Source organism: Phoca vitulina, unplaced genomic scaffold, assembly GCF_004348235.1.
Source record: "Phoca vitulina isolate PV1807 unplaced genomic scaffold, GSC_HSeal_1.0 scaffold1, whole genome shotgun sequence".
Classification (NCBI taxonomy): domain Eukaryota; kingdom Metazoa; phylum Chordata; class Mammalia; order Carnivora; family Phocidae; genus Phoca; species Phoca vitulina.
Window position 1 is genome coordinate 33,171,553 of NW_022589704.1, and position 56,263 is coordinate 33,227,815.

General features: G+C 45.8%; 1 protein-coding gene across 2 annotated transcripts; it reads right to left on the reverse strand.

Annotated features, from left to right (window-relative positions):
- Nucleotides 1-8,813: 8,813 nt before the first annotated feature.
- Nucleotides 8,814-15,099, reverse strand: FZD7 (frizzled class receptor 7). 2 transcript variants are annotated; one of them, XM_032404547.1, is made up of 2 exons: nucleotides 12,539-15,099; nucleotides 8,814-9,354 (listed from the first exon to the last, which is right to left on the reverse strand). In XM_032404547.1, exons 1-2 carry the CDS (start codon nucleotides 14,255-14,257, stop codon nucleotides 9,199-9,201), a joined length of 1,875 nt encoding a protein of 624 aa, XP_032260438.1. In that variant the 5' UTR covers nucleotides 14,258-15,099; the 3' UTR covers nucleotides 8,814-9,198. The 2 variants fall into 2 exon arrangements, with proteins under 2 accessions (XP_032260438.1, XP_032260446.1); XM_032404555.1 differs by lacking the exon at nucleotides 8,814-9,354 and having other exon boundaries at nucleotides 10,359-15,099.
- Between the last annotated feature and the right edge of the window lie 41,164 nt (nucleotides 15,100-56,263).

Sequence of the window (56,263 nt, forward strand, 5' to 3'; positions counted from 1 at the left end):
GAGAATCTGTCATCATTTCTCAAATCTCTCATCTTCAGGGGGAGACTGGATACAGGGTGAATACTTGAGGAGCACATGCAGTGAGTCATCTGGACTTGGATGTTGACCTTGAGCCGCTTTGCCCCAGGGGGATTCTTATTGAGCTTCTCTGCAACCTCTTTTATGTAAGAACACAATGAGATCGGTTAAATTCAAACCCATTTTGGCTCCACAAGTCTATAAGCTTCCCCACTGGTGACCGAGATCCTCCTGTGATACCCTGTCATGTGAGGTGAACTCATTAAACATAGGTCATGGAAAAGCAGGGTCTAATTCCCCACTCACAAAGAACACATGACTTGGAATATATGTATTTCACAATCCCAAGAGAAGTTAATCACAGTTGCAGTGATATTTCAAAGAAACAGTTGATTTGGGGCTCCTAGGTGGCTCAGTTGTTAAGCGTCTGCCTTCGGGATTGAGCCCCGCATCGGGCTCCCTGCTCAGCGGGGAGCCTGCTTCTCCCTCTCCCACTCCCCCTGCTTGTGTTCCCTCTCTCACTGTCTCTCTCTGTCAAATAAATAAATAAAATCTTAAAAAAAAAAAAAAGAAACAGTTGATTCTATGGATACCCACAATTCTTTAGTCAGCGTTGGAAAAAAAAAAAGCAGGAAGAGGTATGCAGTGCAATATAGAAATGAAGGGGTCTTAGGCAAGTTACTTAACTTCCTGGTATCTCAGCTTTAGGGAAATGGGGGATAATAGTATCAATCTCAGAGAGTTTGGAGAGAATCGGGTAAGTGTACAGTGCTTAGCACATTCTACATATGTGCCTGGTGCATCAAAATCCTCAATTACTGTTACTGCTTATTAGAACTCTGGGATACAGGGAATGAGAGTAACAATGGAAAGTCAACTAATACTTGTCAAAGGAATGACTGAATCAAGGTGTCAGGGGCTCAGAAGCAAGGCTGCGTTCAGAATTTTCTCTTGCTATCTTGCTCTCTCTCTTTCCTTGCTGGGTTTTCCCTTTGATCTTTTTCTTTTTTCTTTCTTCTTCTTCTTCTTTTTTTTTTTTAAATGCATTCCATCTTTGTGATTCATTTTTCTTGGTTCAGAGTGACAGGTAAGAAAGATCTCTGGGTTAAAAGAAGTGTCCCCGAGGAGAATGAGGCTAGCTCCATTCTAATTTTTCTTGAAGGCTGATCCTATGCAAAAGGCTAACCCTTTCATTTTTTTAAATCAAGTGGCCAGGAGTAAGAGGCATAATAATGTTTACCTCTATATACGCTGTAACTGCTCTGGAGGTGGACACTGTTGAGTATTTCTATTCATAAGCCAGAGTCCAAACCCGGTGTTCTCAGTGGCAGAAAATTGTGTTTTATAACTTAAAAATAAGAAAAGGCAACTGAGGTAGCATTAGACAGCAAAGAGTGCATTTAGATGTTTTTCAGTAGCCACTTGAACTGCTTGGACAGATTGGAGCCATCCTGAGAGACAAACACAGAGCAGTTATAAATTCATAATAGTGGTGGTGTGCACTGAAAGGAGACTTAGTTATCTGAAGTAAACATTTTGTACAACTTGTAGACCAAAAGCCACTTAGTGAATAGAGGAATTGTATGTCGCCTTCCTCTCATCAGAGATGAACTAACTGAATTTCCTCGCTGTTCCACTTAACTCTTACGGTGAAATAGATTCCCACCTTACATGAAAGATGAATCCACTTTTGTAGAGGGAGCTCCCCTAAGTGGAGCCCGAATGGAGAACGGGAAAGTTTATTTTTTAGCCTTCTTTTTTGTCAGCCACTTGTCCTAACAGTAAAATGAAACTTCTTTGTGATTTGAGAGGATCGTTTGGTTTGGAACATTTGTTCTCATTTTCTGGGGTTCTTTTGACCTTATCAAGCCATTTGGCTTTTGAAGGATGCTGTAAGAAGCACTGGCAGATGCAGCCTATGTTGGAGTCTGGAAGTACCGGGGCCAATTAACATGGCCTTGACCTTCCCCTTAAAACGTGCGCTATTTACGAATTTAATTCGCTAATTCGCTAAATTGCTAAGTGCAAATGGTGATGAAAATGGCAACAAATTGTCCTTAGAATGAATTCATTTTTGCTAAAAATTAAATTGTCTCCTTTTAGGCTGGTATGTGTCTTTTTGCAAGGGTGTCGAAGGACATCCATTTGATATCCATGTCAACACTCGTGGAATGAACCCCAGAAGTTACCAATGAGAAATGCAGCCGTAACTGTGGAATTTCAGGGTTCGTCATGAAGGAGAGAGAAGGAGAGAGACAAAGGGAGAGACAAAGAGGGGACACACACATGTAAGATATAGTCTTTTAATAACAGATTAAATGAAAAAGATCTTACCTTAACATTTAGATTTTCTCTCCCTATAGATCATCAAAGTTCAGTTTGAACTGTCTCTCGTACACAAGACCCCTTTTATTTATAATAGTCTGCACACACACACACACACACATCATTGCCGCCGCCACCACCACCAACCTTTCATTTCTTTTATGCATGACTTGACTTTCTGTGAAAATCCAGAATTTCTAAGCAATGTAAGCTCACCGAGGCCCATACACTAAAGAATGGACTCTAGATCCCCATCATAGCTAACTAACAGACCTTAATTAGCAGATTAGCAAATAGTTGTGCTGGGCGAAACCTTTTGAGCTGCTTATTTACCAGTTTCTGCCATAAAGTCTCCTTTGATTGGACCCTTCCCTCTGTTGGAAATCCAGTGATCTTGCTGGCAAATGTTGCAAGCCTGCAGAAGTGGGGAAGGGGAAGGTGCCCTGGGCTCTGGTACCCAGACATTCAGCATCAGGAGAAAGGCAATGTCACACTTCTTTATCTGCAAATGCACTGGATTTGCTGTTGTTAGAACTTGTGAAATTCTTTGAGTGTGTTTTTTTAAATTTAAAATTTTTTTTATTTTTATTAAAGAACAACAACAAAAAGAGTGTTGGCGTCAGAATTCACACTTCCTGGAGCCAGGGGTGGAAAGAAGAGAAACTTAACTGTGTTCTCTGGAATTGTTTTCACTTTTCCCCCAAAGTCATTTCCTATTTGTTAAAGAGCACTGCAATGGGAGGTAGACCTAAAATATTCCCCATTCTACACCATTAAGGCCCATATAAACTCTCTGTGCCTCAATTGTTCCTTCTGTAAAGTGGGGATATGGCGGTAATAAAAGGGTATTTAGAGTAGGGTGCTTGCACATGCTCTCTCTTGAGCTCATGTTCAATGCTAATGCTCAGAATGAGTCCAGAATTCCATATTGAGAGCCTGTAAAATGAGAAGAAGAATTTCCACCTTCTAAAGTTGTATGGATTAAGTGAGTTGATGTAAGGGCTTAACACAGAACTTGCATATAGTAAGCACTTACTAAAGGACACCTATTATATTACCATCTCATTACGAGAATACCACTATGATATATACGATAAGAATACTGTGAAGGTTCTTGTGATTCTCTCAATAGGCCTTTAGGAAGAGGGTTTCCATGGTGCTAGGGTTTGTTGTCCTCATGCTCATGTTCACTGGCTCCTGGTTTGCAAGCAGCACGAGCTTTCCCACTAAGTCCACGTCCCGATCCTCAGGCTGGAATGGGTAGGGACAAAAGCCATAGCAATGGAGGAAATCTCTGGAGGGACTCTTAAACCAACCTTCCAAGCAGCTCCTGGTGGTTTCTGGGAAGCACTTCTCCAGGCTCATTCTTGCTGCCAGGCCCTTGAACCCCAGTGTAGAAATGCATGCAAGAACGGGGAGCACCCAGCCCTCTAGAATTTAAAGAGCATTTTTAGGGTCGCCTGGGTGGCTCAGTCGTTAAGCATCTGCCTTCGGCTCAGGTAATGATCCCAGGGTCCTGGGCTCGAGCCCTGCGTCGGGCTCCCTATTCAGCAGGAAGCCTGCTTCTCCTTCTCCCCCTCCCTCTGCTTGTGATCCCTCTCTCACTGTCTCTCTCTCTGTCAAATAAATAAAATCTTTAAAAAAAAAAATTAAAAAAATAAACAGCATTTATGAGTCTTCTGCTTCTCACTTAAAAAACAAAAACAAAACCCCCACATTTCCTGGGGACTGGCACTGAAAATGCCCTTGTCAATTCCATTCAGTCCTGATGTGAAATATTTTCCTCACTTACTCCTGCTTCAATTCTGGATTAAATTAAAAAGAATAATAGAGAACGGAAGACATTAGGGCCTCAGTAAATATTTATAGCATGCTGGTTAGGGGCACAGGCTACAGCCAATTTTGCTGCTCTGTGGCTCACCTTTCAGAGCCTGAGTTTCCTGGTATGTAAAATGGGGAACAATAATACCCGCCTCATAGGGTGTTGTGAAGAATAAATGAGATAATTATATATTAATAATAATAATGCTGACATGTATTGACATTTGTTAGATGCCAAGTACTATGGTTAAGGCTTTGTGTAGATTGTCTTAATGACTATAACCATATCATACCCAGAGCTCAGCATGTCAATGCTTAATAAATGTTAGCAATTATAAAGATAATGATCATTATTAACAAAGTAGGAAGAGCGGGTGCCTTGGTGGCTCAGTCGGTTAAGTGTCTGCTTTTGGCTCAGGTCATGATCCCAGGGTCCTGGGATCGAGCCCCGCATCAGGCTCCCTGCTCTGTGGGGAGCCTGCTTCTCGCTCTCACTCTGCCTGTCGTTCCCCCTGCTTGTGCTTGGGCTCTCTCTCTGTCAAATAAATAAATAAAATATTTTTTTAAAAAAGTAGGAAGAGCCAGTGTTTACCGCTGTTGGCAACCTATTTGTACAATCGTGCTCCCTTTAAAACAAAACAAAACAAAACAAAACAAAAAAACAATCGTGCTCCCTTTCACAAAGCTGGTCTAAATCACTGGTCACTCCCCTTTCCCTCTTGGGTCCCTTGCCTTCTGGCCATACCACATCTTCAAAGCACACTGCTTTATGGGAAAGATGACCAGATTCAGAGTCTTTGGGACATCTGGGTGGAACCTTCAGCATTGGCCTCCTGTGATTACTCATGACACGGAACAAGCTGCGTTTAGCCTCACTGATTGCCCATCTTCAGAATGTGATCAAGATACTGCTACTCCAAAAAAAAAAAAAAAGAAAGAAAGAAAGATACTGCTGCTCATTTGTCGTTAGTACTTTAGGACTGCAGCAAGAAAGATAATTTGTAAACACCAAGGATGGTGTTTTTGGTTCAGTCCCCACTTGAGAGGCTGGGGTGGGAAATAAGTGAGGTGAGGAGTGTGTGCTTAGCTCTGACTAAGTCAGGACAGCACCTTCCAGAAGTCTGTGCACTAAACCCAGGGCCTGCCTTGCACCTGGCATATCCTAGTCCTCAAGAAACAATTTGCTGGCGCTAAAGACACTCACGATTTTAGCTCAAGGACTTGTTCTCTACGTCTGCCGTACCTCAGGGGCCAGCTGCCCCCCACGTCTCCTTCCAGCTAGCCCACATCTGGAAACTGGAACTAAAGCTTACATGTCACTTGTTTTCCTTTAGAAATTAAAAAATATATATATATTACTGATGCAGAGCTATGCCACACAAGCTTTCATTGTTGGTACTGTATTTCCTATTCCCTGACCTGCCATATCCTCCCCAAGATACTTTTTTTTTTTTTAAAGATTTTATTTATTTATTTGACAGACAGAGACACAGCGAGCGAGGGAACACAAGCAGGGGGAGTGGGAGAGGGAGAAGCAGGCTTCCAGTGGAGCAGGGAGCCCCATGTAGGGCTCGATCCCAGGACCCTGGGATCACGACCCGAGCTGAAGGCAGACGCTTAACGACTGAGCCACCCAGGTGCTCACCCCCTCCCCCCAAGATACTTTTCCCAATAATTGAATTGTCCTCTAGAATCTTTAAGGCCAAGTTGAAGTTTGGGGAACAAGTTTTCTAAAGGTGAGCAGTATTAGGTTGTTGTCTTCCCTAGATCATCTGAGAAGCTTCTTTTCATTCGTGGACTATATGGAACTTTATCTCCCCCTGCCTTTGTTTCTGCCTCCTAAATGCCCTTTCTTGATCTTGAAATGCCCATCTCTAAGAGACAACTTCTGACTGTCCAAGCTGAATCTGATGCTGGGGTCAAGCCACAGAGAGAGATTTGCAGGTGTGAAGCATTAAAGGAAGCTAAATGCAAAAGAGGTGGAGCTGAGCTCCTAAAAGGACTTTGGAAAGTGCAGTAGACCCCCAGCCAAAGTATGTTTGAGTTCCTTGTGATAGAGTCCATCTAATTTTGTTAGTTTGAAGTCTTCCGAAGAAGACTTTAGGGACAATGACCTAGAGAAGCATTGAAGTTTTTGGCTGGGTATAACTGATTCAAATCAAAAGCCTCTGTGCTATTATTTCAGCCATATAAAATGTTGATTTGGCACTGAAATACCCAGCAACAGGAATTCCAAGATAACACGACTGCAGCCAACCTGGTTGTGATAGAGACATGGTTTTTGAGAGAAACCAAGACCCATGTGCTAACAGCCCTCTGGTATTGAGGAAGATGAATCAACAGATGGCAGAACCCAATTGCTAATGAGGAGGAGCAAGGAATGACATGGTAGCCAGTTCAAGAAACTAGACAACTCCAAAACTTATATTCTGGCTTCAGTATATCGTAACACAGTAACGATTTTGCTTTTTTAATTGGGCTTGTGAAGGTCAATGTAAAGCTCATTTTCCTTCACTGAGTGCACCCTGGCTTGGTTGGCTAAAAAGTAGGACATGCTGGCCTGCAGGAAAAAGAAAAGAAAACAAAACAAAACAACCAGTCAGGGATTTCAAACTAGCTATGGATGATCCCCAAATCGGTGGGTGGGCCAGTTTGTTTCCTGCTGACTGCTTGGGATCACAGGATGCTGGAGGAAGACCTTTGCCGCAAACACCACCCTCGCCAGATGAGGAAAGCAAGGCCCATGGAGGTGAAGAAACCAATCTAAGAGCACGCAAACTATGTAGGATAATCTGGGTTCTTGGGAAAATTGTTCTTGCTGGACGCCGTCCTGCCCCTGCAATTAAATGGTCATTCCTACCACAGCACTTTTCAAGACAGGTTGTGTGGCATATTATAGGAAGTACACTGAGTTCAGGATCTGAGGACATGGGACTGATTCCTTCTTCCCCCCTCTGTCACTTCACCTCACTGAACCTCTCAGCTTCTTCATCTTTAGGAACTGGGGGGCACTTGGGTGGCTTATAGTTAAGCCTAGGACTCTTGGTTTCGGCTCAGGGTTGTGAGATCCAGCCCCACGTTGGGCTCCACGCTCAGCACATGGAATCTGCTTTAGATTTTCTTCTCCCTTGGGGCGTCTGGGTGGTGCAGTCGGTTAAGACTCTGACTCTTGGTTTTGCTCAGGTTGTGATCTCAGGGTTGTGAGATCAAGCCCCACTTGGAGCCCCAGGTGGAGCCCCACGTAGGGCTCCTCACTGAGTGCAGAGTCTGCTTGGGATTCTCTGACCCTCCCCCTGCTCTCTCTCTCTCTCAAATGAATAAATCTTTAAAAAAAAGATTTTCTTTTCTGTCCCACCCCACATTCTCTCTCTTTCTAAAATAAATAAATCTTTTTTAAAAATAGGAATTATTATACATCGTGGGGTTGGTATAGTAATTATGAGGATAGTCAAATAATGAATGTGAAAGCAGGTTTTAAAAACAGTAAATGCCATCACATGTTAAGTAATATTATTCCAAACAGCATTTGGGCCTCTATAATGACACATGCCAATTTCTGTCTAGAAATATAATTAGTTGCTTATTCCTCCTCGGGGGACGCCCTCCTCACCCTGAACTACATCACAACTTATTGCAGGGGGACTGCCTTTCTTACTTTTATCTGTTTCCCTCCAGTCCCTGTCAGAGTTCCTTTGATATAGTGACTGCTTGAGCAGTCCTTCTTGAACTGGATCACTTAAACTACAAATAATTGTCTTGGACAAACTTCCTTTTTTCTACCACTGTTTTTTACTGATTGAGAAAATTTCAAGTGACTGAACTTTTTTTTTTTTCCAACCAGAGAGACTAAGATGCACAATGTGTGGTTACCAAAGACTTGACATTTTAATGGTGCCACATTTTTGTATAAATGTGAGGAATCCAGATTCAGATGTAAGAAATGTCACAAACTGGAAACAGCTGAAGAAGCAAGTTTTATGAAATCTGTTTAATGTCACTAAGGGTGAAATAAGAGAAAAAGGGAACAGATCTATGGATTGTTGAAGTCCACATTGGTGCGCTTGTGGTCCCTTCTAGGATTTCCTGGAGCCCTACAGACTCTTATTCACCACCCACATACACATATATAAAAATATACCATCTATAAATAGCCACCTGCCTTTTCAGTGAAATTAAAGAGGAGTTAGAAGAGAGTTTCCCAGTATAATTACAGGGCTCAAACCCGCAACTTCTGTACTAGTGTTCTACCCAGAGAATTTCCAATATCACTACTTTTTTTTATCAAGCACGCTTAAAAATTTCTTTAATGGCAAAATGTTGTCAACAGGACGTTTATTTATTGCCATGATCTCTCACATACCTACTCAAAAAGCTTAGGTGTTGCGTCGGGTTATTGTGTAAATAATTTTGTTTTATCAACTACAGAAAATGTTCACAAGTGTTTCTGCTCCTTATCTAGGGATTAACACCAAACTGCTGCCAATGTTTTCCTTAAACTCTACACATGCCCTTTCACAAACAGTCTCCCTCATATTTTCTGCGAAGATGTGCCTCTTTAAAAATCTGTGAGCTTTTCAAATTCTTAGGTAAGAATCAACCGTGTAAGGACGCACCCCAACGTGAAAGGAATTAAACCGAACACTTTTATCTTTGCTTACAAAAAAGCAGGTAGTAATTTATTCATACCCAGGCTTTGTTCCCTCACTAAAGACCAACGCTCTTCAATCTTTGAGCGCCCTGAAGGATGAGGCAGCTCTGAGGACGAGAAGGGGACACAGTTATAGGAGCCGTCACGCAGCTCTCCCCACACAAGGGTCTAAGTGCCTTTAGCAGTTAATTTGTGAGCAAAAAACCCCATTGGGAGCCTTCCACCTACTCTAAAAGCAAACATTCTTAACAGGCGGTATTAGTGTGGTGTTAAAAAGAGGCATGCTTTCACCTAAAAGGTGTCATTTTATGAGCAAAAACTGGATAAACCTAAAGAGACTTTAAGTCGCTATTTTTTTCCTTCCCTGATGCCCAAATCTTCACAGGTTAAGATGACCTCACACCCACTGTGATGTTCCAAACCCAGGAGGATCTTAAAAGATGCTCTGCAGAGTGCAGTGGCGAGGCCGCCTCCTCCCGGTGAGGACTCTCACCGGCGTTCCTTCTGCGTGTTTGCAACACACACCAGCCATGTGAGCACGCCTGTTAATAAAACAAAAACACAACTGTTTCTGTGGAGCTTTAGAAGTACAGAAGCTGAGAGCCGAAGCCGGGAAGGAGAAACAGCAGTGTCCAGTCGGCTGCTGGGTCTTGATGGCTGCCCAAGAATGAAGCAATGGTTAGGAAAAGCCAGGAAACAGGCACCTGAATTAAAGAAGAGAAACGAGGGGGGGGGGGGGGGAGCGAGTGAGGCTTGGAGTTGGAAGTATTTAGAATGCCTTTATCATTTCCCTGAGGGACTGTTTAATATCAAAGTGGCTGGGTGGGAAGGCTTCTCAGTCTAATCTGATTCCAAAGTTAGCCTCTCCGAAAAGAGAGAAAGAATAGCTTCAGTGGCTTGAGGCCATCCTGGGGTCAGGCTGGAGTCTATTCCTGCCGGAGCTGCCGAGTCACTGCCACCTCAGGAAATCACTTGACCTCTGGTTCAGTTGACCTAGAAGGTAGAGTGAAGCCTACAGCCGAGAAGGCTCCATTCGAAAGGCCCTTGCTATTAACTGGAACCCTCTACTGACTTCCCAGCCATGTGAACCCAAAGGATTTGAGAATGAACAAATTAGGTAAGGTGCATTAGAATACAAAAACATCGATTAAGAAAAGAAACACACACAGACAAACAAAACAACTCACTGAATTCTTCCCAAGGAAAACACCACCAGAAAAGCAGACCAAAAATATCTTCTGGTCCTCTTTCAAATATGGTCTGCATCTTGGAAGGGTGGTAAAAACATGGATCAGAGAGCGCCTCTCTTAAAGAGATGCCTATTCTATCCCTGTCCATAAGTTATCCAAAGCAGGATGTGAAAAGGCTTAGGCGTGTGTGGGAAAGGTAGTGGGGTGGTAGGCAGGAAGCAGCAATAACAGAAAACAACAACAACAACTAAAGGACGGATAAGGCATGCATTACACTGTATTTTAAAAGGCAAGGAGAAGACTTCAGTAATATAGAACATCTACATGAGGGACAGATCCAATGGTGTCCCTCCACACCTTCTTTTCATAACACAAAGTTCTGTTCTTTGGCTTAAAGATCTATAGGAATTGTCAACTAAATAAACGTTCGCTTTGTATTAAAAAAATTTATTTTGTGATCTGTACATGTGATAAAGTGGGGCTTCCTTGTAGACTTTTAAAGGCAAAACAAAACAAAAACCCAAAAGTAAAAATGTATAAATACAATATATATTTTCTTACAAAAATGGGAGATTTACAAAATATACATACTGCACTCGTCTCTATTTTACAAATTTCACATGCAAGAGATACAACACAAAAGATGCCAGAAACTGTGGTGGGAGTTTTAAATCTGACAAATGAGACCATTTTGGAGGTTTAAGAAACACAAGGTCGATGTTAACTTTAATATAAAAAGCAGCTCCACTCAACTGAACATTACATATATAAAGTAACTTGTACTCCTGACAGTACCCTCTATGATTTAAAAACTATTTAAAACAGCATTTAAAAATTGTTTTGAGAAACAGGATAGTGTTGCAAGATTGGAGGGTGGTATCAAAGGTGGAGTAAAGGTTAGCTCCCATGATTCTCTACTCAGCTTTAGAGCATTATGCAAAAGAATCAGTTCTATTATAGAAAAAAAGTACATGATTTAAGATTAATAAATTTAAGTCATGCAGCACATTTCAAAGAACTCCAGAATTACTTTGAAGCTTACCTTCTTTTAATGACTTTCCTTAAAAAAAGGGACCCATGGTTTGAACTGTCCGCTTCATTCACTGTCATTTCTGCAGGTCACCTCCCCACCCAGCCACACAAAGACAGGGTCAGCATACACATGATGTCTTATAAACGGATTTATGGAACTAAGAAAACAGGACAAAATGGTTCTTTACTTTTTAAAAAATTTAACTTCTTTATTATGGAGGCTGAGGGCATTATGCTTTACCTTTAACCTTGAAGGATTCAAATGGGAAGAAAATAGAAAACCTAAATGCAGGTTTATAGGAAGAAAAAAATAATAAAGGGAGAGATTTCCCTGAACATTTGAACAGAGCCTGTAGATAGGATCATGTGTTCTGAATTAAATTTATTTAAAACAAATACAACAAAACCCCTTGCATTTCCTTTAGCCAAGTCAGAACCTCTGACTGACTGGGGGTATGGAAGCACGCTGCCGTTCACTTTTCCTTAAAAAGGAATGTTTATCTCAGCCAAATTAACATCCAAAGGGAAACCTCTGATTTGTGCTACTTTGCCTATAAAAGTTGCTGTCTTCACAGTTACGCCTTTCCACAGGGGAGACACTTTTGTTTCCTCTTTTGTCTCTTACAACAAAGACAAGGGGAAAAATGCACTCCTGTTTTGAAAAGCAACAAGTCATCACTTCTTTTCAGAGTATTAAACCAAATAAAACACCTTCTTCCTTCTGCCTTCCCCAGAAAATAAAAAAGTAGCAGAAATACCTACTACTCATCTCCTTTGCCTCATCTCGAAATGTTATCTTCATTTCTTTCGCATCCTCACATTCTAGGGGGCGGGCCTCCCAAGACTTCCAAATGCTTATTTTACAAGACTTGAAAGGACCAGGAGAGGAAAACAGGCGGGAGGGGCCAGGCGAGGAGAGACTGTAATGTCTGACCCTGGAAATTAACCCATCTGGGCTCCAGTTTGGCCCCAGTGAAAAGAGATTATGGTTTGACCACCGCTTGACAAGGACACCGCAGGGAGTCCTCCCTTTTCCCAACAAAGCCGCCGCCGCAGACAGAGCTGTACCTTTCACCCGGGCCTCACAGGAGTGAGGACAGGCCACTTGTCTTGCAGCAGGGGAATCGCTCACAGTCCCAGTTCGGCCCTGGAGCCGGGAAGAACTCAGAGCCATCTCTGCTGGGCTCAATCTCGATAGGCCCAGGTCGGCCGGTACCGTACACGATTAACATCATCGTTATCATCATCACCATCATCATCATCATCTTCCCGCAGGTCTTTGCCATAAGTCTTTTCATCCAAATCGTCTTTTCACCCAGGCCTCCTTTTCCAAACCCACCCCTCGCCCCAAATCTACAAATATCATCTCTCTTCCAGGTCACTTCTCATTGGAGGGGGTGGAGGTTACAGGACCCCCCCCCCCCAGCAGTTCTCTCCTTCCCACGCCTCTCCCCCTGCTAGGGGATGGGGGAAGGGAGGGTGGGGGAGGGGCCGGGGCTCATACCGCAGTTTCCCCCTTGCTGCTGTGGCTGAGTCTGTGGTAGAAGCGGCGCCACGACTGCAGAGTCTTGCCAGACCAGATCCAGAAGCCGGTGGTGATGCCCACGATCATGGTCATCAGGTACTTGATCATGAAGACAGTGAAGTCGGGGCTCATGGGCGGGAAATGGCCAGGCGGGCAGGGCACCGCGTAGCTCTTGCACGTCTGCAGGAGCCAGGTGCGCTCCCAGTGTTCGCGGAAGGCCTGCTCATAGAAGTAGCAGGCCAGGACGATGGTCGCCGGCACTGTGTAGAGCACGCTGAAGACGCCGATGCGCACCATGAGCTTCTCCAGTTTTTCGGTCTTGGTTCCGTCGTGCTTCATGATGGTGCGGATGCGGAAGAGCGACACGAAGCCGGCCAGCAGGAAGGACGTGCCAATGAAGAGGTAGACGAACAGAGGCGCCAGCACGAAGCCCCGCAGCGCATCCACGCTGGACAGGCCCACGTAGCACACCCCACTGAGCAAGTCCCCATCCACCTGGCCCATGGCCAAGATGGTGATGGTCTTGACAGCGGGCACGGCCCACGCGGCCAGGTGGAAGTACTGCGAGTTGGCTTCGATGGCCTCATGGCCCCACTTCATGCCGGCTGCCAGGAACCAAGTGAGCGACAGGATGACCCACCAGATGGAACTGGCCATGCCGAAGAAGTACAGCACCATGAAGAGGATAGTGCAACCCTCCTTCTTGGTGCCCTGCGCCACCGTGCGGTAGCCATCGTCTGAGAAGCGCTCCACGCACACGGCGCGGTCCTCCAGCAGGAAGCCGGCCACGTGCGCCACGGCCACCATGAAGTAGCAGCCGGACAGAAAGATGATGGGCCGCTCGGGATAGCTGAAGCGCCGCATGTCCACTAAATAGGTGAGGACGGTGAAGAGCGTCGAGGCGCAGCACAGCACCGACCACACGCCCACCCAGAGACGGGCAAAGCGCCTCTCCTCCTCCTTAAAGTACATTAGGCCGTTGGCACGGCCTGGCTCGCACGGGGCTCCGCAGTCGCGCTCGCCCAGGAAGCGGTAGCCCAGGTAGGGGGGCACCTTGAGCTGGCGGGGGCACGAGAAGGGGAAGGCAGAGCGGCCCCTGCCGTCAGCGGCCCCCGGGGGCAGCGCGGTGTACGGCAGGTCCGGCATATAGGGCGCTGTGGGGTAGGCTGTGGGGCCGCCGCCCGGGCCCCCGGAGCCGTCGGACGTGTTCTGGCCCACGCAGATCTCGCCCGCGCCATGCACCGGGAAGTTCTCACAGCGCAACCGCTCGGGCCACTGGAAGCCGAACTTGTTCATGAGCGCTTCACAGCCCTGGCGGGCACGCTCGCACAGAGAGCGGCACGGCGGGATGGCCTGATCCAGCACGGTGCACACGGGTGCGTACATAGAGCACAGGAAGAAGCGCAGTTCGGGAGAACACTGCACCTTCACCAGGGGGTAGAACTGGTGTACCTCGAGGCCCGCGTCCTCTTGATTCGTGTGGCCTAGCAGGTTGGGCAGGATGGTCTGGTTGTAGGCAATGTCCGTGCACAGCGGGATGGAGATGGGCTGGCAGAAGCCGTGGTCCGGCACCGAGATCCCCTTCTCGCCGTGGTAAGGCTGCGCCCCGGCGCCGGCAGGCAGCGCGCCCAGCAGCACAAGCACCAGGGTGCACAGGCCCAGGGGCGAGTGCGACGCGGCCGCGCCGGGGCCCCGCATCGCCGGCCACGGGTGCAGCGGCGCTCTCAGCCCGAGGAGCGCGACGAGGCAGCCGGGAGAGGCTTGGATCCGAGGAGGCGCGGCCGCGCCCGGCGCATGAGAGTCCTCCCGGCGCCGGGGCCGGGCCGTGGGCGGCGCGGAGCTGAGAGCGCTGCAGCTGGGGTGCCCGCGCCGCGGGGGCGCCGCTGCCGTCTCCGCCCAGCGCTCGAGCAGCCGCGGGGAGCCCTAACTCGTCTGCTTGGGTCGGGGGCGCTGAGGGGGGCCGCCTTCTTCTCCCGCTGCGACGTAACGGTGCGGCTTTTTCTGCGGCGAGGAGCAACAAGCGTCTCCGGTTACCCTTCAAAGTTTGCCCAAAGTCTGTCGACCCACAGCGCACAGTAACGCACGCGCCCCCCACACCAAGTCCGGCCCCCGGCAGGCGAGAGCCCGGCGCCGCCGCCTGCTAGCCGAGGCCGCCGCCTCGGCCGTGCTGCTCCGCCTCCTCGCCTCGAGGCTCTCTCGCCGCCGCCTCCTCCTCCTCCTTCGCCTCCTTTTCTACTTCCTCGCTCCTTCTTCAGCCCCAAAAGTTCGGCCCCCAAGTTTCTGCCAAACGGGTGATTCTCGCTGAGTCCGATCGGCGCCTTGGAGCCAAGAGCTCAGCGAGTTCTTTTTGGAAATCCAGTTACACTGCGTCCGAAGCTCCGAGGGCCCGGTGGCCGCGGCCTGGGCCTGGCCTCTTCAGCCTCGCGAAGCCCTGGCCCGTGAGTCCCGGCGCCCGCCGCCGCCGCCCGCCGGGAGGGAGCGAGCGCAGAGTAACGCCTCGGAGTCGTGCAACTCGCCAGAAGAAGCGTCGGGCTCGCAAGGTTCCGGGCCGCCCCGCCCCCTCCCCTCCCCCCATTCACAAACCACTCCGGGGGCGGGCCCTCGAGCTCCAGGGCGGCCCAATGGTAGCCTTTGTTTTCTGTGTGGCGGCCTCCGGATTGGGTGGAAGTCGGAAAGGCCGGGCGAGGGAACTGGAGAGGCGGAGTCTGCAGCGCTCTGGGCGGATTCCTGAGGGGAGGGGCAGGGGGCCAGGACGGAAAAGTTAAGAAAAACTTTTACGGTGAATTCGCTCGAGGGTTGGGGGGGTGGGTGGTAAACGCACCAGAAAGGGAATTTGCTTTAAAGGTTTGTTCCTCTTCTGGGTACGCTAAAATACACATCTCGAACAGGAGGGCGCAAGGAGAGAGGCTTTTGCTGGGAGAATAGCGCAGCGCCTCAGCGGAGAGACGTGACCCGGAGTCACGTTAGCCCTGTCTGGGCTGAAAATGCTGGGTTTGGCAGGGGGCTTTTGGATACCTGGATCCTAAATGTGGGGTTCGGTACCGAGCAAGAAGGGGTGCGCCTCTCAGATCGCTTTTTTCTCCCCAGACCCAAACAGACCACGTGAGGCCACAATCCCTCTCACCCTCTCTCCCGGTTGTAGAAAGGAGGAGAGGCCCGCGCCCGAGGAGAAATTGGAGTCGGGAGGAGGGGGCCGACTTAAGGCGGGAGGAAGTACAGACCCCTCCGAGGGGAGAGGGCCGGAGAGCGGCGGGCTCGGGGGACCCGGGCCCCCAGGCCACCCCGCCCGCGCGCACGGCCCAGAGTCTAGAAATCTGGTGAGGCTTTAAAGCGGTTATAAGAAAACTAAGACAGTGTTCCGGGGGGGGGGGTGTATAAAAGTACCTGAGACCGAATGCCCAGGAACACTCCGTACGGTTTAAAATGCGTCTTCGATTGCGGCGCTTTCCTTAGTTCTTCGGCGTGTGGCCATTCGGGATCCCCTCTTCGCTGCAGAAGCAATGACTTGATCCTGTAGTTGAAATGTTGCGTAGAGAAGTTTTAATGCGTATTAGAAATCAGGGCATTTGCTAATTAAGGAGTTTTCAAAACACAAAGAGAGGTGATACGTGTTCTCCAGCGGCGTTTTCTGATTGGCAAGCGGTCTTTTTTGTTCCCGGTCAAATCTTGGCCCTGCTCGCAGCACTGGGCGCTCCAGTGAGCTCTCCGGTTACTCCGGGCGAGGTCAGAATTTACCGGGGGGCCTCTCCCCTCTCTCTGGGCAGCAAAGAATACCATGAATTCCCATGCAGGGTAATGACAATTTGAGAAAGGCTAAATCTGTCTCTCATTCTGTCTCTGTCTCACACACACACACACACACACACACGCATGCACGCACAAATACTATGCTTAAGAAAACGTTACTCCTGGCTGAGCCCTTCCTTCTGCTAGGCTCAGTTCCGGGCGCTGGACCCTGAGGGATTTCTGATCAGGTTGCGTGTTTGCAGAAGTTGCTGCCTCTGCTGCCCCCGGTGAGCTTCTTCTCCAGCAAGAAAAAACTGGTTCTGAAATCTAAGACAATTAATTGGGTTCCCTTCCACGGGAGACTTTGGCTTCCTCTGTTTTTCTTTTATTTATTTTCTGTTACTGAAGTTTACTGACCATCCTACCTTCCACTTCACAGTTCTTTGTCCTTTTCCACTCTTGTTAATGGATCTAGAGAGCTGAATCATTTGGGCCAAGGTAGGGTGTCAGACTGCTCACATTCTCCCTCCGCCCCTCAACAGGAGTCCTCATTCTCTTTTTCTTCCAAAGCATCAGCTTCCCCCTCACACCCAGGACCTTATTTGTTTTCTTTTGGGTTATCTGCTGCAAGGTACCATACAAAGGATTAATGACATTTGCTTTAAAAATATTTTATTCCTTCCTTATGTATTTTTAAAGGCTCCTCTTTTTCTTTCTAAATTATTATTCTTACTACCTAACATTGGGGAGCATTGATATTGCCTTGAAAGATGTTGTTTAAAGACAATGCTGCTGCTTTGCTTTGTCATTTAAAGTGTGTGTGGTAGGGGGTTGGAAATCCTTTTTTCTCTCCGTGAGCTTCTGGATATCCTCCTTTTCTAAATCAAATTTTCATGCTTATTCATCAGGCCACAGATCTAAGTCATCTTTGCTTATTGAGGGAGAAATTGCAAGCACTGTCATCAAATAAAATGAAAACCGACAGGATAAAATACTGTGTCTCAAATAAAGCTAAAACCAGTTTAGTTGATGAGCTTTTACTCCCCATATTATAGCCCCAGACAGCTCGCTGATGATAGGTAGTAGGGATATTTAGAAAGAAAAAAGGAGAACCCTTTATGAAAATACAAGGGGTGAATGAAATATTTTTAAAACAGTCTGTGCATAAGATGCAGGAAACCCATCCCAGATGGAAAGTATCACAGATGTGAGTCCTGAGTCCTATTGCACTGTCCCAGGCAGACAAATGCAAAAAGCATAAAAGCAAAGACTAATTTTTTTGGAGTGTTTTGTTTTTTAAAATGATTTTTCAAAACCCACTCGAGAATTATTTTGAAAAATAAGAATTTGCTGTTCGTGGGAGGAGTGTGGCAGCCTTCTATGTCTCACCTGATACAGAATGCTATGATTTCAAGGAGCTAAGTAATAAATGGGAGTAGATCAGAAAAGCGAGTTCACAATGTAGGGGGCTAAATAGTCTGTTTTAGGCTCTATGATAAATGTAGTAACACTGGTTCACATTCTGTCCAGGATCAATTTAATTTTCTTTTCCAAGCAATTCTTTCCACGTCCAACTCCCAAAGCCACTAACTGGTATCTTCTTTGGAGAGCTAAGGGTGGAAAATTTTGTAACTGTCTGCTGCAAAACTTCCAATTGTCCCTGCCCTTTAAAACAACAAAGGCTTTTATTTCTTCACATCACAGTCATATGGTCTCACAGAAAAGTGATGGTATTCATTGGCTCCAGTTATTTAAATGCTACTTATTTTGGCCAAGTCCCAGGTTTATCTAGTTGAATTACATTCTGATGTCAGGCCAGATTTGAAAATGGCCACCTTCGTGGTGCCACAATCCTGTGGTTGTAGTGAAAACTCCAGCTGCAAGAATTACTCATGCAGGATGAGAAAGGGCAGCTTTTAGTATATACTTCCCTTTTTTGGCGTCTCTTTTACCAGACAGTTGGTTTTTTTTTTTAAGATTTTATTTATTTATTTGACAGAGAGAGACACAGCGAGAGAGGGAACACAAGCATGGGGAGTGGGAGAGGGAGAAGCAGGCTCTCCGCTGAGCAGGGAGCCCAATGTAGGGCTCGATCCCAGGACCCTGGGATCATCACCTGAGCCGAAGGCAGACACTTAACGACTGAGCCACCCAGGCGCCCCCAGTTTTTTGACTTTATAACATTAAGGACTTGGAATTTCAAGTTGCCAGGTTGCCATTGAATTCCTTTCATTTTCGTTTGGGGTGTTGGATCATTCCCAGAATGGGAACATTCGTATCCCTAAGCAGACTTTCCAGTGTCATGAAAGTTAGAGATGTCTAGATTAAAAAAGAGGGCCATGCTGAAGTCCTGACAGGCGTGCTAGGCCCCATGCAGTAGAGGTGATTTATATCATTCAAACCCTTTGACCATTTCTCTTGTTGCTTGAGGGTTGCATTAGTTATCTATTGTTGTATAACAAATTACCCCCCAAACTTAGCAGCTTAAAACAATAGACATTTAATATTTCATACTTTTTGTATATTGGGAATCTGGATGAGCTTAGCTGGGTCCCCTGGCTTGGGGTTGCTCATGAAACTGCAACCAGGGTGTTGGTTGGGGCTGCAGTTACCTCCAGGTTCGAGTGGAGGAGGATCCACTTCCAAACTCACTCATGTGGCTGTTGGCAGGTGTCAGACTCTCCATTTCCAAGGTCATCACATGGCTGCTGGCAGGCCTCAGGTTCTCACTAGCTGTTGGCTGAAGACCTCAGTTCCTTGCCTGTGGGCCTCTCCTAAAGCCACTTATAACATGGTACCTTGCTCTCCCAGAGCAAGTGCTGAGAGAGGGAGAGAGAGACACAGAGAGAGAGAAAGACAGAGAGACAGAAAAAACACAGAAATGGCAATCAAGTCACAGTCTTTCTATAATCTTGGACATCCTGTCACTTTTGCCATATTCTACTCATTAGAAGCAATTCACTAGGTTTACCCACACCCCACACTCAAGGGGTAGCAGGGATTACTCTAGGGCATGAAAACACATTGGAGGGTGAGGATCACAAGGAGCCATTTTAGAGACAGTTTCTCATAAGGATTATTCATTCATTCCTAAAGTATTATGGAAAGGAGGCTACAGAGAGAAACAACCCTTGGGTCCCTGCCTTGTGGTGTCCAGGGAAAGGATCACAAATAAAAACACATATTGACTGGTTATAATGCCACTTGCATCTGTTAGAACAGAAACCTAATTATGGCCAGCCATTTTTGCAAATACGTGCCATTGGACTTGAAGGAGAAAGAATGTGGAAGAAGTTGATTAATGACAGGGCATCAGCAATCCTGGGGGAAAACCTCCAGGTGGAGGTTTCAGAACCACTGACCCAAACTCATATTCCAAAGCAGGGTCTTGTGCCATCGATGCCTTATAGAAGATCTCTGGTGTTGTGCAAAGTCCTCACTTTACTTGATTATGTTTTGAACGGCGGGATGGAATAATGAGAAGCATAAGGGAGGATGGGGTGTGTGAGGGGTGTGTGTGTGTGTGTGTAAGAGAAAATAAGAGAGGGAAAGAGAGAGGGGTGGTTGGATGATGTGATGTTGGGTCTGGGACTGTATTTATGAGTCTCGAGAAGTTCACGGTGGCCATTGTAAAATGTAACACCTGCTACTCCCACAGTTCATTTCTCCCACAGGCATTTCCTCAGACCCACATTGCCATCCTCGGACCTTCTACCACAGATGGCCGAGCCAGGAATAGGCGAGCATCTGACCCAGCCATGGTGTTGTCTGCATGAGACCTCATCCAGCTGTGTGGCCACTGGATATAGAGTGGTACCCAATCAGATCCTTTCATTTGAGGAGTCTAAGTGTAACATAGAGTGGCAGAGGCTGAGAGACACTCATTGAAAAAGGAACAAGCAGAAAACAGGAAGCAGGGGCGCCTGGGTGGCTCAGTTGGTTAAGCTACTGCCTTCGGCTCAGGTCATGATCCCAGGGTTCTGGGATCGAGCCCCGCATTGGGCTCTCTGCTCAGCCGGAAGCCTGCTTCTCCCTCTCCCACTCCCCCTGCTTATGTTCCCTCTCACGCTGTCTCTCTCTCTCCCTGTCAATTAAATAAATAAATAAAATCTTTAAAAAAAAAAAAAAGAAAACAGGAAGCAGTGGAACCTTGGAAGAAACCAGAGCCATGAGCAAAGTTCGTCGAGAGAGCAGTTAGATGGTAGCAACAGGGGGGAAGGGGAGAAAGAACACCTGTTTCAAAAGGAGAAGACGAGGTTACAAGAGCCATTTCCTAGCTCCTTGCCTTGGAATCCTACCATCCGCATTAACGAAGCCACCTGACTGCTTGTCTATCCCTAATAACTAGAGAGAATCTCACTAACTATAGTGCCAGGGGCCTGGGAAAGGCTGATAACTCTTCTGACTTTGTCCTGGGGGATGGGCCCACAGAAGCAGAAGGCTGACCTCCAAGGACCGTCACCAGCCCAGGGGAGGGATCCATTCAGGGTTGGCTAACAGCACTGGGTTGCAGCCACCTTCATCTTGCTCAATGGCCTGGATAAAGAATTTGAAAAGATACCTCCTAGGACTGCAGTTGACACAGAGAGCTGTAATTGAGTGATTGAGTGATTGTAAAGTGTTGCAATGTAGGAATTATCTATGAAGTCATTTAACTGTCTTCCCAGGTGTATGAAAGTTTGTTTTGAGATGGATGTGGTGCGTTTCTCTCTTCAAGGATCAAACAGAGGAAAGGGCTCCATTACAGCCAGGGAAAAGAGAAGAATTCTGAGGGTCTTGGTCCTGCCACAAGCCCCTTGGCCTCAGGCAAGTTGGTCTGTTTCTCCATCTGTGAAATGAGGAAGCTGGGCTTTGTGATCTGCCACCTCCCCCCCGCCACCCGGCCCCCGAGAACGTATGGTTCTCTTTGGGGGTTCCTCACCTGGTTCAAGATTTCCCACACTAGGGACTTTTTCCTGTGTTATGTGGAAGTTACCCAACAAAGCTGAGCCAGTCTCATCCCAGTTCCGGGTGACTGGCACAGCTGGGGCTCACGACCTGATATCTGTTAACTGTGTCCCGCGGGTGCCGAGGAGGCCAGGCAGGCAATACACTGAGTGTTCCCTTAAGGGCCACTTGCCCATTGCTTTTCTTCCCTTTCACATTTCCACTTAGTCCCCTCTCCCTCTCCTGCCTCATTATTGTAAAATAGTACTTTCAACTCTAGAGCCAGGCTCTTCAATTAAGGTGTAGACAAAGTAGTTTGACTCCACTTGATTAAAAACTCTGTGAATGGGACAGAACACAAACCTCAAAACATTTGCCTTTCAAAGCCCGGGGGAGGGGGGGTATGGGGGTGGGGAGAGAGAAACTGTTATGTGATCCCAAATTTGCCAGAGAATTTGCCAGATGTCAGTTTAAAAGTAGCCTAAAGAATTCCTAAGCCTTTGTTGACCAAATCCTCCTCCCCTCAGTCAGAACTTCAGTGAGGCGGGGGCCTGGGGCTACCTGGCTGGAGAGGCCAAGGAGAGGCCAAAACTGGGTGGGAAGGGGCGGGGTTGGGGGGGTATTTGAATTTTTGTTTTTTCCTCTTAATTATCTGGGGCTGCCCTTCGAGAAATCTGTTCTCTTTGCGTTGGGAAATTAACTCTTAATCTCCACAAATGAGGGCAATCAACCCATTTACTAAATAAACACAGATCATTGCAGACTGGCTGCTCCTCTTTGTGATTTAATTTGAGAATGGCTTCACCTGAGGGAGGAGCCGAGGCGCGGCTGGGCCCGAGCCACCTGGCGGGGTCCCCAAGGGAGGTGGTGGGTTGATGAGGTGGTTAAGAGAGGGCAGGGGAGCTGGGTTGAGACTAGAGAGGGCTTTGAGGTTTCCTCTTCTTTAGTAAATAGGAGACCCTCCCTGGCTCAGGTTTTACCTTCTGAATTTATTTGGGGCCTTTCGTTGTGTGTGTTAATTTTGGCTTTGAAAGTGTGAAGCTGGTTCAAGCAACTTTTATTAGAATGCTGGCTATCAGAAGTCTCTGGGGTGGGAACAGAGACGTCCTTTCTTTCTTAGCTAACTCATTAGTATATTGAGGAATTTCTCCTTGCTTTTAATTCCCCTCCTTAGTCACCAGTTTTGTTTATAAGTAGTCACAGAAGTTTATTCAAATCCCAGGTAGTTACACCGCAGTGGGATGCAGTGGTAGGCACGTAGTGGGTGCTCAGTAAATGAATGAATGAATGCAGGAATGAATAAGGTGCATTTTAAGTTGAAACGGATGAAGTAAAAGCACATGGCCTGCATTTATTATTTTTTAAAATGTCTTTAGACATTACCATGGGCCAGGCACTGGGCAGGGTCCTGGGAATATACTGTGTCCCTTCCTCTATGGAACTTACAGTCTTGTTGAACAAACGAACCTGGTTTTCTGTGATGACCTTGAGTCTGTCTCAAAATTGTAATGGGAGTTTGGCCCAGAGCTGGGAGCCAGCCCATCCTGTGATTAAAAAACCATTCTCCAATGGTTTGGGGATTTTTCAGAAAGGACATCCGAGTTCAGTAATTCTTTCCCCTCATTTTTCAGATGAGAACACCAAAGCCCAAGATGGTGGACGGAATTGTCCAAGAGTTCCCAGAAAGAACTGGAACGAGAATTCGCATTTTCGGTTCCTGGAGCTGTGCTTTATCCAAGAGCTTTGCACATCATGGCCCAACTTTATCTATTTATTTATTTATCTCTGTTTCCTGCTCACCTCACTCTGGAAACGGCTTGTGTGAGCTCCGGAGTGAAAAATGAGAGTGAGGGGCTGAGCGAGGGGCCTCGGGTGGGCCGGTGCCCGGGAGATCTCCTCCGGGAAGCAGGTGAGTGCGGCGGCTCCGCGCGCGGCCACAGCCCGAGCTGACCCTCTCTCCCCAGCTGTGCTTTGTCAGGAAACAGCTGAAAGGGGGGTTGCAGAAACCTCAGTGGGGCCTCAGACCCAGGCAGGGGAGGGGCCTGCGGCTGTTCCTGCTGGCCCTTTGAGCTGGGGAGAGGCCTGTTGGCCTGTTCCTGTGGCCTCCAGCAGACTTGTGAAGAGCTGCTACCAAAACGGAGGAGTTTTGAAGACAGCCCAGGAGGCGGGAGAGGAAACATTTAGAGAAGAGATCAACAAAATAGGCGACAGACTTCTCACTCTAGCAAAAGGGGCTTTGGTTTACCTGTGAAACTTCACTCCTCCTCTTCCCCTCGCCTAAAACTTATAAAGCTAGTCCTTGGCGCTCAGAGATTAGCCATCATTTTAAGGCCTTCGTTCTGAGGGCCATATTGGTCTTGCTGTGTCTTAGCACCCACGGCCGATGATAGCCTGACAGAGATTCCAGTGGAGCAGTGAAGAGAAAGCCAGCTGACTGACTCCAACATCTGGTATTAGTTGTATCACTGCTGTTTTTGCTAACAATTCACATTTATTGAGTGCTTCCCTTGGCCAGGCATTGTGCTAAGACCTTGACCTGCACTCTCTCCTTGAATCTTTATCCTCACAATGGCCCTTTGAGTGGCTACTACTTCTTGGACCTGTTTTTGCAGATGGGAAAACCAAGGTATAGACAGGTCCAAAATTACGCAGATCGTGAATAAAAGAACAGGACTTTGGAACCCAGGTCTCGCTTAGGAGAAAAAAAAAAGCTTGTGGGAAGGAAGGAAGAAAAGGGAAGTTGAGTCTGCTACTAGGAGTGTGAGCGTCCTAAGCCCCTAAGTATGTCTGGCCTGGAGAAAGCCCCCTGGGAGAGCAAACAGACGGGGTGGGCTTGTGTTTTCTATGGAAACCTCTATGAGGATGAGTTTCTATCCACCTCCTCTGTAGCCAGTTGTCGAAGAGAACACCGCAAAGCTGGAACAGACCTCCATGGGATGCTGGGCATCCCTGGGTAGCCATCTCCTGTTTCTTGGTCTGCTGGGAGTGATAAAGTCATTTTTCCATTAACTGTTTGGAAAGCTCTTATTTTGTAGTGGGGATTCTTCTCACCTTTCTTTGGAGATGCAGTTTGGTAGTAATGGTTGAGAGCACAGGTATTGTGGATTTGAATCCTTGTTCGGTTGCTTGTTATGTGGCTTTAGACCAGTTCCTTCTCTGGGCCTCAGTTTTCCCATCTGTAAAATGGTGAGCATATCAGCACCTGCCTCATAGGACTGTGAAGTACAAATGAGATAATGCAATGAACTTAGTACCTAGAATGTTGTAAATGCTCAATAAAGGATAATTATTACTGTTCTTTAGTGGTTTAAAGAGACAGTTTGGTCTAGGCAGATGAGTGCTGAAACTTCTGGTTTCTCAGAAAGCCATCAACATCCTCAACATTCAGTTGAGAATGAAAATATTGTAGAAATGGCAGGGCCAGGAAAAGTCATGTTTCTGTCTGCATATTTCCAATAAATTAATAAGCTTGAGGGGCGCCTGGCTGGCTCAGTTGGTTAAGCATCCGACTCTCGGTTTCAGCTAGGGTCATGGGATTGAGCCCTGCTCAGGGGTCCTTGCTCAGCGCAGAGATGCTCTCCCTCTGCCCGCCCCCGTGCTAGCACCCTTCTCTTTCTCAAATAAATAAATAAAATCTTTTAAAAAATAATAAGCTGGAGAAATGGATATTTGACGGTTGCTACAGACCACAGGAGCTACTGAAGCGAAAGCTTTCTTTTCCAAATCTGGATGCCTACAACCCATAGGAAAGAGATATTTTGGGCATCTCATATTTATTCCTACCAATGTCCTTTTTAGGCATTGGGCTTTCAGAACCAAGAACTGTGCTAAGTGCAAATGAAAGAAAAAGTTATTTTTCATTCCTAGGCAATATGCACATACAGTTTATCAACGTGATCACAATCTTTAGAAAAACTGAACGTCTAATGGAAAACAGAGAGAAAATCTAAGCGGTCCATTTCCCACCACGCTTTATACTATTATTTTACATTATTGCCCTGCCCATTTCATTTGGAATACAAACCAATTCAAAAAGCCCTACAGAGCACTTAAAATTTTCAGAGCCTGTGGAACGCTGCCCATTTTTTTAAGTGGAAGGGGGGCGGTTCAGAAGCAATTATTTGCTACCTGGCCAGCCCCCAGCAGGGCAGCAGCTGTATTTAAGCCGCACTGGCATTTCCCAAGACGCTTTGCACTAGGTGGGTACATAATAAATACCTGCTGAATAAATGAGCTATTGTTTCCTACCTTTCTTCACCTTATGCAGTTCAATTTGTTGCTTTAAGAGAATTTTCCTCATCACAATTTCTGAAAGCTTCAACACTAACATTTGTGTTTATATACGTATGTAAAATAGCAATTACCAAATGCTGTTTTATGTTGTAGTTGCTGATAAATGGTGGCCTCTCTTTATGACTTCTATAAATCAATAAGAGCTTTGAGCACACAAAGGCTTAGAACACTATCTTACTGTTCAAAAACCACAGATTCTTTTGATAAACACAACACAACACAAAACAAACAAAAAAACCCCTCACAACTGCCCAGAAAGACTCATGTGTTTTTATCTGCATTTTGTAGAGAGGCTAAAATAACTTGCCCAAGACCATAGAGCTAGTAGGTTTTAGGCTGCGATTTGAACCCAGGTAGTCTGGCTCAGGAAATAGAGGCACTGCTTGGTCACACTGGCAAACGTCGGGTGTGTGTGTGTCGCTGGCCATTGCGCTGTTCAGGCTGGAGAGATCTCCCCTCTGCCTGAACTCCAGGGAGAGAAGGGTCTCTTTCAAGGGTTCCCATTTTTTGGATAGCTTTAATTGTTAGAAAGTCCTTCACGATATTGAACTGAAATCTGCCTCTCCAAGGCTTCCATTGATCTTCACAGTACAAATTTAATCCCTCTTCCACACAGCTGCCCCTCAGGTAAGTGTGAGCCACCCTTCCCCCACACCTCCTGCTCCTCCAGACTATTTGTGGGAACACTGGAAATGGACCCTCTCAAGATTCCAGGCCCCCAAAGCAGCCAGCTGAGGCTTCGGGGAGGTGAGACGGGGCTTATGCAGGAGGTGGAATGTTAGTTAAATCAGGTACATATTGTCAATAGCTCCTAGGCAATGTTTAGAATGGGGGGGGGGGGGGGCAAGGAATTCCCTAGGGTCCAGCTAAGGCTGGCTCCCTGTGCCTGGATTACGCACTTCCTGGTAACACAGACATTGCCATGAGACCTAATTTGTCCTGAAAGTGGTAGTCGCAGTGGAATAGCAATGATTGAGCAATAGCTGAGCCTTTATTTCCAATCTAGGCGAGGCTCACCGGGAAAGAGAATCAGATGCACAAAATTAGCGAGGATGAGACTGAAAAAGACATCGTAATGGGGAGGAGCCTGCCTGGGGATACAAAGTAGGTTCTGCGGCAGGAGTGATTATGTGGTCCCCGATGGGTTTGAAATAGCAGCAAACCCTTGCTAAGTGCAAGGAGATAAATGAATACCCTGGCAAGAGAGCCAGAAAGGCCGATTAAAAAAATTTGTGTCCTCTCCATCAATTACACTGTAGAAATAAAAATGCTTGGGTATGTTGTGGGATGGGTATAGCAGTAAAGCAACTGGGGCCAGCTCCTCTGGAAAGCTCAGTCGAGAAGAATGAAGGAGAGGCACCTTTTGACAGCCATTTTTAGCTATCTCTGCCCCCACTCCCACCCCCACTTTTGGCTAGACCACAGCACCTGATGAGTGGGTGGCTTATCCTTGTGTAACCACATGGCTGAATATCTCTAAATGGTCAGAAAGGATGTGATAGCCCCAGAGCTCGGTGGAACCCAAATCCTGATCAGAACTGAGGTCTTTGAGAGAGGCAGCTGGAAGGAGGAATACTCACAGAGCCCCCCACCCCTGCCCCCATCGGCTTCTAAGTCTGTCTTACTCTTGGAGACAAATTCCCCTTTGTCTAAATTTGGATATTGTTCCCTCTAATGGAGTGGAGCATAAGTCTGGCAATGCCAGCTTCCCTTGGAATCTCAAGCCAAGCCTTTGAGCAGACAGGCATTCCCCATCCTCAGTCTCTCAGCATCTCCCAGCGATTAACATAACATGACACCAGGCCCATCAAGATAAGGATCCTAATGGCCACAATGGCTTCCCTTTCTTCCCTCAGCCCTTCTTTATTGCTCTGCACGTTACGCTCCCTTCCAGCAGGGAAGAGTTTATAAGCGTGGGGTAGGCGAGCCCGTTCTGCAGGCAGCTCCCCGCAAGGCTTGTGCGAGGGCTCCAGGGACAGAGATGCATTTCCCTTTAATAAGCTTCTCACACTACATTAAAGATAAAAGGGGAAGGGAAATATTTATATTCTGACAAAGCAGCTCTTCCCTTCAGGCTCTTGTTTTATTTATTAACTTGCTCTGTCCCTCTCTCAGTCTTTCTCTCTGTTTCAGGGGCTAGGCATTTCCTCTCCTTCTCCCCTTTAGTCATTAATTTTGTGGGTGAGTGACAGTGACAGGGGGACTTTAGAATCGTCAAAGAGATGAGATTCGTATGTGGGTGCCATTCCCAGGTGACGGAAACAGCTGTTCCTCCGCCCTCCTGGGAGCTGCTCCCCATTACCACCCTTATTATATAGCTCTTGGACAGCAGAATGCAGCACGCTGGTTACGGTATGTCATTTAAAATGAAGCCGTGTCAGTCCAGCAAATTGTTCAGAGATCCAGTAACCTGGACGCGTGACTGTGTACACTGGGGGCTTTTTAGACCTTTTGTTTATTACACATTTTCTTCTCTCTCAGAGGTGATCCCTTAAGGATGCTCATTTCCTCCAGCTAATCTGCCCAAAGCCAGTAAAATACAGGTATGCTGTTTTGAATTTTGATTCACCCTGCTGCAGTGATTATCATTAAAGTTTCAGACCCCCTTTTGTTCCAAAGTCTGTGCTAGTTTGTTGAGGAGTTTATCCTCTAGATGCTCCCTTCTCCCTCCAAGGTAAGGCTAGATAGATCAGTGGTCAGGAGAGAGGGATGTGGGGTGTGGTGGCGGGGAGAGGTAGGAGGGGAGGTGTTTTAGGCTCTGCTCAGTTGGCCTCTATTAAACCTGGGCGTATTCATCCTGTTTTTCATGTACAAGCTCTTTTAAAGTTTGGGAATGACATTTTTTTAATGATCCATAATCATCAGTTAAAAATTCAAGTTCAGAAAAACGAATGACTTACCTATCCATTTGTTGGGAAGCATTGTAGGGTGATGGTGATGAGCACAGACTGGAGCCCGAAGCTATGGGCTTGACTCAGCTCTCCCAGTCACTACCTGTGTTGCCAGAGGAAGCAACCCCATGCCTCACCTGTGAAGTAGGGGTGAGGAAAGGATCTATCCTTTAGGAATCTCATGAGGATTAAACATGTAGATGCATGTAAAGCACTTAAGATAGTGCTTGACACATTGTATAGTCCATAGTAAGAATTAGCTATTGTTACTATTACCATTCAAAAATAATAAATAAATAACACTTAGGAGATATATTCCAGACTTCATTGTATGCATACATAGGACAGAAATAATTTTAGGGGCGCCTGGGTGGCTCAGTCATTGGGCATCTGCCTTCGGCTCAGGTCATGATCCCAGGGTCCTGGGATCGAGCCCCACCGGGCTCCCTGCTCCGCGGGAAGCCTGCTTCTCCCTCTCCCACCCCACCTGCTGTGTTCCCTCTCTCTCTGTCTCTCTCTCTCTGTCAAATAAATAAATAAAATCTTAAAAAAGAAATAATTTTATAGTAATAGGATCCCATTATGCATGCTTTTAAAAATAATTTAAAACTTTAGGTTTGGTTTTACCTGAACTTAACAGATAGAAGAAACTCAGGTGAAATTGGTAAACTTCGAATGTTAGTTCCTGAATGACAAGTTACATTAGTTCCTAAAAAATGACTCCAAGATTAAGAAAAAAAGAATAGATGATGAAAATCAATTGAAAAGTTGGGTGGGTATCTTTGGTTGATGATCAGATGATTAGATGTATTAGCCCTCTCGTGCTTCTTCCTGTCTCCCAAATTTTGATGCTTCTATTATTTTTAATTTGTTTGGGTTTATAGCACCTACATTCTGATTTGTGTCCATTTATTTTTCCAGAGGTTGAGTTCTCTGGATTCAGTGTTTACTGCTAGTCTTTTAATCAAAATTTTGCATGACTAATTCTCTAATTTGATCAGTTTCTTGAATGGCTGTATTTCATTGTCAAGGAGTTTTTCCCCCCCACTTCCCCTTGCAGAAAGACTCAATGGTAGTCCCTGAATTCTTTCATTTTTGAGAATGTCTGACTGCTCCCCTTCTATATGTGAATGACCGCTTGCTGAGTGTGATATTCCTGAGTCACCTTTTCTTTCCCTCAGAACATTGTAGGCAGTGTTCCATTACCTTCCGGCATTCAGTGTTGCTATTTAGAAGGGTGAGGCCAGGCTTATCATCTTCCCCTTGTAGATCCCTTAGACTTTCTGCTTGGATATGCTTGAAGAACTCTTTCCCTATTCTTGATGCCTTGTTTTTTTTTTTAAGATTTTATTTATTTATTTATTTTTAAAGATTGTATTTATTTATTTGTCAGAGAGAGAGAGCACAAGCAGGGAGAGCGGCAGGCAGAGGGAGAAGCAGGCTCCCTGCTGAGCAGGGAGTGGGAATCCTGGAATCCTGACCTGAGCTGAAGGTAGATGCTTAACTGACTGAGCCACCCAGGTGCCCCTTCCTTTTTTTTTCTTTTAAGATTTTATTTTTAAGTAGTCTCTACACCCAATGTGGGGCTCGAACTCACAACCTTGAGATCAAGAGTTGCATGCTTTACAGACTGAACCAGCTGGGCACCCCTTTATTCCTTTCTCTATAGTTGTTTTTATCCTTGTCTTGTCCCTCTGCTTTATCTTTTATTCCTCAAGTATTTCCCAAATGTGTTTGGTTTTCTTCCTTCTTTTTTGGGGGGGGGGTTACTAGTCTTTTTTATGCCTTTATTTTTTTTCTTATTTATAGAAGATGATGATGTTTTGGTTTTTAATGGTTTCTTTAGCAGCCCGATCTATCCTTTTATCTCATTCTTATGCTGTTTTTCCCCCCCAGCTTTGAGCTCACTGTGCACTTGTCCCTGAGGTTACCCAAAGAGGCAGAGGGAAGATCCCACCCCCTGACACTGATAGTATAGCTAGGAGAGAGAGAACAAACACAGAAAAAGTTAAATGACAATCAAAACCCTCTATAGGTGTAGAGTGAGTGATCTAGACATCACCTGGTATGGGTGTTCAGAAGGAGTGGTTACTAAGAATTGGTGGTTGGGATGGTCAAAAGACTGGGATAGAGAGCTGAGCAGTATCACAGGGAAAGCTGCAGGGCAGGTGTGGGTCATGGTGAGTCCTGCAGTCTGAGAGAAGGCAGAGGTGGACAATGGGAATCACAGTGTGGGTTGGAGGCACCCTATGGAGTGTTCATTTAGCACAGTGGTTAGGTCCCCAGACTTCAAAGTCCTACAACCTGGGTTCAGGTCGTGCCCTACTACCCACAAGCTAGGTGACCTTGGACACGGTACCTCTGAGCCTCCCTTTCCTCATCTATAAAGTAGGAATAATACTATAAGCCATCTTGTGGCATTGTTTTTTTTTAAATATTTTATTTCTTTATTTGACAGAGAGAGAGACAGCGAGAGAGGGAACACAAGCATGGGGAGTGGGAGAGGGAGAAGCAGGCTTCCCGCGGAGCAGGGAGCCCAATGCGGGGCTCGATCCCAGCACCCTGGGATCATAACCTGAGCCGAAGGCAGACGCCTAACGACTGAGCCACCCAGGCACCCCATCTTATGGCATTGTTAATGAAGATTAAATGAGATAATTCATGTAAGGGGCAAGGCAATTAGCACATTATAATAAGTTCTCAATAAATGGTGGCTATCATTATGGAAGGCCTTGAATCCTTGGGGGAAGGGATTATATCTTATTCTTTATTGTATGCCTAGTGCATAGTAGGCAATCACTAAATGTATGATGACTTTATTGTACCAATTAGGTTGTACTTAACTGCAAGTAGCAGAAACCCTAATTCAAACTGGCTTAACCGGGTGAACTGTAGTCTGTGGGTCAAATCTGGCCTACTGCCTGTTTTTGTACAGTCCATTAACTAAGATGGTTTTTACATTTTTAAATGTTTGAAAAAAAAATCAAAAGAAAAATATTTTGGGGTGCCTGGGTGGCTCAGTCGGTTGAACGTCTACCTTTGGATCAGGTCATGATCCCAGGGTCCTGGGATCGAGCCCCGCATCGGTCTCCCCACTCAGCCCAGAGTCTGCTTCTCCCTCTCCCTCTGCTTCCTGCTCCCCCTGCTTGTGCTCTTTCTCTCACGGTCAAATAAACAAATAAAAAATCTTAAAAAAAAAAAAAAGAATATTTTGAGACACATGAAAATGATATGAAACTCAAATTTCAGTGTCTATAAATAAAGTTTTATTGGAACACATCCACATTCACTCATTTATATATTGTGTATGTCGGGTATAGGCAAACTTTTTCTGTAAAGGACTACATAGTGAACATTTTAGGCTTTGTGAATTACTTGTCCTGTGTTGTAACTAGTCAATGAAAACAGCCATAGACAATACCCTTAGAAGAGACCTGAGGACAGGAAACGGTGAAAAAGTAGAAAGACTCCTAGACAGGGAGCCAGTTCTTCTGGGTTCTGGACTTACTCTTACTAACCAATGCTAGGATTTTGATCAAGTCACTTAACTTCTCTGGGTTAAACTGTCTGCAAAATAAAAGAGTTGGACTAGATTTTGAAGACTTCTCTTAGCTCTGTAAGTTCTCTTTTTCTGTTTTGGTATCCCAGTTTAATTACGTGGACCTTTTCTCTAGGTTTGTACAGCAGTTAGAATACTTCAGTTACAAGCAACAGAAAGCAACTCTAGTTAATTTAAGCATGATAGGTATTTATTAAGAATATAAAGGTAGGTCACAGAACTAAATGGAAAGCAGAAATTATAGGTGCACAGCCAGGTCCTGGGGTCCAGACAACAGGAACTAAGGAATAATCTCTTCAGGATACTTCAGTCTCCGTTGAACTCCAACCATCCTCAGGAACATTCAAGATTGTTATGTTTCTCACCTATCTTAGGTTTGTATAAAGGAATCACCATGATTGTATCTAGTAAGGAGGGATAGTTCCCAAAGCCAAATTACTAGAAAAAAGGGGAAATGGATACTGGGCAGATATCCACAACAGTGTGAAGGACAAAGTTGTCTAAGTGCTAGACGTTGTAGCATGAGGATCCAGCAAATGATTCAAAGAAATCCAAATGATCCTTGTGTCATTTGCTCATTCTCTCACAAATACTTACTGAATTTGTGAATGACATTTTGGAGGACACCAAAAAAATATAATCATGACCTGTAATCCTGGTGGGAAAAGGTGCTTGGATTTTACTCAAGATGACCTGGGAACAGAATTATATTCCCTTTTAATTTGAATCATTAAAATATATCTGGGCATATGCAACTATGGCTTATTATAGGAGAGATGTTAAGTAATTCCTAATTATATGTATGACACTGTAGGCAGAGGATCCTGAGACCAGTGACTTATGTCACGTGTCAAAGGGCAGAGCTAAAAGCAGGACTTGACTTCCCAACTTGAATAGCTATTCTGGACCAGCTGCCTAGCAACCATGGCGCCCCTTTGGGAGCAACTACCGTGTGTGGAGCCTCGGGCCTGGCTCCCTGACTGAACCATGGACTTCTCAAGGGCAGGAACTGGGTACCGCTCCTCTGTGTTTGCCCCAGGGCCTCACATACCACCGGACGTACAGACGGCAGATACTCAGTGAGGAGTCTGCTGTCCGGTTTTCCTAGATGAAGCCGAACCTCTCTATCTCCCCTTTAGGTGTAGCCTGGAGCTGGAGAGCATTGAAACAGCCCCTGCTGCTCCCTGAAGAGCCTGCTCTGGAGGCATAGGAAGGAGTGATTTCAGGGCAGAAGAATTTCAGAGACTTCTTTCCTAACAGGAGATTGAGCTGTAAGCTCAGTGGTGTTCCTGTTAGACGGCTTATCTGTCTCAGTGTGTACGTTATTACTTCTGGCAAATAATGAAAAATCATGACCTCACAAAGAAAACCAGTGAGTGTCACTGTCTCCATCATCTCTCTCCTCTACTGGGAAAGGCTAGCCTGTGCCATGAACTTTGCTCAGAAGGCAACGTTTATAGAATTTGGTCCTCAGTCAAGTGCTTGTGCCTGTGTGTGCTCTTTGTTTAGGGAAACTTACCAGTTTGCTGGATTTACCTTTGAAGGGTCTTAGCCAGCCCTTTATCTGGCTGTCTCTGATCCCACAGCAGCCCTAGCCTCACGCGGGCGGGGCTCGCACCCCAGTGGGATGCTGGAAGGGTAGATCTCAGAGGCCATGAAATTGTTATTAAATAAGATTGCTTCTTTTAGGGAGAAGAACCATGAGAGACTATGGACTCTGAAAAACAAACTGAGGGTTCTAGAGGGGAGGGGGTTGGGAGGATGGGTTAGCCTGGTGATGGGTATTGAGGAGGGCACGTTCTGCATGGAGCACTGGGTGTTATGCACAAACAATAAATCATGGAACACTATATCTAAAACTAATGATGTAATGTATGGGGATTAACATAACAATAAAAAAATTAAAAAAAAAAAAAAAAAAAAAAGATTGCTTCTTTTAGGGGCTCCCGGGTGGCTCAGTCGGTTAAGCGTCTGCCTTCAGCTCAGGTCATGATCCCAGGGTCCTGGGATCAGTCCTGGGATGGAGCCTCCATGTCGTGGGCCTCCCTGCTCAGCGGGGAGTATGCCTCTCACTCTCCTTCTGCCCCTCCCTCCGCTCATGGTCTCTCTCTCTCTGTCTCTCTGTCAAATGAATAAATAAAATCTTAAAAAAAAAAAAGGGATTGCTTCTTTTTATTTTATTTACTTGTACCTGGGAAAGGGGGTTTCTGTTAACTACTCTTTTGTTTGTCCTAAGGTGATCAGTCTGCACCTCTGGGCCTCAATTTGTGGGATGGCAGGGACTTGCCGCTGTAGTTTCACAACAACCTAGAGTGTCTCCAATGATCTGAAGCCTGTTGAGAAATCCTCAAAATTAAATTAACCTCAGTTCATGTAGGCTTAATAAATCAACGTCATTCTGCACTGTAAGGAACAGAAGGGAGAGTATTGGGAAATCAAACAGTTGGGTGCCCTTGGAGATTATTTTGGGCTGGTTCATCACCACTTTTCCTATCTTCACGGCAGGAATATGTTGTCGATTTGTTTAAAGAAAGGTTGGGTTTTTTTGTTTTGTTTTGTTTTGTTTTTGTTTTTTCCTGAATCTCAACAATAACCACCCCTCTGCATTTACTCTGCAGTCCTTCGTCGGATCTTTATGTCCATGTAACTCTGGTTACTTCACTTTCCCCCTTTGCCTTCACCCCATTTTCTGTATCCATTGCCATGTCACATCGATCCCCCGGCATTGTGTGGTAGTAAAGCTGAGGTATTTATTAATAAGGCCCTTTTGGGCTGACTTCCTCTGTGCCAGTTTCTGTGACAACTTCAGAGGGCACTGAAGATCTTGCCCTTTACTCTGGAGAACTTCCTGTTGGGCCACCCTTAACTACACCTGTCTGATAGTCCAAGAGATTCTCTAGAGAGCCCAGCTCACCTTCTCAACTTCCTTGTTTTTCAGTACTCACTTAAAGGCAAAACTACAAGAAAGTAATTTTAATTCTGCTTCAGGGGCACCTGGGTGGTTCAGTTGGTTAAGCGTCTGCCTTCGGCTCAGGTCATGATCCCAGGGTCCTGGGATCGAGTCTTGCAACAGGGTCCTCCCTCAGTGGAGAGTCTGCTTCTCCCTCTGCCCCCGCCATGCTCTCACATGTGCTCTCAAAAATAAATAAAATTCTTAAAAAATGTTTTTACTTCTACTTCAGCTGGACTTCATCTTTCTCTGTGTAGTCACAGAGAATTAGAGTCACACAAATCTGGAGCAGTGCTGAGCGTTATAGGAAATGTAGAGACAGGGGCGCCTGGGTGGCTCAGTTGGTTAAGCGTCTGCCTTCGGCTCAGGTCATGATCCCAGGGTCCTGGGATCGAGCCCCGCATCGGGCTCCCTGCTAGGCAGGGAGCCTGCTTCTCCCTCTCGCACTCCCCCTGCTTGTGTTCCCTCTCTTACTGTGTCTCTCTGTCAAATAAATATTAAAAAAAAAAGAAGAAAGAAATGTAGAGACGGAAGGGTGGCGACAGTATTAACAGTCATCACGGTCTCAGATGGGGCCATCCACCTGTGACTCACACCACACTTTCTTCCCCAAAGACGCTGTCTGGCTGACTGTGTGGTTCTGCTCTGGGATATTGGAGGTTCACCTACTTTGGGACAGATAGTTCTCTTTGACCTTACCTTCTTCCCTTTCTCTCTTAAAAATGTTTCCAAACTTTTTAACGTCAAACCCATTTTGACAGGGATTCGAATATCAGGAGCATCCAAAGAATGTTTGAAGTTTCCATTCATCAAGTGGCTTCAAGGAAAGAGGAGAAGTTCAGGCAGGACACACCCAAGGCTGTGGGTGGAATCTACAACTGGGCTCTGGGGGTTATCAGCTCTCTAGCTGGGTTCTTGGGAGGGTATTTGAGATACATTCCTGAGGGTTCTCCAGGACAAAAGAGGTATGATGGTACATAAGGAGAAATGAATAGCAATAGAAAGGACATATGTATAGCTGATTCCAGCATAGGCTGATTTCCTTTTTGCTCTGGCTAAATATTTCTTTCTCTGAAGCTAACTCGCTGACGCTCTGTTGCCTGATGCTTAGAGCAATGGGAGCTTTTGTTTAGGGCTTTTTCCTCTAGGAATGTTTGGGGGAAGGTTTGAGAAAAGGGAACATTTTCGGGAGGGATGAACTTACAGAAGAGAGAGCTGTAGAAAGCAGGGAAATGCAGGATGATTTTTTGTGCAGTGTTTTGTTGATCAAATAAAACATTTGCCCCAGCCTGATTCCAATTTATCTGTTGTATCAGAGGACAATCAGCTCATATGTTATAAGATTAGGGAAAAAAATACCCCAAATCTTGTTCCAAAGCTTGTCAATGAATATAGTCATTTAGTTTCACCTGACTTGGTGACCACCTAATATTTCTGTGCAAACTTAACTGTAGTGTCCAGAGTCCTGCTTGTAGCCAGACTAGTGAGATTATTAAAACTCACCCAAGGGCTGCAGACAATTAAAATAATGATGTGCAGCTTCACAAATTGGCATGAGTAACTTGGGTGATACCAAAGGGGAAAGGAGGATTTTGAGCCTCTCCAGTAAATCAGCTTTAATGAGGACGTTCTTTGCTTTTCCTGCCATCCTTTCTAGTTCTAAAATAACGCTACGAAGATCTGTTGATGTAATCCTCACAATGATTCTGTCCCCAGACAAGATGGCCATCTGTCTAAAAGTCACATTCCCTATCTTATACCCTCGTTTCTCTTGAACTGAAAAGGTCAGCTGGAATGAGGTATTGCATGTAACCTTTGCAATTTCCATTTGATCTTATGAGGAGAGAGGAAAGGATTAGGTTCAAGTTGTGAGAAAATTCAATGCTTGCTTCGCGGCTCTCCCCTCTCGATCATGGGGTGGTATGTTTTCCAACCTCTTGGGGAGTCCAATTGATTAAACAAGGCTCATTCTGAGCTTGAATCAAACATGAGTTGAAGGCTGGGGAGGCCTCCAGCCGTTTGAAGGACCACCTGTTTGCAAAGAAACCTTAAAAAAGAGAGTAAAAAGATTTTTTTTGAATAGAGCTAGCTCAGGCAAGGTAACATCTTAAGGGAATAAGCTGTAACTGAATTAGAAACAGGTGGATTAACTTTTCTTGAAAAGATCCTTCGTTAAAACAATTAGGGGGAAATTCTTGGCATGATGCATTTCAGATTTGGTACAACTGAGACTGTTTGGGGGCGAGGAGGCAATTTACCGAACCTAGCATGTGTGTATCAGCTACTGTTTGATGTTACGGCCCATGACTATACAGTATACACACATGATATATGTTACTGATAAAAGCCTTCCCAATGGCTAATGTGTCTCAGTGACCAGCAAATAGATAAAACTCTGTTTACACTTCTTTTTTTAAAGATCTAATTCAAAAAAAATTTAAAGTTCATTTATTTAAGCAATCTCTACACCCAGCATGGGGCTTGAACTCACGACCCTGAGATCAAGAGTCACATGCTCCAACGACTGAGCCAGCCAGGTGCCCCATGCTTCTGTTTTTAAGTCACTAGCTTGTTCTAAAAAGTCACCACCGCCACCAACCACAAAATCCCCAACTCTATCAATAATTAGTTCTAAAAACAGAAATTTAAAAATAAATATGTCTTATTATCTCACCTCTTAAATTGATATCATTTGACATGTTCACAGTTCCTAATAAGGAAAGTAAAGATTAGTGAAACAAACTGTTAGGTTAGAAAGAACATGTCAAGATCAGCCCACTCTAAAAAATGTGACTCATTCTCAAGTTATACGTGTGTATGTATATGCATGTGTGTATGAATAAACTTGTTCTTATGCCTTTCAAATGCCCATTAATGGAACCAGGAACTTTCCCCTGTAATTTGAGCACAAAACTTTGTATACAGCAGGTGCACCTTACTTAACTGCATTGTACTGAGTATCCGCCACAAGAAGTAGGGCAAGTAAACCTTGGAGGAAAGATTATCCTTGAAAAATCTCTTTAATGGCTTATGAAATAGAATATAAGGACAGCCCTCACTGGGTCCAACTGAGCCAGGTTTTTCTCCAACAATGGATCAGACTACTGTTTTGTTTGGTTTGGGCTGGGAACAAGATGAATCAGCTAGCTCTTATTTAGAGGCCCTGATGTACCCTGAACACTTCACTTTCAAGGCCTAGCCTTACATCCAGCCTTACTTCTGAGAGGTACAAGGGAAGTAAAACCAAGCACGCTGACAGCTGGCGCTCGCTGGGCCGTTACCTAGTGAGCGGGTGGGTGGCTGGGTTATCCACGCTACTGAAAGTGTTATCTTTCTTTCTCTTTCCTTTGGGGGGGGAGGGGAGAGGGGTGGGCCAAATGTGCGTAGTTGAATTTGTATCATATGATATGTTATGATTCTACAGTAAATATTTATTGAATTAATAAATATTTGAGATGGTAGTAGGTATTATTTGGTTCAGTGGCTCCACTGACTCATGTGAATATCAGCTGAAAAAAATGGTTTAAATGTCTTTCAAATAGCAAAGCATGCAAAAGAGACTAAGGAGAAATTACTCATCATTTTAAAAAGGAAAAAAAAAAAGTAAAAAGGAGAAAAAAAAACCCAATAGGCTACTTAGGTGAAGGCCTTGCCATAAATATTCTAAATTCTTAGAGGTACAATATATAGCAATACTGGCAATTTTAATACCATCACTAATCAATTGGAATATCTGACATCTTTTCACTGTAATAGTTGTTTATTTAGTGGAAACTTTTTGAAAAGTCATTCCACCAGCCAACAAAAGCCATTTCATAGTTATGATGTAATGGTAAGGTAGTATTTCAGGGCTGTCAAGATCAAAGACTTGAAATACGACTTATAAAGAAAAAAAAGCAGCTCAGGAGAGACCCTTCCAAACAACCCTTTAAAGGAACTAACCAATAGCTCCTCATCTTCTGTTTTCCTTTGGCTTTTTGGAAATAAAATCATATAAAAGGTACATTCTCCAGAGGCACATGAATTAAAATTAATGAGTGAAAATAATCCTAGACGAAACCTCTCCCTCTGATTAAAACGGTGAGAGATATACATATGAATGTATTGGCAATAAAAATAGGAAAACTCTTCTCAAATTGTGAATTGGTCTCAATACCAAATCTGAAAATGAATGTCATGGAAACCACTTTATGGTTATTTTGTTGATTGAAGGAAATTGTTTTATGCATGTGGGGTATCTGTCTAGTTTATCTTCTTGGGCCTAATAAGCCAAAACTAAAGTTTTTATTTATTTATTTTTTTAGAGAGGGAGGGAGTGTGGAGGGGCAGAGGGAGAGAGAGAATCTCAAGCAGACTCCACACTGAGTGTGGAGACCGACGTGGGGCTTGATCTCACAACCCTGAGATCAGGACCTGAGCTGAAATCAAGAGTCAGAGGCTCAGCTGACTGAGCCACCCAGGCATCCCTAAAGATTATCTTTAAAATTGAAAATCCTTTCTGTATAATAAAACTCAGGTCAACATATAAGTTTTTCTATATTTTTGCGTGCTGACCACTATAAGCTCAGCTATAAACTGTTGATCTGGTTTGAATGCACTGATTCCTGGGTGAACTCAGAAGGTTATTTTTTTGCTTGTCTAAGGTGATGAAGAAAGGAGAAAAGTTGTAATTCTCCCTTGTTGCACTAACTTCCCCGAGCTAAAAAAAAAAGGGAAAAATGAAAAACGAAACAATACTTGTTCACAGATAAAGCATTTTTAGATGATGATGATTTTTTTATCATGATTTGCCAACCTTTTATTTTTTATTTATTTATTTGTTCATTAAATATTTTATTTATTTGACAGAGAGAGAGACAGTGAGAGAGGGAACACAAGCAGGGAGAGTGGGAGAGGGAGAAGCAGGCCCCCCCACCGAGCAGGGAGCCCAATGCTGGGCTCAATCCGAGGACCCCAGGATCATGACCTGAGCTGAAGGCAGATGCCTAACGACCGAGCCACCCAGGCACCCTACTTATTTATTTATTTTTAAGTAAGTTCTGTGCCCAATGTGGGGCTTGAACTCACAAGACAGAGATCAAGAGTTCCATGCTTGGAACGCCTGGGTGGCTCAGTTGGTTAAATGTCTGCCTTCAGCTCAGGTCACGATCTCAGGGTCCTGGGATCGAGCCCCGCGTTGGGCTCCCTGCTTAGCAGGGAGTCTGCTTCTCCCTCTCCCTCTGCCCCTCCCCCACTCCTCGAGTGCATGCGCAGGTGCGTGCATGCTCTCCTCTCAAATAAATAAATAAAATCTTAAAAAAATAAGTAATCTCTATGCCTAAGTGGGGCTCAAACTCATGACCCTTAGATCAAGAGTCGCATGCTCTACCGACTGAGCCAGCCAGGCACCCTAACCCATGTCTGACTTTATTTTTTTTATTTTTTTTTAAAGATTTTATTTATTTATTTGACAGGGAGAGACACAGCGAGAGAGGAAACACAAGCAGGGGGAGCGGGAGAGAGAGAAGCAGGCTTCCTGCGGAGCAGGGAGCCTGATGCGGGTCTCGATCCCAGGACGCTGGGATCATGACCTGAGCCGAAGGCAGACGCTTAACGACTGAGCCACCCAGGGGCCCCCCATGTCTGACTTTAAACACTCTAAGAGAATTTTTTTATTGAGGTATAATTGACATAGTGTTAGTTTCAGGTGTACAACATAATGATTTGATATTTGTATATTTTGCAAGATGATCACCACAGTTAGTCTAGGTAACACCTGTCACTATGCATAGTTACAATTTTTTTCTTGCGATGAGAACTTTTAAGTTTACTCTTAGCAACTTTCAAATAAACAATACAGTATTATTAACTATAAGCACTCGTTTGTACTCTTGTTTTTTAGTACTCTAGCCAACTGTTAGGGCTATTTACCTTTGTATGGGGAGCCAAATAAATGTGGAGAGAACATCTGGGAATTTCTCAGGAAGATTGAAGAATAAATGACTAGCACTGCTCTGGCCATTCCTTTGCTTAACTTTGAAGGCCAGCCTTATTCACTGAGGTATTCCCATTGTCAGCCATGTAGGTGATCAATAAAGGTGAAATGAATTGAGATCATAGATGCTCATTCAATTGTTCTGCATTGAATTGAATTTTAAAACCCCTGCCACACCAACAGTCAAGGCTCTGCAATTTCAACACAGGGGGAGTTTAAGGAATGACCATCTGGTTGAAAAGGGGCCCAGGTGGACTGTCTTGGAGCACATCAGGGATGGGTGGTTTCAGTCACCGTGGTAATAAATGGTAGAGATGGTAACTTGGGGCGCACTGAAGTCCTCACAAGACTGCTCAGCATGGCATCTGAGTACTGATCCAGCCCAGTGATGGGTCAGTGGTCCCGTGGCCAGTGAAGAACCCGCCACCTCCCACTGGCATCGCAGGGAGGCTGTGAAGGACAGCAGGGCTCAGCCGGGTGCCTTTCCCTCCCATGGTCAGCTCTCTGTTTGGGGTGTTTCCTCCAGTGCGAAGACAGTGTGATGGAAGAGCCATCGCCTTGAAACGTGCAGCCCTGCCAAGCCTTGGGAACGAACGCTCATGTTCACATTCGCCTCAGCTGCTCTCCCGAGAACCCAACCAGCTTCGTGGGGCCCACAAACGGAGGGGAGGGAGGGGCGCCTTCCCTAATGGAACAGCTTAGCACATTAATCAAAAACAAAATAAAAGCAAATTTCCCCCAAACATACACCCACGCCGATGACATGTCTCTCTTCAGAACAGAACTGTGGCGGGGCCCAGCTGGACCCGCCGGCTTCACGTCCATGGATGTAACCAAGAAGAGTGCAGAGGATGTAGGAGATAAAGTTTCTCTGTCAGGGAAGAGATTTGAAACTGGCTTCAAAGGAAAGAGAGGGGCGTTATTGGTGAGGTTTGGGTCTCAAAGGAAGACATCTTTCCAGCTGAAACACTTAACACACCAAACCCAGAGAATTGGAAATTCTAGACCCTTTGGATGAGAGCACCTGGGGGCCCGGGTCTCACTGATCTCTCTTCTTGGGGCTGCAGCACTTTTGATAAGTCTCTCCCGGGTCAGACCTGGATTAAGCGAGGCCTTGTACCATTCTCTGGAGGTTTCTTTTCTGCAATCCGACCTCCCTTCCCAAACTAAGCATTTTAAATCCAGAGGACATTTCCCCCCTCTCTTGGCATCCGGCTGAGTGAGTGAGTGCGAGTGAAAGCTTGTTGTACACGGGAATGTACTTGACAAACGTTAGTTCCCTTGAAGACTGCTAGATCCCTCTCAGAGCCCGGAATTGTGGCATCCTGAAGCAGAAACTCGACAAAGACCCATCAAATAAGTAAAACGATTGACTGGAACAGCTCTCCTCTTGGCCAGTTTGAAAAACTGAAATCCTCATAGGCTCTTTGCAGTTTTGCTATGTTTCTGGAAGCAAGGAGAGGTGAGGAGAAGGACTGATGAGAAATGTCCACAAAGGCAGTGTTAAATGTAAGCTTTCTCTGAGAAGGACAGGACACAGCACAGGAAAAGTTTCTACCTTTTCCTTCTCTCCTGGGCAAGCTAGTTGTTGTGCTTCTGGGGAGAAAAAGAGGTATTTCCCAGAGCAGCCAAGAGAAGAGACGTCAGTAAACCCCGAGCCTCTAGGTGCTTTCAGTGAGAGTCTATTGGACTCTTGACCCTTCATATATTACCCAGAGAAGCTCTTGTACCTTCTCATTTATGAAGTCTATCAAAGCGGGACAAACATAAAATAAAATTAGCCCGTGAAGTTAACAATCACACTTGCTTGCTGTTAGAAGCCTCTTTATGCCCGAGTTTCTATTTTATCTGTAACTATAACTTTGTTTTCACTGGAAGGAGAAGTTCCTCCTGCAGAGGGTAATTTAATTTTGTCAGTAACCAGACACACTCTGTTTGGATTTGGAAACCTTTTAAAATGGGAGCTTTCTATCAATCACCTGCCCCAAGCATGTTTGGATTATGGGCTCTTCGAGAAAGAGGCCTTCTGCTTATTGATGACGTGGTGGCCCAAGGGGATCGGCTGTCATTATCAGTGGCGGCTTCCTAGAGAGAAATATTATCAATATCCATGTGTTAATTAGCAGGAAATGGCCCGCCCCCCATCTCGGCCACGTGGCCCCCCTTGCCCCCACCCAGCCCAACACTGCCCTCTCAATGAGTGGCAGCCAGACACTGCTGAAGGGAGAGAATTCTAGCAACAGCGAAAACATAACTTTCTACTTCATCACAAGAAGCCAAACACAGAAACCGTATTCAAAGGGTTCTTTGTCCACAAGATAACATTTGAATCGGAAACTTGTTTAGCCAGATTCTCTTGTTACAATTTACTGCTTCATCAGGTGGGGGCAGGGACAGGCACAATCCATCCTTTAAATAATAGGATGATTCCCACAGGAAGGTTGGCAACTCCAAATGTGTATTTTTAAAAATCCCTCATTCTACCCTCACTGCATCCTCCAGTGTGGAAAAATGTGCCTCTGATTGCTGGAGGGTGTTCCCTTGGGAGGGATTCGTACACAAATAACCGCACAGGAGAGCATGTGACTGACTCCCCAGTTGAAGAGGAAAAAGTAGCCCAGAGTCACATTGGGTGAGCTTCCCTCCCAGGGATTCAAGGTGGGGGCAGAGTCGGGAGGGATGGGGAGAAAGGGAAGGGGTGGACAGACCTCTCCCCGCAGTCCTTTCCTGGGAGAACAATCACCTTTGTTCAAAGCAGGCTGAGGGAGCTGTTTGGGAAGTGCCGGATCTGGGCGCAGGGGCAGGTTAGGGCCTGTGTGTGCGCGTGAGGTCTCCTGGTGACCAAGGGCCCGGGTGGGTGGGCCTGGAATGCTGATACTAGAGCAGGGCTGAGGGGGTGTTTTGGCGCATTATCTGCCCACCTCCACCCGCAATTCTGACTGCTTCCCTCCTGAAGCCCCCTCTAGCATTCCTGAGGGGGATGGAGGAAAGCACAGATTTCCTGCCTCCCTGGGGAGAGCAAGGTTGGCTGTGGGGGAGCGACGGGGATTCTGACTGCTGGCGCTGGGGAGGTGGGGGGGCGGGTTGGGGGGGTGTAGCTCTGGTCCTGGCTGGGCCACAGTCACCTGGGGAGTTAAAACAAAACATAACAAATTCCTGGGCCCCCTAAGATCTTTTGAATTCAAATCTCCGTGGGGATTAAGTTTGAGAATTTGTTTTCCAAAGCTCCCCAGATATTTCTCATGCTACCGGTGAGGAAACTGATGACTTATAAGGTACCTTCTAGGATGAATACAGTCTTTGTTTTGTTTTAAACCTGCTAATGCATGTGAACCAGTTGGGAATTCCAAATCCAAAAATTGGCCCCACTTCTAAGGGGCCTGAGCAGACCCCAGGACAGACTCCTGCAGCTCACATCTTTTCTAAAATAGGGTTGGGGAGAGCCATTCACCTGGAATCCTTCAGAATTCTAGTCTCCCAGGACAGGACTCTGTATCATCATTAGGCTTATGTTTTCAAGACTGATGTCTTGGGAAAGTTAGGCATGGTTGATCTCAAGTCCAGGCCAGCCACCGGGAGGTGGGAGAGAATGTAACTAAGAAAACACTGATATGCTTCTTAGTCCAGAATGTTCTCCACAGCATGGCCCCTCTAGTCTCTGTCTCATCCCTCATGCCCCTCCTGCCTGAGCTCTTATTTAAGCACTGTTCTCATGTGCTTAAAGTGGATCTTTTGGTTTATATGGTGTTCTTGCAAAATGTATATTGTTGTCTTTTTCATCGATTCATTCAAGCATTTGTTGATTACCTACTGTGTGCCCAGCATTTGGGGATATATTAGTGAACAAAACCATAAGGGATTCCTGCCTTCAAGGAATGTACATGCTAACTGGAGATAAGAGACAATAATCTATATGCATAAAAATAAATAAATTATCAGCATGTTAGAAGGCGTTAAGTGCTATGGGAAAAATAATCCAGAAAAGGGGGATCAGAGGGATCAGGGGTTGTGAAAGTTGCAGTGTTAAATTTTCTCAGCATCTATTTCTTATTTCTATAAATGGTATTACTACATGTCTCATGTTGCCTTTTGCTTTTTGCTTTTTTTTTGCTTAGCACCAAGATTTTATGTGCTGCAAAATATCCCATGGTGTGTGTTTACCACCCTTACTCTCCCAGATTGGCATTCCAATTGCTTCCCATTTCCCACTGCCATGAATAATGCTGCAATCTGTGTGAAAAGTTAGAAAATGTATTTGGGATTTAGACCCAGAAGTGGAATTTCTGTGTTATAAGGTTTACCTCTACTTAATTTCACCAAATGTGCCCGACTGCTCTCCAGAACTACCCACACTTCCATCAGCATAGACAAGGGTCCCTAAATCCCCAGGCCCTGCCAACATTATCCAGCCTCCTGGATATTTTGGCAGAGCATTCTCTCTTCTGCTTCCCCTTTTCCTCAAAATTTGGTATTGATATTTGACGTTTAATTTTAAATAAGGGACAGCGTATTATGATGAAAAAAGCACTGGTTTTTGGACAAGCTCGTCTGTTAGCCTGGTATGTGATCGTGGTCAGGTCATTACACGTCCCCAGATGTCAAGCTCCTCCAGGGTTCAAGGCTGATGTTGAACCAGTATGCACCAGTCCAGGGGGCCAGCTCTCTTCTGGTCCAACATTCCAGTTGTCAAATGTCTTAAATCTGGACCAGATAATCTCAACATTCTTGTATATCTGTGATTCTATAATTCTAGGCAGGAAAAATCTCACCCTCACCTTTTTATAATCTCTGCTATTCTGATATAATCTCTGATATACAAGTACACCTTGTATAAAGTACAAGATGAAGCATGTTGTATTAAAACCAATCAATAGCATATTTATGCTCCCCATACATTATTTTTATCCTCACCAGGTCTCCTTTAGATCCTTCCATCTTGCCTCAGTTGTGTCTATTTTAGGAAAAAGGGAACCAGGAGGTGTAGGCCTCAGCCTGGAGTGTGACCTCAGGCATGTGATTTGTCTGTCATTATGCTATGGGCAGGAATGCCAAAGAGGATAATTCACAGTGACATCAGTAATCAAGTTATGAGGCTTTTTTGATTTTGTTTTATTTTTGCTTGTTTTGCCTACATTCTGAAACAGAATGGATTTTTCCCTTCACGACTATAGACTTTTAAAATGTTTTCTTTTAAAAAACAAGTGTTTTCCCATAGTTTTTATTACTAGAAAAATCACACAGCCTTTGCACCACAATTCCCATTAATACTTTTCATTGATGTCTTCAAGTTTAGCAGGATGTTTTTCTAGAGAAGTTAAATATTTCTAGGCCTACTTATCTCAAGGTAGCCTACAGAATAAGCAAATTAGGAATGGAATTTCTAATGAATGAATTTGTGTGGTCCTAACCTCTTGGGCCTGGCATATAAGAAACATGGTCAAGGGGAGCCTGATTTGGGTATATAACTAAACTCCACTTATTGCTGTAGTAAATCTAATAGCCCATGACTGAAGAACTGAGTAAAATTAAGGAAAGTGAATATATAAAGAGCCTCCTCAGACATTTCTCTTAGCTCAATGGGGCCTAGATGACTTGTTGAGAGATTTTTTTTTTTAAGTAGTTTTGATTCATTCATTCCAATCTATTGGCAAATTCTATTGGCTCTACCTTTAGAGTATGTCCCATATATAACCACTTCTTACCCTCCAAGCTTCCAGCTTGGCCCAAGGCACCATTATTTCTCATCTGGACTCTGCCATAGTCTCCCATCTTCTATTCTTACTCTCCTTCAGTTTATTTTTTTATTTTTATTTTTTAAAGTTTTCTTTTCTTTTTTTAAGATTTTATTTATTTATTTACTTGAGAGAGAGAGAGAGAGCACGAGCCTGGGGTGGGAGGAACAGAGGGAGAGGGAGAAGCAGACTCACCTCTGAGCAGGGAGACCCAGCAGGGCTCGATCCCAGGACCCTGAGATCAGGATCTGAGCTGGAGGCAAACGCTTAACAGACTGAGCCACCCAGGCGCCCCTCCCCTGCAGTATATTGTCCATAATGTAACCACATATCACATCCCTGCTCAAAACCCTCCCGTGATTTCCCACCATACCCAGTATAAAACCCCACAGCCTTACTATGGCCTTCAAGATCCACCCTGTTCTGGCTGGTGGCGGCCTCTTCAGTGTCATCCCCTCTTATTCCTCTTTCTTCCAGCCACTGGCCACCTCGCTGTTCCTCAGATATGCCAAGCACTTTCTTTCCTCAGGGCCTTTGCTCTTGCTGTTTCATCTTCCTGGAATGCTCTTTCTCAGATACATTTGTAGCTTCCTTCCTCATATCATTCAGTTCCTCACTCAAATGTTTCAGTTTCCCTTATGATTCTATCACCACTTCACTCAAGTTTACCTTGTCTAATTTATCTTCATAGCACATATTCCTATATGACTTTATATATTTATTTTTTTATTGCTCTCTGATGTCATGAACTGTTGTCTGTGTTATTCACTGTAGTGTCCCCTAAAGCTTAGATTAATGCCTGGTACATAGTAGGTGCTCAGTAAATATCTGTTGAATCAATGAATGAATTTATTTTTATTTTTAATTTTTAAAAAAGATTTATTTATTTATTTGAGAGAGAGAGAGGAGAGAGAAAGACTGGGACCACATGCGGGGGCGGGGGGCAGAGGGAGAGGGAGAGAAGCAGACTCCCCATGGAGCGCGGAGCCCATCATGGGGCTTGATCCACCACCCTGAGATCATGACCTGAGCCAAAACCAGGAGTCCGATGCCCAACCAACTGAGCCACCCAGGTGCCCCTGAATGAATTTATTTTTTAAATAAGTATTTATTACATACCTACTCATGTGTTGGCATTGGTCATGGGCTTCTAATGTATACAAAAAAAAAAAAAGTTTTTTAGATTTTAAAAGAAAAAACTCTGAAAACACATTTATAGAGAGATGCCAAAATCTGTAAAATAAATAAAGAGCTGTAGTTTCAGGTCTGGGTGGTCAAGTGGCCTTATCTAATGGCCTAAGCGGTGGTTAAGTCTGCCTTGGGACTTGTTAGTCTTTACCCTGGGGAATGGCTGATTCAGCCTAGTTGATCACCGACAGCTGTGACTGAGGTCACAGGTTCCTGCCTCACGTGAATCTGTCAGCTTTGTTGTTTTTTTTTTTAAGATTTTATTTATTTATTTGACAGAGAGAGACACAGCAAGAGAGGGTACACAAGCAGGGGGAGTGGGAAAGGGAGAAGCAGGCTTCCTGAGGAACGGGGAGCCCGACGCGGGGCTCGATCCCAGGACCCTGGAATCATGACCTGAGCTGAAGGCAGATGCTTAACGACTGAGCCACCCAGGCGCCCCTGTCAGCTTTGTTCTTGCCACAACTCCAGCTCTGGGGCTCTCGTCCTGACCAGCCTCGCCTGGCCAAACCTGACTGTGGCCTCCAAGGAGACCACTTGAGATGAATGGGTTTGCACAGAACCATCAATGGGCCTAGAACACCTGCTTGAAGTTGTTTCAAAGCCAGCTGCTTTATCTGAAGATCACATAGTCATGGCGGAGGGTGGGAGTGTGATTGCATAGGGATGCGGTGCAGGTTGATGATTTTGTGGTAGCAGAATTTGATCTGTGAAGCCCCCTGGAAAGGAAAACTACCCAACTGACTTTTACCAAATCCATATAATAATGGATGTCCAGGCAAATTTGGGCACAAACAAAATAATCATTTTCTCTCCTGAATTTATCAAAGGAAAACAGCTTTAAAATATCCCTTAATAAAATAAAATAAAATATCCCTAAAATCCTCAAGTAGGATTTAATCTGTCTTGCCCAAATGCTTACCCTGGTATTTCATGCGCTTCTCTATCGTCCCAAAGAGCTAAGGAAGCACATCTCCCCTTTTTACAGATGGAGAAAAATGAAGCAGAGACAGCCACATGAATCACTTGCTTATCTATGGTTATCAGCCCTGGCTCTCCTCATGCCCACAGAGATGCTTTTTTATCTAAATGGTGCCTTTAAATCCTTGGACCCCGCCTGGTAATACACGTTCCTTGCTATTGGCCAAGGGAGAAAATAGGGATTGCTTAGAAGCAAGAAGGTGTGATTGGGAGGAACCTGAAAAACATTCTAGGGCCTGTTTTTTTCTTTGTCTTTGGAGAGAATATTCTGCATCATGTAGAAGGAAGAAGGGGATTGAGGAGAAGCCCCGGCTCAGCCTGTGGCTAACTGGTCTCTGGGGTAGTCCATGAAGACTTGGAGTTTCCCCTGTACTTTATAACTGGGTGGCGGGGAGTCCACAATGATCAACACCTCTCACATGCAGTTCATTTACCAGCTGCTGCAGGGAACAGGTTGTTCTGTTGAGGTTAAAGAAAAAAAAATTCCTCTAAGTTGGATCAGGCCTAGTAAAATGTTAACTAAGGCCTTCTCTATCCTGAATCTCAGGGACTTGGTCAGGATATTCATAGGCCATGAGATCAGCATCACACAAGAACTGATAAATAGAAAAAAAGTTTTATTATCCTATAATTAGATCTAGAAGGAAATCCTGCCATTTGTGGCCAGTTGGATAGACTCTGAAGGCTTTATGGTAATAGAAGTAAGTCAGAGAGAGAAAGATAAATACAGGATGATACCACTTATATGTGGAATCTAAAAAAGACAAACTCAGGGGCGCCTGGGTGGCTCAGTCATTAAGCGTCTGCCTTCAGCTCAGGTCATGATCCCAGGGTCCTGGGATCGAGTCCCACTTTGGGCTTCCTGCTCAGCGGGAAACCTGCTTCTCCCTCTCCTGCTCCCCCTGCTTGTGTTCCCTCTCTCGCTGTGTCTCTCTCTGTCAAATAAATAAAATCTTTAAACAAAAATAAGAAAAAATAAAAAAGACAGAGAAACAGAGAGTAGAGTGGTGGTTACCAGGGTTTGGAGGAGTGGCAAATGGGGGAAGATATTGGTCAAAGGATACAAACTTCGAGTTGTAAGATAATAAGTTCTGGGGATCTAATATACAGCATCGTGATTATAGTTAATAATACTGTATCATATACTTGAAAGTTGCTACAAGAGATCTTAAATGTTCTCACCACAAAAAAGAAATAACTATGTGATAGGATGGAGGTGGTAGCTACTACTATGATAGTAATTATTTTGTAATTTATAAATGTATCAAATCAACATATTGTATACTTGAAACTTACACAATGTTACTTGTTAATCATCCCAGTAAAGTTGAAAAAAGAAAAATTCAGGTCTTCATGTCACGGGTCATGTTGTATCTGGTTATACAAACTGAAGTCTCAGAGCTACCCCCACAGTCAGGCTGGCCACAGAGTGGACTGGGCCTCATTTTTACCCTGGGGGAAACTGAGGCCAAGAGTTGTTGAGGTCTCCACGGAAGGTTGGGCCAAGGGAGTCAGTTGACGGCTAAGTTCCTTTCCTCTAAGTGCAATGACTCTCCCTTCTGGTATGTTTATGGCACCTCAGAAGGTAATCTCATGTCAGCATGAGCTTTCCGGAATACATGCATCTCATATTCTGGGAAGAGCAGGCAGCGGGGGTGAAGGTGAGACAGGAAATCTTTCTGGAGGCTCTGAAGCCATTCCGGTTTTGGAGCCTCCCCAGCAACTCCCACAGAGTCAAGCCTTTGAAATTGCCCTGTGGAGAGACTGGCCTGGGAGCAGGATCGCCTCAATCTGCTCCAGCCCCGCTTCCTTTCTTGGGACCCTGTGAGAGGAGCAGAGCAGCGCCCCAGGGAAGACGTGAGGAGAATGGGCCGATGGAGGGATGTGGGCACCAGCTGGCTGGCTGCCATCACAATGCCTGTCAGCAGGCTACAGGGTGGCTTTTCTTCAGGGTTTGCTCACAGAGCCAGGGAGGCTGGGTGCCAGGACAGTATTTCCTCTGCTGGGGAAAAGCCGCATCCATCTGGCCTGCCCTGCCACCCGTGGTCTCTTGACTGAAGAGCTTTCCTGTCACCAGCATAGACTGCCCCCCCCCCCCCAAGGCCGAATCTCTGCTGTCACCAGCAGGAGCTGCCTGGCCTGGAAGAGGCAGCCGGGGAGGGGCCTACGCGGGAGTGTGGATGTGCAGCTGGACTGACCCTGCCACCGATTCGTCCACCCCACAGACATCCGTTAAGTCCACGGGAATGTGGACTTGGCCTTTTGATAGAGTCTCAGAATCGTCAAGAATGGCAGTCCAGTACGCTTAGGCCTGAAGGGGTCTTGTAGATCATCCTGCGCAGCTCCTTTATTTTTGGCAGATGAGGAACACCGAGGTTTGGAGAACTTGCTTGCTCGGGGTCACGCAGGAAACCCAGGTTCGAGACCTGACTCCCCCGCTGCCTGGTGTGGCCTTCAGCCAGTTACCCAACCTTGCTGGCCTATTTCCTCATCACGTGAAGGGGGAATAAGAAAAGTTCCCAATCCACAGGCTAATGTGGGGGTTAAATGAGATAATCCAAGAGACGTGCTTGTCATGGGGCCTCTGCTCATGTCCGTCCCCGAATTGGTGTTACCATTTGATCGTTGCCATATCATTAACAACACGACAGCATGAAGACTTTGGAAGCCAGGGCTTTGCAGCCCAGGCACGACTCGACTGTTTACCGAATGCCTCCAGAACCGCCGCCGCCTTCTATCCTCCCCGTTTCTTATGAAGTAGGGAAGGCAATTCTCCTTTCTTCCATTTTTCTAATGAGAAAACTTCACAGATGGGCCTCAACACCGAGTCCTCTACTTCCTAGCTCCCCCTGCTTGTTCTGCCTTCACCTGCTGCCAATGAGGATATCCCTGCCTCTAGAATACTCCACTGACTTTGGGGAAGAGGGAATACCCTGCCCCCAGGAATGGGAATCACCTCAGCCTTCTTACCCTTTTCTGGTCGCTTCTGAGTTCATCCCGGGGGCCTGGGGCTTCCCGGCCGGAGGGTTGTGCCTGAAGGAAGGATACCATGTTCTTCCCAGCTGCACGTTTGTGGCCGGTGGCGACCTGCACAGCAAACAAAGAATTGCTATCAACTGTGTTAAAGCAGCTAAAGGGATTTATGGATGTTTTCTGAGACTCTATATGGACATAAACCCACACTGAACGGAGCCCAGAGGAAACACAGTGACCCCTATTACACAGGAAGATGAGTTTAATATATACAGGGTGGGGGGAGAAAACAGAAGGAAAGGGGGCTCACCCTGTTAAGTATGTACAATTTGAGCCCTGAATTTCCAAAAGTGGTTGCAGGAGGATCATTTATGTAACACATTGCAGGAGAAACCGCAGCGGTAGGTACCCTTTGTGAATGTTAATCTGTGAACTCCTCCAGCCGCTGGGAAACCGCGACTGGTGCTCGACCGCTCCCTCCCCAGCCCTCAAAGGCAAACAGCCCCCAAGGAAAACCCACAGGCTGAGAGAGCAGAGGTCTTCCCGGCAGAGGGGTCAGAGGGCATGGCCAGGGGAGGGGTCAGCTTTGTTTCCACTCTGTGTTGGTGAAAGCCAAACCTTTATGGAACTTTTCTAGCTGCATTTTGGGCTATTTAGCTTCAAAAACAAAAGATTTATTTTTCCTCCTTCTCCTTTTGGGTTTTGTCCTCTGCTGACAGCAGTGACATATGCAGGTCTGGAGGCTGTTAAGGCTGGGCCAGGCTCTCCCCCATCCTGAGGAAAAGAAAAGATAGGATCTTAATTAAAAGAGAACCCAATGTGTGTAAAGCCAGCACAAACATTCCCATCATCCACCGTTGCTCCTCTGATCTTTTCAATAGAGAAAGGAACAAGAGTGGTGTGGTGGGGCATGCCTTTCATAATTCACTGTTTGCACAACCTGTTACATGTTAGAAAGCCCTTCCACAGGCTACAGTATCCCCTGTGATCCCTGCATCTGTTCTGTGAGATGGGACTTATGGCCCCCTTTTACAGACAGGAAAACTGAGGCTTATACATAACTGCACCAAGGTCGGAGAGGCAGACCTACGACTCTAACCCAAGTTTCTGTCTCCAAACACAGGGACCTTCCCAATAAATATTCTAAGTGATATGATTTAACTCCTCTGGGTCTCAGTTTCCAAATCTGCAGAAGAAGGCTATTCTCAAGGTTCCATTTGGATCTTCTCAATTGTTCTCTCATTTTGGTCCTTCACAAGACAAAGTCAATCAAAGGGGTGTCAGGAGCATGGGAAGAAATCAAGTTGTATATCTCAGTAGCTTCTAGGGCTTTATGTCAAGTCCCCAACATGGTGACAAAGATGGGTTTTCCATGTTATTCTCAAATGTCAATCAGAATGGTTATAAAATCAAAAAATCAATCTGGGCTATCTCCATAGGAGCCCTCTGGCTTTTTTTTTTTTTTTTTTTTGAGTAAGCTCTATGCCTAATGTGGGGCTTGAACACATGACCCCAAGATCAAGAGTCCCATGCTCTACGGACTGAGCCAGCCAGGCACCCCCTCTGGCATTTTTGGATGTAGAAGCTGCTGCTAGCATTATCAGGTGTCTAAAAGTATGTGATTTTGGTAAAAAAAATAGTCTTGTTTACAACACCATGATATTGTTGGTAGAGATGTGATGGTGAAGTATACTATTGGTCTTCTGTACCTAGCCTGGACTTTAGGGAATGTACTCACAGCAGGAATTTGGGGCAGGAATTATAATTAGGTCCTTTGTGAGTGACAGGTGACTTAGGACATAATAATGCCTAGGCTTAGAGCATCTTCTTTTTTAGTTCTTGGGTGGAAAGCAATTTCCATAACTCAGATGAAAGTGTTCTGGTGACTTTTCTGATGGCCACCAGGGTATGTGTTTAAGAGTCTTGATCGCTACCATTATACTGGAGACTGTGGAGGTAGCGTAGAGATTGGCCTGCAGCCATGATAAGGTCCTTTCCTAAGGAGTGGGTCTGGGTGGAGAAACGCGGGGCTGAGGTCCTCTGGTCCACATCTGGAAAGCCTGGATGCCCCAGTTTGGTAGAGACGTGAGCCCTTTGAGATTGAGCTCAACACCTGTCCCTCTCTTGTGTCTTTTGTTTCTGGGTGGGAGAGACCAGAGGGCATCAGGGAAACTACCCTGCTCCACAGTTCCTTCGCTTGTCTAGATTCAAATCCGCTGGGAGCGTGACGTCATGGCGAGGGCCAGAGGTGAGCGCTGTGGGAAAGTTTATTTTTTTCCCTGTTTTCCCTTCACCGCTTCTATAATAACAGTGATGAGGCAAAGGATAGCAGAGGTGGTAGAGCGTAGTAGAGGTTAGCAGTTTGGGCTTAAGAGTTAGACTCCCTGGGGCCAAATCCTAGCTCTTGCATGCTGGGATTTTGGCAAGTTATTTTTACCTCAGTGTTCCTTTTTTCTTATCTATAAAATGAGGATAATCATGGTTTCGACCACATAGGTTGTTGAGGGAATTCAGCTAAATGATTACCATGGCTTGCAGCAGAGAAGGAGCACCTGTTTATGTTGGTTCTTACTGTGAGCTCCCACTTGGGCTACGGCGGAGGTGAGAGCGTCCCTTCCCCCCAGCACCTGGTCAGGGCCAAACACTTCTCCCTGGCTGTAGAAGGCTGGGGAATTGGCCTATCCTTTTTTTTCCTCCCAGTCTTTTTTTCCCCCTGGAAATGTGGGCTAGTTAAGCAAATCTGAAAATTGTGCAGACACCCAAGCTTCTGCAGCTCCCTCCCTGCTTCTGGAGGAAGAGAGGGGATGTGTGCGCCCCGCTCGGCCCTCTTGGGGTTCACTGCCAGAATCCAGAGCTCACCTGACCAAGCTGGCTCTAAACAGGCCGCCAGGTGGAAGAGCTCTCTGACCCCCAGGGAAGCCAAACTCCAGGCCGCTCTGCAGGAAACAGGAAGCAGGTGCTGATGCCCCACGTCTCCTGCAACAGGGGTCTTCTGTGGGGTGGGGTGGGGGGGAGGGAGCCAGGAGCCAGGAACCAGGCAGAACAAAATCGCAAGGAAGAGTTCGTCTGTTTCACCAGCTTCTCAGAGAGGTCGGGGGCCCTAAAGGGGGCAGAGCCATTGTCAGAGGGGACAGTGGGAAAGCTGTAGCTGAGAACAAGAACCTGGGTGAATGTCCCAACACGGGCTGGCCATTAATGAGTAAATTGGGGTCCTGCCCAGGGCTCAGCTGTGGGGAACGTCTTGTGTGAGAACATGATGGGGGCCGGTGCTCTCTGACCACGTAGAACAACCACATTGTCTCCTGCTGACAGGCAGTTGGGACAACAAAGCAAGGATTCTTCTGGTCAAATAACTGGTTTGGGTCAATAATATGACACTAATTAGTACATTTACTAGTGGCTTGTCCCCTTTGAGGACTCAAGGTGGGGATCACGACAGATGTGGGTTTCTGGGGATGCTGTGGAAACTTACTGAGAGGACAAAGGGTACTGGTTTCTTCCTGGGGTGGGGAGATTTCCCTCACTCGATGGTTCACTTGAGCCCCTCAGCATCCCCTTTTCTTTCCCTGTGCCTGCCCTATTCTCAGCAATAGTGACAACCACAACCATTTCATTTACAGGGGAAGGACTGCAGACCAGGCACCTGGGTCGAACGTATTCCCGTTATTTTCTAAGCTAATCCCAACAATACTCTTCGAATGTAGGCATTATTATGATTTTGTAGACAAGGCATTGTTATGAAGTGCAGGGAGATGAACTCCCTTTTCCACAGCTAGTACACAGATGAGCCCAGATTCACGTGGTCCCTCTAACTCCAGGGGCTGTGTACCCTCCTGCCGCCTTCCTTCACCTTCTGCTTTAGTCCGACATCACAGAGGAGAATTAAGAGCGCTTCCCGGGGGCGCCTGGCTGCCTCAGTTGGTAGAGCATGCTAACTCTGAATCTCAGGATTGTGCGTTCAAGGGCCATGTTGGGTGTAGAAATTGCTTCAAAATAAAATCTTAAAAAAAAAAAGAGTGCCTCCCTGTTCAGGTCTGTCCTAGAGAAAATGGCAAAGAGAACAGGACAGCTTTGTCAGTGTCTCTGTATGTTGGGGTGTTGTGTAGTGTTGAGGTGATGGACGTGTGTTGAGGTCTTACCTACTGTTGGGGGCCCTGTGTGTGTTAGGGTGGCCCGTTTGTTGGGGGTGTTGTGTGTGTCGGGTATGGTAGAGTATGGGGAGTGTGCGGGGATGTTACGTGTGCTGATATATTGTGTAGTACTGAGGGTGCTGCCAGTGTGTGGTGTGGTGTCGTATAGTATTGGGGGTGTTGTGGTGGTGTGTGTGTGGGGGATGGTGTGTGTCTGTTGAGGAGCTGTATAGTGTTGTGAGTGTGTGTGCTGGGGGTTGTATGTGACAGGAGGAGAGCAAGACTCTGTGTCATGCTTGGCTGGTCACTCCTTGGCTGGGGACTTCTCTCCTCCTGCCAGAGTCCCAACTGTTGCTGCTCCCTGCTGCCATGCCCCGCCCC

Coding starts and splice junctions, on each gene's coding strand:
- FZD7 (XM_032404547.1), bottom strand. CDS start 14,257: ATGCGGGGCCCCGGCGCGGCCGCGTCGCACTCGCCCCTGGGCCTGTGC. Junction 9,355..12,538: donor GCAGCAAGGGGGAAACTGCG/GTATGAGCCCCG, acceptor TTTTATTAACAG/GCGTGCTCACATGGCTGGTG.